The sequence below is a fragment of the Myxine glutinosa genome, chromosome 6 (genome assembly GCF_964187855.1).
Source record: "Myxine glutinosa chromosome 6, kmMyxGlut1.1, whole genome shotgun sequence".
Classification (NCBI taxonomy): Eukaryota; Metazoa; Chordata; class Myxini; order Myxiniformes; family Myxinidae; genus Myxine; species Myxine glutinosa.
Window position 1 is genome coordinate 18,425,287 of NC_136266.1, and position 72,089 is coordinate 18,497,375.

The following is a 72,089-nucleotide window of genomic DNA, read 5'->3' on the forward strand; positions in this document are numbered from 1 at the left end:
CTGTGATTTTTTTTTTCTCTCTCTCTCTCTCTCTCTCTCCTTATGTTTCCAGTCCATTTGATGCTCTGTATGAGCTTTTTAAAATTGTTTTTTTGGAGAAAGGGAGTTTGTCATGAGTTGAGGGCGCAGCCTTGAGAAAGGGGCAGGGGATGGTGAGCATGGTGGGATACGAGGCCAAGTGAAGTTGCATGCTGTGTCTGTTCATTAAAAGCCTAGCTGTCATCTCCTAAGTTGAGACTTGGATTCATCTTATGACACAGAGGACCCAAAAGATTCTGAGGACCCAAAACACCCCAAGGACCCAAAGGACCTTGAGTACCCAAAGGACAAAACCACACAAACGCGTCCTGGTGAGGGTCGGCAATTTCTGATTGCTCTTTCTTCTTGTATCTTGTAAAGTATCTCGACAAACTGCGATCAATTGTCGTACGCGTTTATTCACTCTGCCGATCAAGGCCCGATTCACAGCAGCGCCATCCGAGCTCTGGCGTAGGGATACAACCCGGTCCCGGTGTAGGGATACAACGGTGAACATTTGCACTGCATACATGACATCCTCCCCTTTAAGTCCAAAATTACCAAGAGCAATACGTGCTAGATTTCCAGAATTGACATTTCAAAAGCAACATTTCCAAAACATGTGAAAATATGTGTGCAAACGGTTATGAGAATAATGAAAATACGTGAAAATAGAACATGTGTCAACGTGAAAAAAAAACATCTTCAAAGATTCAACCGGTCGGGTGCTTTTCTCTCACGCATTGAGCGTCGCGGTGTACCAGTGGATACAGAGTCCGAGGTGATTCCTTTGGGTCGCGGTGTACCAGTGGATACAGAGTCCGAGGTGATTCCTTTGGTCTCCACGAAGGGTGTAGCGTTTGCAGAGGTTTTCGGGGCATCCGAGCCGGCTGGAGCGGCCACGACGATCTCCGGCAGTGGCGGGTCGAACTGTTGTCCTGACTGTGACGATGCTACAGGCTCCATCGACTCACAGTGACGGTAGGTTATGTGGTCCTGATGTCGACGAATTTCGCGGCCGTCCTGCAGGCGAATCACACTGGACAGTGGACCTGGCTTCTCGATGATGTCTCCCGGTAGCCACGTCGCACCTGCACCAAAATTTCGGGCAAACACTGGATCTCCAATGTTGATACATCGACTGTTGGACGTCTTATCATGCACCAACTTTTGATTAAGCTGGCTTTGATAAACATTTGATGATATGTCTGGTTTGAGATTGTCAAGTGTCGATCTCAAGTGTCGTTTCATCAATAACTCAGACGGAGCTGCACCGGTTGTTGATTGTGGCGTGATGCGGTATTTGAACAGGAGACGAGACAGCTTTGTTTCCAGGGTTCCCTCCTGAAGTTTCTGCAATCCGGATTTGATGATTCCCACGGATCGTTCGGCCAAGCCATTTGAAGCCTGGTGATGTGGGCTGACAAACTTATGTTTGATGCCGTTCCGACGTGTGAACTTGGCAAACTCGGTACTGGAAAAACACGAACCGTTATCACTCACGATCATCCTGGGCAGACCATGAGTGGCGAAACAGCGTCTGAGTCTTTCGATGACAATGGCTGACGTAGTACCACGCGTCACATAGGCATCAATCCATTTTGTGTGCGCGTCCGTAATTATTAGAATCATGCTGCCGTTAATAGGCCCGGCATAATCGAGATGTAGGCGATGCCACGGTTCGCTGGGCCATTCCCAGGGATGCAGTGGCGCTTTCGCAGGTGTATTCCGGGTGCTCTGGCAGGGGTAACAATGTCGAACATGATGTTCGATATCAGCATCAAGATTCGGCCACCACACATAGTTTCTGGCGAGTGACTTCATCTTCACAATCCCGGGGTGACAGTCATGGATTTCATCCATGACCCTGGAACGCAGATTTTTCGGGATCACGACACGACATCCCCAGAGTAGGCAACCATTTTCCACGCTGAGTTCGTTTTTACGTGCTTTAAAAGCCGCAAAATCTGGGTCACCCTCAGGTAGCAAATGCCATCCAAGCTGTACAGCCTGGACAGTTCTGGACAGAACGGGGTCTCGTCGAGTATGAGTGCGGATCTGGCCAGAATCGACAGCACAACCTTCCAGATGATCCATCAGTGCGATAATGGATCCTGGTGTAGGCGAATCATCAACGGATTCTGGAAGGGGTAACCGACTCATGGCATCTGCATTTGTGATAGACGAACCGGGCTTATAACATATGGTGTAGTCATAAGCAGCGAGAAACAGGGACCAGCGGATGATCCTGGGCGGTAGTGTGTCAGATGTCGCCTTAGTTGGACCAAACAGACTGATCAGCGGCTTGTGATCAGTGCGAATCGTGAAATGATGTCCAAGAAGGTACTGGCGAAATTTGCCAACGCCGAAAACGATTCCCAATCCTTCCTTGTCAAGTTGGGAATAGTTTTTCTCTGCCGGGGTCAACGTTCTGGATGCAAATGCAACCGGTCTTTCTGTACCATCAGGCATCACGTGCGATAATACACTCCCCACTCCATACCGACAGGCATCGCATGTCAGCACAAGATCCTTCTCTGGATCAAAATGAACGAGAACATTGGACGATTTGAGCAGATCCTTAGAGGTCTGGAATGCTGATTGTTCACTAGACCCCCAGCTCCAGGAGACTCCTTTCCTCAAAAGCCGATAAAGGGGGCCCAAAACGTCGGTCACATTCGGGATGTAACGACCATAGAACTGAAGCAAACCGAGGTATGACTTCAATTCGGTCACATCTCGTGGAGAAGGAGCATCCTTGATAGCTCGGACTTTCTCATCTGTCGGGTGTAGACCCTCGGCATCAATCGTATGACCCAGGTACGTGACTGATGGCACCATAAACTTGCACTTGTCTCGACGCAAACGTAGGCCGGAGTCCGAAATCTTCTTCAGAACTCTCTCCAGGTTCTGTAGATGTTCCGCGTCCGTACGACCAGTAACCAGAATATCATCCTGGTAACAAACGACGTTGCGTTCGGCGGCAAACAAACTGTCCATGACACGCTGATAAATTCCAGGTGCAGATTTCACTCCAAAACTAAGTCGGTGGTACCTATACAACCCACGATGCGTGTTGATGGTAAGATACTGTTTCGAATTCTCGTCCAAGCAGAGCTGTAGATAGGCGGATTTGAGATCGAGTTTCGTAAAAGTCTTGCCTCCCGTGAGACGAGCATAGAGGTCTTCGATCCTCGGGATTGGATATTTATCCAATGAAGAACACCTGTTCACGGTCATTTTATAATCTCCACATATGCGGATGGACTGGTCCGATTTTATGACTGGAACGATGGGCGCCGCCCATTCGGCATACTGGATTTGCTCGATGATCCCCAGATTTTCAAGATGATCCAGTTCCTTGTCAATCCGCTCACGCAGGGCGAAAGGGACTGGGCGAGCCCTGCAAAATATAGGATTGGCATCCCGGTCAACCCTGAGTTTAGCCGTATGTCCTTTCAAGGTTCCAAGCTCATCCTTGAAGACATCCGGGTACGTATCCAGCACATTTTTGAGTGTGTATGCTGCGGTAGGAGAAACGTTGGCTGCCCGGAGTTGATGAATGCTTTCCCACTTCAGTCGAATTATGCTCAACCAGTTCCTGCCGAGTAAGGAAGGGCCCTTTCCAGGAATGACGATCAGGGGTAGGTGAAACTCACGGTTATCGTAGCCCACCGTGACATCACATGTACCGCAGGGAACAATCTTCTCACCTGTATAGGTGGAGAGTCCATAGGTAGTAGGTTTCAGATGGGGTCGGTCAGCATCACTCCACAGGTTTGTGAAAACAGCATGGCTGATGAGCGAGACGGCCGCACCAGTGTCGACCTCCATTTGCAATGGTCGATTGTTGACGACAACATTGGCAAGAAGAGGGTCCCGCCTATGGTGAGAATCAATATGAAGCAGGTCATACGATTCTGAGTTGTCGGAAACAGAGCTCACCTGGTCAAGCTCGGGTTCCTCCGAACCGATAAACTGATGAATCTTGTCAGCAGCTTTTCCTTTTCCCGATTTGCGAGTGATGCAAGCTGGAGCAATATGGCCAGTTTTCGAACAGAAATGGCAGGTGGCATCTTTGAACCGACACGTCTCCGGAGGGTGCTTTCCGTTGCACCGAAAACAGTTGTTGTGGGTTTGAGACTGCACTGGCTTCTGACGAGGAGCCTTGTTCCAACGTTGTGGCTGAACATGATCCAACCGATTCACAGCAGGGCTGGTACCAGATGAGCGAGTGGCACCGATGCTTGTAGCGTTGCGTTCAGCACTTTCCATGGAAATTGCGGTGTCTCTGGCATTTTGGAACGTCAGTCTTCTCTCAGCAAGCAGGCGTCTACGAGTGCGGTCATCGGACATGCCAACCACCAGCAAATCACGAAGCATGTCATCAATCGTGTCCCCAAACTCACACAGATGTGACAGTTTTTTGAGGTGTGCAATGAAGTCTGCGATCGACTGACCTTGCTGCTGTCTGCACATGTAAAAATTAAACCGACACAGGATGACTGAAGGAGATGGGTTGCAATGTTCCTTCAAAGCGGCCTTGAGCTCTGCATACGTGAGCTCCTGGATTGTCCGAGGCCGAATCAGGTTTTTAACGAGTGTGAACGTCTCACCTCCGCAAACGGACAGGAAGACGGCCTTCATCAGGCCTTCGGTCGCAATGCCGTTCGCCTCGAAGTAGAAAGACAATCGCTCAGAATACGTGTCAAAATCCCCCTCATGAGGGTCGAATTCATCGATATGGCCGAAAGATGTCATGGTCTAGATGTTTACCTTCGTCGCCATGTAAAGTATCTCGACAAACTGCGATCAATTGTCGTACGCGTTTATTCACTCTGCCGATCAAGGCCCGATTCACAGCAGCGCCATCCGAGCTCTGGCGTAGGGATACAACCCGGTCCCGGTGTAGGGATACAACGGTGAACATTTGCACTGCATACATGACAATCTCTCTTGGTTTGGTTGGAATATAATTTATAAACTGTAACAAGATTTTGTGGACAGTCTGTACTCTGTACTTTAGTCATAAGCTTAAAACTATCTACATGTAATCCATGGTAAGTTTACCCAATGGAATGTTTTGAATAAATCAACAAGTTGTAAAACTCATTTTACTGGAATGTTGTTGAAGTCTTTTGTTGAAGTGCCCAGATACATACAACACCTTTGTGTTTGGTCCTTGGTACATTCCTTGTTGAACCTGTTTTGAGCTCTTTCAACGAGTACAAGAATAAAACCAAAAGGCATCCTTTGTTTCTATCATGGTATTTTTTTACCACGTGCTTGCTTATGCTCTTAGATTATGAGTACTGCATGCATTAACACTCAAAACGGGTAAATGGGGCATGCTTCTGAACATTTAATTGGTTGTAGTGTCAATTTGAATCCGACTATGGCGGCCATTTTTTGCAAACTTAATGAAGCGCCTCTCCTGATACGGAACGGTTGGCTTGGCAAGCGATAGCAAGCAGCTTGCTAATGGCACACACCCCAAGGACGTTAGAACAGCAGGTAAAATTTAATTACGAATTGTGCACAAATATTTTGCAAAGTTTTAAATATATTGATTTGGTCAGAATATATACAGAAGATGATTCATTTCAGCCAAGTCATTAAAATAAGATTTAAGGATATGATGTATAGAAGTAGTAACAGTAAGCTCGGATGATTCCGTACGTTTATTTGATGTCAATTATTTTTTAGCGAATGCTATCATTATTAAAACAAGATTCATAAGCCCTTCATTTTTAAGATCTAATTATTATATTATTAAGCAATAACCTAACAACGCCCACATAGGGAAGCAGTAACCTAACCACGCCCACATAAGGAAGCAGTAACCTAACCACGCCCACATAGGGAAGCAGTAACCTAACAACGCCCACATAAGGAAGTAGTAAACTAACCACGCCCACATAAGGAAGCAGTAACCTAACCACGCCCACATACGTCACGTATTCACTCGCATTGCAAGCATGGCTTTTTTATGTCAAAGAGACAGCTGGGCAAGAGAGGTAGTACTGTACTGTACCTACTGTATATTTTTATCCTTAACTTGTCTTGCATTCCGTGTGCATATGTATATATAATCTGAACGCAGTAAAATGTTTCTAATGCCAGAATAGTTTACGCCGATGATTTTCTACTGTACAGTCTGCAATACGTGCAGGTAAAGGTGTAATGGACTGCGTTCCCTTGTACTTGTCACAGCCGTTGAAGCTTTTAAAAAATATTTTAGAACTGTGATTTTATGCAAGTTTATGTCGCTGCGTCATCCCACACCTGGTAAGGAACACCAGAAGCAAAATCGAACAGAGCAAGACTCAGGTAGCGCGGAAATCACCACCTGTAGACAATGATTCTGCCTATCGATTTCCAGATACCATTCTGAGACATGGTCTTACGTCATTGATTACTATAGTATGGCACGTTTTTCAATACTGATATTATATACCAAATCGATAATTGCACAGAATTTCCAAATTGAAAGTTGGTCTTGTGAATAATTATATGATTTAAAAAATTCACTCTTAACCTATAATATATTAGAATCCACCTTTAGATAAAGCAGGTAGACATTAGATGTACACGTGATGATTGTTGGCAAGAGCGCACGTAGATATGGTACGCAAGGTTGATGAACGTAGAAAAGATTGGAGATAGGTGTGGAACACAAGGAGATCCTTGTGGTCCATTACCTTAAAAACTGGCGAAGGAACATGAGTCATGAATCACATCAGCTGAAAGAGGTGATGATCGTAATATGAAAGTTAGCTGAAATTAGTTGAAAGTGGTGATGTACAAAAGAGGGACTGATGAGTTGAGGTTTGTAATTTACTAGATCTGCCGTTGGGCTTGCATTGATGGCCTTGAGGTACGCACACTCTCCTCTAAGCTGTCTAGCTTGGTTTGAATATCAGTCCAGCTATAAACTGCCATCCTGGTGCTTCACAGACAGGATGATTCATCAAAGTGTGTGACGTCACTCGGATGGCTCGGATGGACGTTAAACTGCGTGTCCGGGCTACCGACATTAATTGGTGGACGATAAAGATCCCACGGTGTCCTTTCGCGAAGAGTAGGTGAGCAACCGCCGGCCCTATGGCCAGGAAAATCCAAGATTCCTGCCCAAAACTCACGTTCTGCTGTCCCAAGGGAACGAGGTGCAAAAGGGTCAACCTTCATGCCCATGGGGGTTGCTAATCCCCTCAGCTGGGTATGCAGAGTAGTAGTAGTAGTAGGAGGAGTAGTAGGAGTACAAGTACATCTGCTGTGATTATGGAATGGTGACAAAGGCCAAGGGCTGCAAGACCAGATGTCATGTGGTTGAATATTGAGAGGCCACTGATATCTCTGATATGAGACAACAACAGATTCTCCACTTTGGCTTTTTGAGGGATGATGCTGAAAATGTCAAGATCTTTGTTGTACACCATGTTCAGAAACTTAGGATATAATGTCCAACCATGTTCTGGGCGAGGAATTGCAGAGGGTGTAAAAAAAAAGAAGGAAATTCTTCTGACATAATTGCAATTTCTACTCATAGTTACATACCCGGGTGATATCGTGCAAGGCTGCAACACGGACTGTTGATCCCAAGGGACGAAAGGAGAAGGTGGATGGTTATGACATCATCTTGGAGGATACGGTGCTTTTTCCAGAGGGTGGTGGTCAGGTGAGTTCCTTCGTGCACAGTGAGTGCATGAAGCAACTGTGGACTGTCTTATTAACTGTGAGAGGCTGTGACATGAATCGGTGAAGGATCTGGGGTCATGACGCATTAATTTATCGGTGTGCCATATCCAGCCTGATGACCGTGGCACCATTGATGGAACACCCGTGCTGAGTGTAACTCGATGCGGAAATGATGCCATCCACTTCCTGAGGTCCCCACTGGAGCCTGGCGTCGAGGTGCACGTCAACGTTGATTGGGATAGACGTTTTGATCATATGCAGCAACACTCCGGTAAAACAAAAAATCTTAGGTACATCTTTCACAACTACAGCATTGAGATTAGCCTTAGTTTTGGAAACTATTCTGTTTTTACACAAACTTTTTTTATGTGCAGGTCAGCATCTCATCAGTGCTCTTGCCGAGTCCATGTTTGGTTTTGTGACGACTTCGTGGTGAGTTTATTTTTATTTGTCATTTTGATGCAGGGTATACAATTTGTTTATGCGACTTCTCCGTGTTGTGCATGCACGACGTCTTGCAGAGAGCAGAAAACTACAAAATCACAACGATATGTAAAGCTTTGTCATTATCATCGAATTCAAGTTGCCAATTTTCACAACTTGTATCTCAACTCTTAAAGAGATATGCTCATTAAGTTTCAAAATCTCAAAGGTTCCTCAATGTGATCAATATTACATTTGCCCCTTTGCATCATTTTATGCAGAAAGGAATGGACAAGCGACAAATACAATCTCGGTGATATTTTTTTCCTGTTTAGAGGTTCTACACGGCCACTTTGTGGAACACGGTTCTGCACAGTTCCATTCGACTCTTGCGTACGACAAATTACAGCTCACAGATCTAAGTCCAAGTTTGACAGCTATGCCACAGCTCTGTCTCTTGTTCGGTGGATTGCCCCAAATCGTTCATCAAATTTCCACAATGTCCACATCACATTCACAATGTGATGAATAGTCTGATCTAGGTGACCGCAGTCATATGCTGGGCTGTCTTTGAAACTCCGTTTGTGGAGGCCTTGTCCTTGCATGGAGAGTGGGGATCCTGTTGAGAGCAGACCACTGTTTCCGGGGCCTGTCGGATCACTCACCAGTTCTTTGTCAGCAATGTTTGTGTCTGTCCAGAGATTGTGCCACACTTTGGAAATGTAGTCCAGCGATATTTCCCAGTTCATTTCACACTTTTCTTAGACTTCACATTTCCCATTTTATTGATATTTCCCATTGCCGTTGGCTATATTCCTACTTTTTCACATTTTCAGATATAGACAAGTAAGGCAAGGCCCTGATGCTAAAACAGAAACGGTCATTCATTGGACACACCATGCGTGCAGAAAACGAAAGTTTGGAGAAGTCAACCATGCTGGGTTTGGAGAAATCTGATCATGAATGTCACCAGAAATTGGACACCACTTGACGGACCGAGATAACTAGATAAGGCAAGGCCCATAGTCATTCAGAACGACCTTCTGTGACAATGGAAGGGAATTGGAGTTGACCAGAAGCAGTGAATCTAGCATAGCAGGAATAGACCAATTCACAAACTTATCTATCTATAATTCCAGCAATCTCTGTGTGTGTGTGTGTCTGTCTGTGTGTTTGTCTGTGACCGCTGTTTCTCGACAACCACGGGTCCGATATACTTTTAACTTGCCAGGTATATTGCTGGGGACCCGAGGATGTGCCTTTTCAAGGTTTCATATTAATCGGACAATTACTTACCGAGATATGTCCAAAAAACGATTCAACCAATCACAGAGCAGCGAACGATCGCGTTTGCCGAACGTGGCGGGCACACTCTGCCTCGGATGGCACATTTGAGAGCGTATTCATTTATTTCACGTTTGCAAACTATGTTGGCGTTAAACTATGTTTTACAACTGATAAAAACGAATTTGCGATTCATTCGCTTTCCTGCGCGTTTGTGTACGCGATGGCGATTTCTTTACCAAACTCCGGAAGCCGTTCGCTTTGGACCGAACCATTGCATGTAAATAGAGGGGGGGGATTGTCACCACTCGCAAGCCGTTCGCTTTGGACCAAACCATTTCATGTAAATAGAGGGGGGGGATATAATTTTAGATATAGATATAGTACGGGCAATGCCCTAGTGTATTACAATTCACCCACACGTCTGCACATCTTCAATAGCTATTCTTACAGAAGGGGGCGCTGTTTGGTTTATTCCACACATCATACTGTATAATATTTGTTGTTACCCCCATTAACTGTGATTATATATACAAGGTGAACCTGAAAGGACAAGATATTCTTAACACAAAGTAACCTTCAACACATTAATAATGAGTGTTTCTTTCAATAGAAAAGTTTTTATATAATTTGTGTTTAAATGAAACGTTGTTCTATTATTTTCTACACAATGCCAGTTTTATGACATTCTTAATGTTATAAATAAAAGTCATTTTGTTTGTGTGTGTGTGTGTGTGTGTGTGTGTGTGTGTGTGTGTGTGTGTGTGTGTGTGTGTGTGTGTCTCAAATTACTGGGCCAATTGTCACCAAACTTGACACATAGACCAAATTGGACCTCCTGTTGGACATGGGCTACTTGGTTTTTATTATGACCATGGCTATTGATGATATCTGATGATAATGATGGTATAATGATATTGAGCCCTGGTGTTGGGCTAGCGGCTAGGGTGCTGGCTTAGGATCCTAGGATCCTGGGTTCGAATCCTGGTCGATCGCTGAATTAACGCCAGGGGGGTTGACTCAGCCTGTCATCCTTCCGAGGTCGGCAAATTGAGTACCAGTACACTGGTAATTCCCTGCTTGTCGTTAAAGGCGGCAAAAATGGTTGGCGTCAGGAAGGGCATCCGGCCGTAAAACATTGCTTCAAAAAGGGGACCGAAAAACAACAACAACCACGGTCCCCGAAAAAGGCCAACCCCCGCTTTGCGGGGAAAAATGGCCTCTAAAGGTGGTTTTTTTAAATGATGATATCACTAAATTAAATTCTAAATTTGTTATTATTTGTTTATTGTGGTGGTTTGTAGGTGTGGCCTCAACGTGACCGGTTCCCACCCCTCCCCCTATCCCAACGGTCTGTATTTTCAAAAATATCCAAATTGTAGAAAAATATCCAAATTGTAGAAAAATATCCAAATTCAGATTTTTCTTTATTATGTTTTTCTGTCAACAAACCTCAACTCTTGGACAACGATATGATCACACGGTATGTACGATTGGATTGTCGGAACTCCGAATCATGTACTAAGTGGTGAGAGTACCAAACAAACAATTCCTTAATTATATTGTACACCGCTGCTTTTCTATTCCATCTCCAGTTGCTGCATGACGTCATCGCCGGGCACCGAAGGGGGCCCGGCATGTGCGCTGAAAGCGAGTTCTCAGTTTTCACTCGTTTCTTTCTTTCTTGTTTGTTTTCCTGTTTGTTTGTCTAGGTGATATCTCAGGCACCTTTTGAGCTAGGAAGCTGAAATTTGGACATAACAATGACCAAGTGATTTCGCTGTAAATGTTATTTTTGATTTAATAGATTTATTATTTAATTGTTGGATTAATGACTTAATCATATTTTTTAAAGTTACAGATTCGGTTGAAACGGTGGTGGTTTAGCTATTCTATTAGCCAATTGATTAATAATTTAATTATTTTACCATTATTTATTTATTTTAATTATTAATCACATTTCTTTTCTTTCTTATCTGGGCAATATCTCAGGCACCTTTTGAGCTTGGAAGCTGATATTTGGACACGACAGTGACCAAGTGATTTGGCTATAAAGGGTATTTTCAATTTATTGATTAATCTATTAATCGATTTATTGATTGATCAATTCTTTAGTTTTTTTCGATTAATGACATTAAATTTTTCAAAACAGGTTTGGATGAAACACTGGTGGTTGAGGTATGCAATTAGCCAATTGATTAAGCTCTAGCAGGCAAAATGGCCTTTAAAATGCATGTTGTTGTTTTGTTGATTGTAATTACGCAATTAATCAATCGATTATTGTACACCTCTCCCTCCCAATATCATCTCTATGTGCTGCACGGTGGTATCGTCGGGCGCCCAAGGCGCCCCGGCAATGCCGCGCTGGAGGATGTTATTTATTTATTTGGCATGGTGGCGGTCTACTTTGAATGTATCTGCACTTGTTTTATCCTTTTTCCAAGAGCAGAGAATGTTGGCTGGTTATTTTTAACAGACACACTTGTTATGTGGTTGTAAAAGCTTTGAAAGTGCTGTGCCAAAATTGAGTGCTAAGTATAGGTGTGCCAGGAAGGTGTTGGAGTACAGCAGGGAAATGGAGTGTGAGACTGAGTTTAAATATGGTTTCACCATTCAGGGAACTGGGTCGTCAGCGCAGCACAGTTGAGCTGGATGTAAAGATGATGAGCACAGAGCAGTTGCAGCAGCTTGAAGAGGCCTGCAATAGTGCGGTGCGAGATAGTACACCTGTCCACGTGCAGGAGTTTTTTCCTGGAGATCCTGAACTGGAGGCGGTGAGCAATATCCCTTGTTCAGATATTTACCTATTTGCGTAACTTTAATAATCTTCCTTTGGCGAAGTCACCGTTAATGATTAGCATCAAAGTTATAACCATAATTCCTTTCCACCTCCAGAGAATGGTATTATTCCTTGGTTTTGAGTACCACCACAGGTAGCTGCCATTATTCCATTGTCATCGTGCCCTCTCTAATTTATTGACTCTCGACTCCTGTAGGCACACACTCGAGGTCTGCCAGATGACATTGCGGGCCCAATGAGAATGGTGCTGATCAAGGGGATTGATGCCAATATGTGTTGTGGGACACACGTCTCCAACCTGAGCCAACTTCAGGTCTGCCTTCAACCTTTCTCCTTACTTCATTGTAATGTTTGTGGAATTGAACTTGCCTACAGGTGTCATGGGTGTGTTCTGTTGGAGCAACATATCTACACTGTGTGCTGTTCCATTTGGGTTTTTTTTCTTTTATTTTTTTCTTTTTTTTTGTATACATAATCGAGGCTCGTGAAAGAGCTAACATTTATCACACAAAGTAAATCAAACAGACAAACAAACAAAGTATATAAAAAGGGGAGCGGTAGACAAGATGGGGAGAGAAGGGGAAGCACATAAAAACAACATTTGAGAGAAGGGACATCGGGAATGTGTGGGAGGGAGAGGGCTTGGGGGGAGGCAGCGTGGGAAGGGGGGGGGGGGGGGGGGGAAGAAGTATAAACACAAGGACACCAAGGACTTCCAGGAAAGAAGTTGGTATTTCAAAAAAGTGGATTTGGGGTGAAATTAGCGGGGGTAGAAAAGATCAAGGTTTTGGATGGGGGAAGATAAGAGATGGTGGTGAACAGCTGTTTTAAAGACCTGGAGGGAGGAGTGGGATTGAAGAGAGTGAGGGAGTTTGTTCCAGAGGCAGGAGAAAAGAGGAATGAAGGAGTGAAGGTGAGCAGAGAGTCTTGATTTTGGCAGTTTAACCATAAGAGGGTTGCAGGCAGATCTTGTGCGACCTGTCTTGAAGTTTTTCTCGACTTGAGAGCCCTTTGGCCTGCAGTGGAATGAAATAGGCTTGTTTAGGGTAAGATAAGGAGGGGAAATGCGTTTAAATCTGCTACAAGTTTTTGAGCTGGTTGTTTTGGTGGCCAGGATAGTGTCGTCGTAATGAAACTTTGGCAGGAAGATATAGGTAAGATGACAGAATTTGGCAAATATCACAGCCTGACAAGGTCGGTATGCCATTATTGTTTAAAGTAATTGAAATTGAAAATTATTTGGACTCTTCATACATATTGAGAAACTTTCTCAAGAATTGTAGATGACTTAAATGTCCATCTATCCAATGAAGGTTTCCAAAGACACTGGCAAGGGGGTTGAGCGATTGCCATGAAATATATCATCATAGGAATGCATGTTAAGGGCTGGCAAGATAGCTCTGGGGTATGTGCACTCTACATACACTACAGGTCAAAAGTTTTAGAACACCTCAATTTTTCCAGTTTTTATTGAAATTTAAGCAATTCAAGTCCAGTGAATAACCTGAAATGGTACAAAGGTAAGCAGTAAACTGCTCGAGGTTAAAAAAAAGTTTAGGTTAGCAAAAACGGTAAAATAATGGAAATTGCACAGTTATATTGTAAAAAAAGGCCTTCTTCAGGGAACAAGTAATGGGTTAACAACTTACAGCTGTTCTGCAACAATGTAAGTAAATTAAGCCTTCAAAGTTGATGCTTCAAAAGTAAGATTGTAAGCCTGGTGTTGGCTTAGCGGTTAGGGTGTCGGCTTGGGATCCTAGGATCCTGGGTTCGAATCCCGGTCGATCGCTGAATTAACGCCAGGGGGTTGCCTCAGCCTGTCATCCTTCCGAGGTCGGCAAATTTGAGTACCAGCTTGCTGGGATGAATGATCACGGTGTGTAGCCCGATTTAGAATAGGTACACCGTATCCCTGTGCATCGTAAGAGCGTGACCAAGGGTTGGCGTCAGGAAGGGCATCCGGCCATAAAAACATTGCCTCAAACAGGGAACCATGATTGTCATGGGGCCCGCAAGGCTAACCCCTGCTCTGGCGGGGAAAATGGCCTTAAAACGATCATTCATTCATTCATATTATAAAGTTGATGCAAACAATTCCTAGAGGTGTCCCAACCTCTGCTGATTACTTGATTACAAACCCCCTGTCTGTATAAAAGCAGTATTGGAACAGACTGTTATTACACCCTCTGAAGCATTATTTGGACAATATGGCACTGCAGGTAGTAGTATATTGCAATCATAATGGCGAGAAAAAGGCAATTAACAAAGGAAGACAGACAGACCACTATAACCCTTAAAAGTGTAGGTCTTTCCTTTAGAGAAATTGCAAAGAAAGCCAAGGTGTCAGTGAGTACAGTTTCCTACACCATCAAAAGGCACATGGAAACTGGAGGAAACTCTGACAGGAAGAGGTCTGGCAGACCCAAAGCCACAACAGAATCAGAAGACAAGTTTCTGAGAGTCAACAGCTTGCGTAATAGGCGGCTCACAGGACAACAGCTTCAAGCACAGCTTAACACTGGTCGAAGTAAGCAAGTCTGTTCCAACTGTGAAGAGAAGACTTCGAGCTGCAGGTTTGACAGGTCGAGTGGCAGTAAGAAAGTCATTGCTAAGATGGCAAGATAAGAAAAAGAGGCTTGCCTGGGCCATGAAGAATTGGACGACTGAAGGACGACAGTGGACGACTGAAGACTGGAAGAAGGTCTTATGGACCGATGAATCAAAATTTGAAATCTTTGGTTCATCACGCAGGGTTTTTGTACGCCTTCGAGTAGGTGAAAGGATGGTTCCTCAGTGTGTAACACCAACTGTCAAACATAGAGGAGGAAGCGTGATGGTCTGGGGCTCTTTTGCTGGATCCAGAGTCGGCGACTTGCACAGAGTGACTGGCACCCTGAACCAAAAGGGCCACCACAGCATTTTGCAGCGCCATGCAATACCCTCTGGTATACGCCTAGTTGGTCAGGGGTTCATCCTACAGCACGATAATGACCCTAAACACACCTCCAGGCAATGTCAAAACTACCTTTGAGGAAAAGAACAAGACGAGGAAAAGAACAAGACGGTAGGCTTCAAATCATGGAATGGCCAGCACAGTCTCCAGACTTAAACCCCATCGAGCTGGTTTGGGATGAACTGGACAGAAGGGTGAAAGCAAAGCAACCTACAAGTGCAACACATTTGTGGGAACTTCTGCAACAGTGTTGGGAAGAACTTCCCGAACAATATTTGATTTACATTGTAGCAAGAATGCCACGAGGGTGTTCGGCGGTTATATCTGCAAAAGGTGGCTACTTTGCTGAGTCAAAAATTTAAATTAAATTTTGTTAAACAAAATGATTCTATGATTTATTTTTATCTCCAATTGTTTATTTGTTCTATGCTTAATTTCAGAGTACATTGAGACATTAAACTACGTAAATTTCAATAAAAACTGGAAAAAATGAGGTGTTCTAAATCTTTTGACCGGTAGTGTACAACTCGCCTTTGAGCTGTATAGCCTGGGTTCGAATCTTCACCCAGCTTTCAACTGTCACCCTGATGTTGCACATGCAGGAAGGGCATTAAGCGAGCCTTCTATCGGAACGACGTTAAGCAAGAGGACTCGCCTGCCGGAGTACTGGTCGTTGGTGGGCGTTAAAGATGACAGTATCTTTTGTGAAGAGTATGTGAGCTGAGCGATCACCGGCACCCTGTCCAAATTCTAAATTCCTTAAATTTCAGTCATGTATCAGACCTGGCCAGCCGATTTGTGAAAGACTTGGGCCTTGGGCTAAAAAGTATCCATGGCTGACCTCACAAGAAAGTGGGAGCAATTGGGTTCATAGTAGTAGTAGTAGTAGTAGTAGTAGTAGCTACTACTACAACTTCTCCTACCACTACTACTACTACTTTCACTTCTACTTCTACTTCCACTACTACTTATACTACTGCTACTACTTCTATTTCTACTACTACTACTACTACCACTACTACTTCTATGACTACTACTTCTACTACTACCACTTCTATGACTACTACTTCTATAACTTCTACTACTACTACTTCTATGACTACTTCTACTACTACTAATACTACTACTACTACTACTACTACTACCACTACTACTACTACTACTACTACTACTACTACTACTACTACTACTACTACTACTACTACTTACACCGCCAAAAACAACATGCTAAAACAAAACAGGTCAATATTAAATAACTGACAATTGTTAGATTTAATCATAATAAAATTTTCACATCCTTAAAAAAACAAATTAAAACAAGACCAGTTGTCTAACTACGGTGTAGCCGCGCTTGTTCGATACTTCAGTTGAAGAGGAGAGTATGACCTGGGTGGGGATACCAGTTACCACTTTGCAAATAATGTATTATTTCTTTTTGACTTCAGGCATGGACAGCCAGTTCATGAATGACTTGGGTAAAAAAGAAAAAACAGCGAATGGCAAATGATGAACCAATGAATTCTACAATCCTGTGCCACCTTCAGTGAAACGTCAAGCATTGGCAGCAGGTTCGTGAAGGACTTGGGCTAAAAACATACCCAGTCTGAATGTTGCTACATCCAGTCAATAGCGAAACTGCAAATGGGGAATCCGCGAATGTCATGGATGGAAACACTTGCACGTCAACCCTCGACTCTGATTCTGCAACTGGACCTGACGGCATCAGCCCACGGGTCCTAAAATCCTGCTCTGCCGCTCTATCCCACCCTCTCTCTGTTATCTTCACCCTCTCTTTTGCTCCAGGCCATCTGCCATCTGCTTGGAAATCAGCCAACACCACCGCCTTGCACAAAAAAGGTGAAAAAACAGATCCTAGCAACTACAGACCAATCAGCCTTCTCCCAATTATCAGCAAAGTCATGGAATCCATCATTGCTTCGGATATGAAATATTTCCTCTTCTCCAATGGCTTGATCTCTGATCATCAATTTGGTTTCAGACCAGGTCACTCTACTCTGGACATGCTGCTTCTGCTTTCTCAACAATGGATGGAGGTCCTCAATGCCAAACAGGAAATTAGAGCTGTCTCCCTTGACATATCACGTGCCTTCGATACAGTCTGGCACCCCGCTCTGCTCACCAAACTCTCCTCCTTTGGTATCCATGGAAATCTCCACGAATGGCTGGCGAACTTCATCTCTAGTCGTAGTCAACGTGTGGCCCTGAATGAGTTTCTCTCATCCCCTCTTCCTGTTCAGGCTGGAGTTCCCCAAGGCAGTGTTCTGGGCCCTGTGCTTTTTCTGGTCTTCAATGATCTCTCTGACTCTTGAAAATCCTCTCTATCTCTTTGCTGATGACTCTACTCTCTGTCGCTCCATTCCTCATCCCTCAGATCGGCAGTCTGCAGCCTCCTCACTCTCTGCAGACCTGGACAAAATCACAGACTGGGCAAACAAGCGGGACATGTCTTTCAATCCTGACAAAGCTCACACTCTTACGATGTCTCTCCGAAAAGACCGACTGGACAACCCTCCCATCTACTTTATGAACAATCCTCTCGAAGAAGTTCTGTCACTCAAGCTTTTGGGTCTCACTATCTGCCATGATCTTTCCTGGTAAAACCACACTTCAAATCTGGCCTCCAAAGCCAGTCGCCGACTGGGCATCCTCCGTCGTGCGAAGTCCTTCCTTGGCACACCTGAGCTGCTCACCACATACAAGGCTTTCATCCGCAGCTCAATGGAATACTGCTCTCCCCTCTGGGCTGGTGCTCCTGCCTCACACCAAGCTCGTCTTCACGCTGTTGAAACCAAAGCGTTCAGAATCATTGGAATCTCCCGCGATGAAGCTAACTCCAAGGGCCTTTCACTCACTCACCGCAGGCAGGTTGGTGGTCTTTCTGTCTTCTACCGACTCCTCTCCGGCCTTGCTCCCCCAGCTCTCTCTGTGCTCTGTCACCCAAATATTCCTACAGGTCACACAAGATCTGCCTGCAACCCTCTTATGGTTAAACTGCCAAAATCAAGACTCTCTGCTCACCTTCACTCCTTCATTCCTCTTTTCTCCCGCCTCTGGAACAAACTCCCTCACTCTCTTCAATCCCACTCCTCCCTCCAGGTCTTTAAAACAGCTGTTCACCACCATCTCTTATCTTCCCCCATGCAAAACCCAAAATACCCCGAAGACCCAAAACACCCCGAAGACCCAAAACATCCCGAAGACCCAAAAACACCCCGAAGACCCAAAACATCCCGAAGACCCAAAACATCCCGAAGACCCAAAACACCCCGAATACCCAAAACACCCCGAAGACCCAAAACACCCCGAAGACCCAAAACACCCTGAAGACCCAAAACACCCCAAAGACCCAAAACACCCCGAAGACCCAAAACACCCCGAAGACCCAAAACACCCCGAAGACCCAAAACACCCCGAAGACCCAAAACACCCCGAAGACCCAAAACACCCAGAAGACCCAAAACACCCCGAAGACCAAAAAGACCCCGAAGACCAAAAGACCCTGAAGACCCAAAATACCCCGAAGACCAAAAAAGACCCAAAGACCCTTAAAGACCAAGAATAACCAAAATAACCGAAAGACCAAAAAGCCCCTGAAGACTCCGAAGACCCAAAATACACCTAAGACCCTGAAGACCCAAAACACCTCAAAGACCCAAAATACCCTTAAAGGCCCAGAGGATCCAAAAGACCCTGAATACCCAAATGGCCCTGAAGACCCAAAACACCATGAAACCCAAAAGACACCGAAATGGTCAGAGATGCCTACCCCTCTGAAACGATGTGTGGTGAGGCGCGCGGAGCACGCCAAGTCACGCTAGTAATTATAATAGAGCAAACGTATATCAGGGCGGATCCATGGGGGGGGGGGTGCAGAGGGTGCACCCTCCCCCCCCTTCGATCCAGGATGAGGGTGCAGGCGGTGCGAATCTGCTGAACTGTTGGACCAGGGAAGAACACAAGGAACTGCAGAAACTTCCAAGAACGCACGAAATGCCGTTTCTGACGATCAATTTTTAAAAAATTTCCTGGGGGAGGACCCCCAGACCGCCCCTTTACCGCCCCCCCAGCGCTATAGTTTCATGCACCCTCCCCCTCGTCTTTAAATTCCTGGATCCGCCCCTGTATATGGTTCACTATGTATGTTTATATGCGACGAAAACGTCTTCTTCTTCTTCAAATAACATTACCACCCTCTTAATTAACCCTCTTAATTGCGTTGAGACTGCTGAGATCCCTCAGACCTTTGACGACCCTTTAATTCCCCCAAGACCCTTCAGACCACCAAGACCCCTGAAGACCCAAAATACCCTGAAGACCCCCAAAGACCCAACATACCCTGAAGACCCCCAAAGACCCAAAACACCCCAAAGACCCAAAATACCCTTCAAGGCCCTGAGGCTCAAAAAGACCCTGAATACCCCAAAGACCCAAAAACAACCCAAAGACCCAAAACACCCCGAACACCCAAAACACCCCAAAGACCCAAAACACCCCGAAGACCCAAAACACCCCGAAGACCCAAAACACCCCGAAGACCCAAAACACCCCGAAGACCCAAAACACCCCGAAGACCCAAAACACCCCGAAGACCCAAAACACCCCGAAGACCCAAAACACCCCGAAGACCCAAAACACCCCGAACACCCAAAACACCCCGAAGACCCAAAACACCCCGAAGACCCAAAACACCCCGAAGACCCAAAACACCCCGAAGACCCAAAACACCCCGAAGGCCCAAAACACCCCGAAGGCCCAAAACACCCCGAAGGCCCAAAACACCCCGAAGGCCCAAAACACCCCGAAGGCCCAAAACACCATGAAGACCCAAAAGACACCGAAATGATCAAAGATGCCTACCCCTCTGAAACGACGTGTGGTGAGGCGCGCGGAGCACGCCGAGTCACGCTAGTGGTATTAATATATCAAAATGTGTTTTATGTTTGTGGGGGTAGTGATATGTAGAGTCAGGTAGATTTGTGTCTGTATCATGCTCCGGATGTCGGGTAAGAGCCATTGCCATGTAATAAGTTTTGTTTAGCCGAATGTCTGAGTAAGGTGTATCTTCGTCTTCATTACAAGGAATGGGGCATGTTAACTAGTATAGGGATTATGTTCATTCGCCTGTTCGTTAAACCTCAGTGATTTATCCTTTGGCTCTTTTGGCACTGCACCGTAGACACTTGTGAGAAATGCCCATTTATTGCACTAAATAATAACCATAAAACCAACCAGAAGCCAGTTCTGAGCACAGCCATTTGGGACGCAGCAGCTCCATCGCCACGAAAGACAGGCAGAAGACATGCCCCGAGGAGCCGTCATTGGCCAGGGCGGAACAAGAGGCGACTCGCTATTGGGCGGGAGTCAACCAACTGAAAGGCCAGGGTAAGGTGGGACTCGTGATTGGCCAGGGCGGAGCAATAAGCGACTCACTATTGGGCGTGAGTCGACCAACTGGAAGGCCAGGGTAAGAAGGGACTCGTGGTTGGCCAAAGGCCAGGGTAAGAAGGGACTCGTGGTTGGCCAGGGCGGAGCAAGAAGCTACCTTTTGATTGGTGGAAGGAATGCCGAGGAGGAAGCAGAGCACCATTTGGCGAAGACCACTGATGACGTCAAAGACGAGCAAGAAGCGGTGCGCTGATTGGTGGAGAAGTGCTGATGATGTCACGACCCAACGTTAAAATAACTCAAGGACCGACATTTATTTCTTCTTGCCCTCCACTCTTGAACCTGGATTTGACAAGGCTGAATATATTTGGTTGGGCAAACCAGAGGAAGAGATCTGCAGGAGTCTGAGCAGTTAAATACTAAGGCAGGGAAATTTCTGTACCTGGAGAGGAAAGTGAAATTCAACCTGTCTGCTTGGCATGACTCGGCGGTCGGCAGCCCAATCCCATTGCAGATTTACTGTTGTATTAGATATCTATACCTAGAAGTAAGTCATATGGTTAAATGTGCACTAAGCGGGCAGTAAGTGTAAAGCTTAAAGCAGATTTTGGTGAGATTGTTTTGTAAAAACCTCTGTCACAGGCGAGGCTAGGTGAAGGACTTGTGGCACGTGATACTTTAAAAGGTCATATCGTGGGGTATTTGGCTGACGGACTGCAGGCCATGGGGGCCAGGTTAGCTGCAGAGCCCTAGTTGAGGGCGGAACAGCCAATAGTTAGCGCCGGCCGGTGGCAGTGGGTGGCCAATGGTGGGCAAGCCGCATCCTGGTATGGAGGTCCCAGAGGTGAAGAAGGCCGTGACCGTGTATGCACACGCCAGTTGAGCTTTGGGTTTCAAGGAGACAACATGTTTTTGTGGCTCATCCACGAGAGACGTGGACGCCATCTCCCTAGCATTGCACCATCCTCTCCTCTTCCATCCCGAGATGCACTTTGCCCTGTACAACGTCAGCCTGCACGATTATCATTGTCCTGCACAAGCAGAGACCAACTCGAGCCTGCCACAAGTCCTTGCCTATTCCTCTTCGTTGTTAGAATCAGGTATTTGGCACCTTAGCTGACGGTTATGCCTTGCAGTTTGCCTGCATGCAAGTACACGTGTTGTCTTCTACCCTATTTGTGTCTATCACCAGATCTGTGCTGTTATTTATTGATTGTCTTGTCCTTACTTATCCCCATATTTCCACTATAATAAACCATTTTGTTTGTAAGAAATGTTTTCCCGCTTTTTTCCTCCTGCCCACGACTTTCCACCAATTTCATCTTCGATTTAACGATCCTTCGAGAATTGTAAATTATAATTAAAAACTTGGTAAATTCGGCAAACATCGTTTCAGTCATTCGTGGAGGTCTTAGATGTCTGTATCAGAGCGGTCTGTGTTAATGGACCCCGCTGCTACGACAATATATTTTACGCAATGCAATGAAAGATTCCACCTGTGCCAACCTTTGGAACACATTAATGAGCAATTTTGTTGATAATTTGTCTAAGGAATGAAAGTTCTTTGGTGTAAGTACTTATCTGTGATTTATGAATCGCACTTCGTAGTTGCAAACCTTGAGCAGAGCAAAGTGGAAGTGAAATACGATTTGAGATAAACCAATTTGCAAGTTTGTTTAAAAATGGCTATTTAGCAAATTTGCATACATCCTTTGGTTGGACCAGTGTTTCTCAGCTGGATTTACCAGACGACCCACACTTCCTGCTCTTTGGTTGCGCAGACAGCACACGACCCCCATGCAAACCTACTCACGGCCCACCTTGGGGGTCACGACACACCGTTTGAGAAACACTGGATTTGGAGGTTCACGAAGTAACTGTGCAATCGCGGTTTGTCGACGTTTATCAACTTTTCAGATGAGTTCATGTCCATAATGGTATGAAACAACATGGTGTTTTAATTTGAAAGGCCCAAGTGTACATTGAGGATAATTTAAATGGTCATTATTTAAATTGTGTACTTGAGATTATGACAGAATCACTGCTGTTTGAGTTGGGGATGCTGGATTCTCAATGTTGTGCTTTCCAATCTTCTTCCATAGGTGGGCATGATAAAATGCTCATTCTTTGCTCATTTTGCTTTGAATCCAAGCTATGCCACACCTAGGGACATTGTCCGTCGTATGTTGGAGGGCACACAAATGGTTTGTCGGTCACGTCTCTGGAAATTTACTTTCGGTTTTAACCAGTGGGAGTATAAATGGAAAAGATAAAATGGAACGACAGGCAGTGGAACAAAAGCATAAGAGTCTGTGGGGAGGAGTGAGTCAGAGTGAGAGCAGGACAGGCCAATGCCATTGAACCCAACTTCGCCATTTCCACAAGTCCATCTGCATACCTTTACTCATTCTGCTGAAGTCACATGTAGGGGTCGTATTAATGGATCCAATGGAGTTTGCTCCACATTACTTTCCAACAGTGCCACAGTAGATGGTGAACTTAAACTGTGCATGGGTTAGAATTCTCTACTTGAATTGCACAGGCCTCTGTTTATTTATTTATTTTTCCACAGTGATCTGAGGTTCGTGGAGAATCCTGTCATAGATTTCTACCAGTAACAGATGTTAGGAACCATTACTATGTTTTTGCCAATTGACAAATTGACAGTGTGTGCGATTTGAACCTGGGATCCCAGCTTATCATATGAATGAATGAATGATCGTTTTAAGGCCATTTTCCCCACTATAGCGAGGGTTAGCCTTGCGGGCCCCATGACAATCATGGTTCCCTGTTTGAGGCAATGTTTTTATGGCCGGATGCCCTTCCTGACGCCAACCCTTAGTCGCCTCTTACGATGCGCAGGATACGGTGTACCTATTCTAAACCGGGGTACACACCGGGATCATTCATCCCAGCAAGCTGGTACTCAATTTGCCGACCTCGGAAGGATGACAGGCTGAGTCAACCCCCCTGGTGTTAATTCAGCGATCGACCGGGATTCGAACCCAGGATCCTACGATCCCAAGCCGGCACCCTAACCGCTAAGCCAACACCAGGCTCATATAATAAATATCATATGATAAATAATAATAATTAATATCAGTTCCATACCAAAGGGCTTCAATACAGGAGGAGGGCATTAGGCCCATCAAGTCCACGCAATGGTTGCCACCCTATGGCTGTTTGTCCGTGCTCCATCCTTTTAAGTGCTGAGTGACAAGCAAGGAAGCAGCACATACCATTTTTATAGTCTTTGGTGTGACTGGTTATTATAATGAGTGAGCTTCATTTTCGATGAATTATGGTTTGCGTGTTCCAGTGAAAAATGCATTACTCCAATTATTATGATTTAATACTGTTTTCTGTCGAATTATTTTGCCAATAGGCCATAAAGCTGCTTTGTGTGGAGAAGGGAAAGCGAAACAAAAGCAACGTGACATTTATCATCGGCGGGAGGTTGCTGCAGTACGCTGAGCGAAGCTATTCCGTGGAGCGATCCCTCGCCAGCCTGCTCAGGTATGCTGCTAAGGACTCTGGGTAATATGGCTTGGCTGGAATCGGGAGCCTCCAAGAGGCAGATTTCAGGAAGGGGTCTGGGTGAATTTTGGTCTGTGTTTGAAAGGGACGGAGTCCTCGGTTTGACCGATCTGTCGTCCCGTGTATGAATAATTATGCCACTTCAATGGAAAGGCAGCCAAGTGTGCTGCTGATGGCAACATTTTTGTGCTTCGCTGGTTGGCCTTGTCTTCTCACGTCCTCCGAGCAACCTTCGTATTTTATCGTGCTTAATGGTGAAGGTCATGACATACTAGGCACGCCTTTTGCCATCGGTGGCTTTCGAAAGCTAAACGGGGTTTCCGGGTGAGACAACTACAGATTGTTTCATGAAATGGAAAGTAATGTCTACTTTGAGGGTGAAGTATAATACCTTAACGATCCTGAACTATCACTACTCCAACCAGTTACGATTCATTTTCCGTCACTAAATAATGGTGCCGACGGTGGACATGGTCTATCCCATGGGTTATAGATCAAATCCAGCTGAAGGCGACAGTATGAATAATTTGTATTTGAAACTTCTGTAAGCCAAGCTCATCTCAGGAGGATTGTTGTGGCATCATCAGAATGAATGAATGAATGAATGAATGAATTGACTGTAAAATCAGATTGGCTGTAAAAACCCAGCTGGCTTAATAATGACTTTTAGGCTTCCTACTGCTCGACCCGGTTTGGTTTACCTGTTAATACAGTCCACGCTTTGTAGTTGGCTCCTAATACCATCAGGTAAACTTCGGACGGGCAGCGCGACACACATAAGTACCCATAATTTGTGGAATCTCTAAGTTTGACAGTCGTTACAAAAATCTGTTTATGCAGAGACGGTTTGATAAATGTGAACCTACTTTGTGGCCTTGTGTGAAAATACTCAAGCCGTGTGTGGTCTTCGCACAATTAGAGCAAACTCCAAGAGGACGGTGTTACCTGCCCGTGTTTCCTGTCTGTGTTTGCAGCACCAATGCAGGGGAGCATGTGGACTCTGTTAAGAGGTTGTTGAACCAAGTTCGGCAGCAGCAAAAGGTCAGTGTTACTGGAAGGAGTGTTGAAGGTGAACTATATGTTATTAATACTAACAGGTACACCTGTGGGAAACTCACGGGCATAGACATGTATGTGACATTTGGACATCTTCAGTTTGATACTGCTTGTAGGGTTTTCCAAAATGGGGACTGGCAATTCGTTAGATCCAGAAATGACGAATATGAATGAATGATCGTTTTAAGGCCATTTCTCCCCGCTGGAGCGGGGGTTAGCCTTGCGGGCCCCATGACAATCATGGTTCCCTGTTTGAGGCAATGTTTTTATGGCCGGATGCCCTTCCTGACGCCAACCCTTGGTCACGCTCTTCGATGCGCAGGGATACTGTGTACCTATTCTAAACCGGGGTACACACCGGGATCATTCATCCCAGCAAGCTGGTACTCGATTTGCCGACCTCGGAAGGATGACAGGCTGAGTCAAGTCAACCCCCCTGGTGTTAATTCAGCGATCGACCGGGATTCGAACCCAGGATCCCAGGATCCCAAGCCGGCACCCTAACCGCTAAGCCAACACCAGATCCAGAAATGACTGGCACTGACAAATCCTTCCTCTCCTCCCCCCCCCCCCCCCCCTTCTCCACTCCCCACTCTCTCCTCTCCCCATCTCCTTTTAATGTCAGCATGTAATGCAATGCATCGTTCGCTTGAAAAAAACAATTTAGATCCATTTATTTGTGAAAAACCTACGTGGCCTTGAGGCCTCAAACAACGCCAAATTTTTAAGCATTAATAAAATCAAAACCATAGACACCATAAACACGCCACTTACCTTATTATTCTCAGGGAACACTCACCTCTTTAAATACCCATATGTAGACCCACTCACGTAACCACAGCACCGACGCAGGCAACTTGCTGCAGTTCCTGTACACCAGAGGTCGAGGAGGACTTAGAACCTATATGGGGTGAACAAAATGGTGACAATTTGATTTTGAAGCCCCACCCAAAACGGACAGACAGAGGGACAGAAGAACAGACTGATGGAGAATACATATATATGATTATCATTTTCTAATGCAGTACTGTACCATGTACTGTTGTACAAAAAGTCATGAGACACTGATGGTTTTATTGACAACGCATACCAAATAAAATGGGTTCTGGTTCATGGTTCCTGGTTCCTTAGTAATGAGAGAAGGACCTTGGTCAGGAAGGTGAACAAGAACTCAATGGCCACTCTGACAGAACTACAGAGTTCCTTGGCTGACATGGGAGAACATGCCAGAAGGACAACTGTCTCTGCAGCACTTCAAAAATCTCGGCTTTATGGGAGCGTGGCCAGACGGAAGCCACTCCTGAGAAAAAGGACCATGACAGCATGCCTGGAGTTTGCAAAAAGGCATGGGAAAGACTAAAAGACAGAGAATGGGGCAAAATATTCTGTGGTCTGATGAGACGAAAATTGAACTTTTTGGCCTGAATGCAAAGCTCTATGACTGGTGGAAACCGAGCACAGGTCATCACCCATCTAACACCATCCCTACCGAGAAGCATGGTGGTGGCAGCATCATGCTATGGGGATGCTTTTCAGCGGCAGGGACTGGGAGACTTGTAAGGAAAGAGGGGATAATGAATGGAGCTAAAAATACAGGCAAATCGTTGAGGAGAACCTGCTTCAGAGTGCAAAAGACCTCAGACTGAGGTGAAGATTTACATTCCAACAGGACAATGACCCCAAGCATACAGCAAAAGCTACACTTGAATAGCTTCAGAACAAGAACATGAAAGTCCTTCAGTGGACCAGCCAAAGCCCAGACTTGAATCCCATTGAAAACCTGTGGAAAGATTTGAAGATGTGGAAAAAAACCATGTCAGTGGGAACTTTTTTTTAATAGAAATTTTTACAAAATAATTAAAAATGAACTCCATAAATATCTAATTTACATAAGTATTCAACCACTTGAGCCAATATTTCATAGAAGTGCCTTTGGCAGGGATTACAATTTTGAGTTTTCTTGGGTATGTCTGCATCAGCTTTGCACATCTGGATTTGGGGAGTTTCTGCCATTCTTCCTTGCAGATTTGCTCAAGCTCTGTCCAATTGGATGGGGAGCGTCGGTGAACTTTCCACAGCTTTTTTTTTTTTTTCCACTTGCACATCTTCAAGTCAGTAAGCAATGTGTGGAGGTGGCCTAGGATGCCATCTGCAGAGAGTTTGGAGAGCAAGAGGGGATGCCAGACTGTGTAGAAACCTCGAGATATCTCTAGATGGCCCTGATCTCAGATGGTCCTGGTTTTTGTGTCCTTGTCCGGACCGCATGCTCTTGTGGGCCTCATTCGGTCCGTTGCTATGTTAAAAGGAGGAAGGTGGGATTATCCACCATTCCATGTATGGTATAGTATGTCTCCTAGCTTTTTGAGATTGTCTGTTTGATGTAGTTGGGCCTTTCATTACTCCTGCCAGGGAGTAATGCATTCGATCGTGTCCATGTGTGTGTGTGTTCGTGTGTTTGTGAACAAGATATCTGGAAAAGTTCTGAACGGATTTGGATGAAAGTTGGAGGGATGATTGCCCTTGGGATAAGGAAGAATTGATTAGTTTTTGGTGAAGCTCAGGATATTATTCCGGATCCAGGAATTTTTTGAAGGATTGTTTACCATTGGAAGATAGGGCTCATTTTTTTTTTAACATTATCTTCTATATATTCTATATTTAACATTGTGATATGAAAATAGTTTTCATATTTGTTGTAAATGTAGTTTAAACTCGTGGTTATGCGTTAGAGCGGTGTATTTTGTTAGCAGCGCCGTCTTCAAGGTTCTTTTTTTTTCTTTCTTATAGACATATTGTGTCATTTTAAAACCACCAAAGTGTGTATTCGGTTTCCCGTTTCATAAAATGTATCGTTTGATACGTAAAATGCTTTAAAACTGTTTTTTTTTTAAACCTCAGAAGAGATATCAACATTTACCTCAGTGAATGTCAATTGCGGTGTCCGTTGATGAACTTATAAAGACTTAGGTGACTTATAAGTGTGACAAGCATGTGCACGGGATTCATCCCAGAAGAACGAGTGGTCGCATTAGCTTGTACCACTTAAAATGAGCGAGTTTTGTTTTCACGTTTGGGCCAGTTTTACATGTTGTATCCCTAAGGAATGAAACGAACGTTTTTCTGGCTTACTATTTTATTTGAAGTCACACATGCCTAAAAATACACTCACCTATATATAATTTAACGCTGAATCCGAAAATGTAAGTGAAATTGCCTTGTTTTTTTAAACATTATCTTCTATATATTCTAAATATATATCTGTGCAGTGTCTGTCTTGTGTTGTCTTGTCTTGTGTTGTCACTGAACTACTCCCTCAAACTTTTGTGAAATCGTACTATTCCAACTTGACCCACGGCGGGAGTATGCGCTCTACTGAGTGGCGTTCTAGTTTATCATTGAAACTCCATTAACGTCTCCCATTGGGAATGAAACAGCAATGAGTCTGTTCTCTGACTTTGTCCTGTGTCTGTTGATGATACTTGTAGCGATGCAAATCAGCCTCACACTTGGGCGATTCTTCTGCACCTGAATGGGCATCCCATGACTTTTGATAGGATAGTGCATGTCCATGGCCTTGTGAAGCAGGCTAAATGCAGAGAGATGTATCTAATACATATCCAATTCCATATACAGATATCTTACAGCTGTCACGTTTCTCTTTATTTTTATTTCTCTCACTTAAAGAGTCTGTATAATGTCAACAACAAAGGCCAAATTTGTGTTCCGTTTTCAAATGCTTGGATTGTTGGACTTGACATAAATTATGCATAAAGCAAAAGCATCCTTTGTGCATTCAGTCATTTTGACATCACAATTGATTCCATTAGAGTGGCTGGGCCTTTTCCTCGAGTGGAAATTCATCCAGTTTTGATAACGTTCCAAATGTCATTTCTCTCATGACATGCACCTGGAATTCTTCCGGTGTGTCATATCCTTGATGTGTTTTGACATTAAGTTTTTGGTAGTCACGGGCAGGCTGGCTGATGTTTCTGTTTTCTTTCATTCCATGTTGCAGAACAACAACTGTCTGCTGCATGACTTGGCTATGCTCACAGCACAGAGTTTTCTACGAGAACCAGCACACGATGGACTTCTCTCACTGCACCGGTGCACAGCACTTACCAACCCTCTTTGTGACCATTCTGGCATTATATGTATATGTATATATCGAACCGTGGCGTCCGTCCATGCATTTGTCTGTCTCCAGTTTATGGTGGCCACTTCCTGCACTGTGTTTGAAAAGCTGCGCACGCAGGCCAAGCTCAACATTCACTTTTGAAATGATGAATAATGTTCACAACAGGCATGAATAATGTTGATGCCAAATTTTATTTGGCAAGAAGGATAGTGAATAACGTAAATTATTCCCCTCACTGGGGACGGGTGCTTTTGCTTGTATATTATACGTATTTATATAATGCGAAGCATGGTGTCTGTCCGTATGTTCAGCCATCTCCCGTTTCTGGGGGCCGCTTTCTGCTTTTGAAAAGCTCCGCATGCAGGGAAGGCTCAACATTCAACCAGAAGAAATGCATGAAACCAAATGAGAAACATTTTAAACGTATAAATACAACATGGGATCGTAGTTTGTTTATTAACGGTGTGTTAAAATATGACCTGGGCTGACAGGATAGGCCAAGGGTATGCAAATTTGCTTCTAAGCTGTCTAGCCTGGGTATGAATCTTGGCCCAGCTAAAAGCTATCATCATGATGTTTCACAGACTGGATGAATCGTCAATGGGTGTGCCATCCCTCCGATGGACGATAAACTGGGCGTCTTGTTTACTGACATTAGTTGGTGGATGTTAAAGAACTCCAGTGTCCTTCACAAAGAGTATGCCAGCTATTGGTGGCACCATGGCCAAATTACAAATTCCTGCCCGTACTACTTCTGGGAAGGAAATGGCAAACGACCCAGTATAACAATTACCCAGCAGCTACTTTGGCAGTACTGAACCTGCCTTAGGGCAGAACAACAGTATATTTCCAGTAAAACCCCAACATCCACGGGTTCGACATTCGCAGAACCCAAGTACTCGCTGTTCATAAAATGTGACGTGCTTCTACATTCGCGGCCCTGTGTTTGGTGCAGGTGCAAAAACTTCGCCCACCAGCCGTATGAATTACACAGTTCTAAAACCATTGACGTCAGCAGCGCATAAACACAAAGCATCTCAAACTAACCATGCACATAACAGTTCTAAAAGCATCTTCCACATGCCACACATAAAGCAGCTGTACATGCGCATAAACCATCCCCCACAAACAATGGTCTGGTCACACTACCCATCCTCGATCTACCATCTACCACCAATCCCTGCACAACCATTTATGTAGAGCGTGTCCTGGGTTTCATTCTTTCTTCTCATCCCGCTGCATTGACCTACTGCGATTCCTTGCTTTTGTGCACATCATTCGATCATGGGTCCTAAACGTACGAGTAGTGTAGGAGATGTGTCCGCCACCAAGAGTCAGAAAAAAAAGTCATGAGCCTGAGCCAGAAAGTGGAGCTGCTTGACCGACTATCAAGGTGTGAGAGAACGACCTTTGTGGGCAGGCATTATGGTGTGAATAAGTTGACTGTACGCTACATAAAGAAAAACGAGAAGGCGATTGGTGAAAGTATTGCGGCGAGCGCAGTACCCAGCACCAAAGTGGTTACCCAGGTCAGGGGACGATCATAGAAGCAATGGAGAACGCATTAAATATGTGGAGCGAGGACAATTCCCAGAAGAACATTTCTTTAAGCGGATCTTTCTTCAATCCCACTCCTCCCTCCAGGTCTTTAAAACAGCTGTTCACCACCATCTCATGTCTTTCCCCATCCAAAACCTTGATCTTTTCTACCCCTGTTAATTCCATTTTCTCTCCGGAAAGTCCTTGCAGTGTCGATTTGTTTTATCCCGTGTACCCCTCCCCAGCCCTCTCCCTTCCACAGATCTCCCGATGTCCCTGTTCCCTACTGTTGTTGTGCTTCCCACTCTCTCTCCCCCTCTTGTCTCCCACTCCCTTTATTATATATTATGTGTGTTAGCTCTTACATGAGCCTCAACTTGATATACAAAAAAAAAAAACATGGACAAGATTAAATATCAAAATTGCAATTGACACTTAAAAAGTAGTAATTAAAAGTGCTAAAATACCATGACAGGGTATATACAAAACGAACAATAAACTAGATTGGCACTTCGTAGAGCGCATACTTTCACTAAGCTGAGCATTTTCCGTTTTGTATCCACTGATGGGCTGGATCTGAACCAAAATCTAGTCAGCTTGTTCTTGTCACCAAACCAACTCATCCACCAAGCTAATTCGTCCACAGCTTTTTGAGATATCGGGCGACATATCGTTTCTTGCACTATCTCACAATGGTGAAGAATCACTTAAAAATTATAGTATCCAGATCTGGATCGTCACGAAAATATAACAAAATTCATCCTTGTCACACACCCAACCTGTCCACCACGTTTCATCCAAATCCATCCAGAACTTTTTGAGATTTCATGCTCGCAGACAAACAGACAGATAGAGGGGTTAAAACACAACTTCTGTCCATCTTCGGTGGTGGAGGTAACAGTGCCTCACATAAGCAGAGAAAAACTGAAGATAGCTCAAATGGGTTTGAACAAGGAACGATGGCTGGTGGCCATTTATTGAGTGACAGTACTGTACTTATTAATTCTTCATTGGGCCAACTAACACATAATACAAGTGCGCTGTTCCTCCTGTCTGTCTCCTGTGTGCACATCAGCAATGAAGGAGATCATGATTTCATGCGCATAATTGCCAACGAGGTGGCCGACGAGGTAAGATGCAGGGTCTTCTTACCGCAGGGACTACGTTGGGCCTGGATTCCTAAATTTAAGTTGTTTTTTTTCTCCTTTTTTGAGCATGTGATGTCCAGAGAAGCTCCAGACTGGGATTCTGATCGTGTACAATGGGCCTTGTGTTGCAGAGATTCCTAGTGTTCCTCACGGTGGGAGATGAGAATGCAGCGGGTCTTTTTCTACTGTCTGGTGCCCAACAGGCCGTCGCTCAATTGGGGCCCAAGTAAGTGTCCAAATGACAAATTAATTAATTTGTCTGTTTCACGGATGTATGTATATTTAGCCCCGAGGAGCCAAAGAAGAAAAGGATTGGATACGTGTCAGTATACACTACCGGTCAAAAGTTTTAGAACACCTCAATTTTTCCAGTTTTTATTGAAATTTACACCGTTTAATGTCCAGTGAATAAACTGAAATGGTACAAAGGTAAGCAGTAAACTGCTCGAGGTAAAAAAAAAAAAAAAGTTTAGGTTAGCAAAAACGGGAAAATAATGCAAATTGCACAGTTATATTGTAAAAAAGGGCCTTCTTCAGGGAACAAGTAAGGGGTTAACAACTTACAGCTGTTCTGCAGCAATGTATGTAAATTAAGCCTTGAAAGTTGATGCGAACAATTCCTAAAGGTGTCCCAACCTCTGCTGATTCCTTGATTACAAACCCCCTATCTGTATAAAAGCAGTATTGGAACAGACTGTTATTACACCCTCTGAAGCATTATTTGGACAATATTGCACTGCAGGAAGTAGTATATTGGAAACTGGAGGAAACTCTGACACAAAGATGTCTGGCAGACCCAAAGCCACAACAGAATCAGAAGACAAGTTTCTGAGATTCAACAGCTTGCGTAATAGGCGGCTCACAGGACAACAGCTTCAAGCACAGCTCAACACTGGTCGAAGTAAGCAAGTCTTAGTTTCAACTGTGAAGAGAAGACTTCTAGATGCAGGTTTGACAGGTCGAGTGGCAGTAAGAAAGCCATTGCTAAGATGACAAAATAAGAAAAAAGAGGCTTGCCTGGGCCATGAAGCACCGCCAGTGGACAACTGAAGACTGGAAGAAGGTCTTCTGGACCGATGAATCAAAATTTGAAATCTTTGGTTCATCATGCAGGGTTTTTGTACACCGTCGAGTAGGCGAAATGATGGTTCCTCAGTGTGTGACACCAACGGTCAAACATGGGGGAGGATGCGTGATGGTCTGGGGCTATTTTGCTGGATCCAGAGTTGGCGACTTGCACAGAGTGACTGGCACCCTGAACCAAAAGGGCGACCAGCCGACCACAACATTTTGCAGCGCCATGCAATACCCTCTGGTATACGCCTAGTTGGTCAGGGGTTCATCCTACAGCAAGGTAATGACCCTAAACACACCTCCAGGCTACGTCAAAACTACCTTCGAGGAAAGGAACAAGACGGTAGGCCTCAAATCATGGAATGGCCAGCACAGTCTCCAGACTTAAACCCCATCGAGCTGGTTTGGGATGAACTGGACAGAAGGGTGAAAGCAAAGCAACCTACAAGTGCAACACATTTGTGGGAACTTCTGCAACAGTGTTGGGAAGAACTTCCCGAACAATATTTGATTTCCATTGTAGAAAGAATGCCACGAGTGTGTTCGGCGGTTATATCTGCAAAAGGTGGCTACTTTGCTGAGTCAAAAATTTGAATTAAATTTTGTTAGACAAAATTATTCTATGATTTCTTTTTTCACCTCCAATTGTTTATTTGTTCTATGCTTAATTCCAGAGTACATTGAGACATTAAACTGTGTAAATTTCAATAAAAACTGGAAAAAATGAGGCGTTCTAAAACTTTTGACCGGAAGTGTACCTGTAATATACAGTACCACTATGTTTACATTTACACAGTCTACTTAAAGCAATGGTCTCATACCGCTTTGTGACCACATTTGCACTGTCCTGTTGTCAGTGGCTGATGTTTCAAATGTTATTGCACCTTTAGTCAACCTGTGTGTTTTGGGATCTGTTTACCAAGTTTGGCGTACAAATGGAATTGTCAACTATCGCAACCCACCTGACCACCTGTGTGCAGGGTGGCAGAGATTTTGGAAGGTCGAGGGGCCGCAAAGGGTGGGCGCTTTCAGGGCAAAGCCTCCAAGATGTGCCGGCGATCCCAGGCTGAAGCTCTCATTCGCACTTACCTCTCTGAGTTTCCACCCTGTGAACAGTAACGGCACCTGAATTCGGCATCGGATGTCCCAGGTGGATGCATCCTTGCACTGACTTGAACATTTTTTTCTGAAAGCGATATACTAAATAATTTATGTTTATAACATGGGGAGTTACTTAACTTCTGTGTGACCCGTAAATGTCCGTTCCTCGTCGGCTTGACATGATCGATAGTTTTCCCGATTGTTTTCACCTTTTGAGTATGTTCTGTAGTCATAGTAACAAACAACAATTGGTCATACTCGTAATTTCATTTGAATATGGATGTCCATTAAATTGCCTTTGAAATGTAAAATTTTATTTTTTCTCTTTTCTTTTTCTTTCTCCACAATCTTCTGTGTTGTAATAGGAATGCTTCTTCATTAGGAAAAATAAACATTTGTTTTCGGATAACTCCTAGAATCGTTTTCTATCTTGCTGATCAAAAAAGGTATGCACAGTCACCTCTGAGCTCTGTAACCTGGGTTCGAATCTCGAACGAGCTATAAACTGCCGTCCTTGTGTTTCGCAGGTGTAGGGCATCAATGTGTGCGCCGTCCATTGGAACTACGTTCACCTGGAGGACCCGTCTGCCATCACTGATGGCGTTTGTGGTCATGAAGAGTCGGCGAGTTATCGCTGGCACCCTGAACAAATTACAAATCTCTGCACACTCAGTCGAGTCCCCTGCATCAGAGTGGTGACCTGTCCAGGAATCATTCCTGCCTGGAAACTTGACGAGTCATTTGGAATTGTTGTGATGTCAATTCATTCTAAAGATTAGACAGGTTAAATATTGTTACCTCCGCCACCGAAGGTGGATAGAGGTTATGTTTTCACACCTGTCTGTTTGTTTGTCTGCGAACAAGATCTCAAAAAGTTGTCGACGGATTTGGACGAAACTTGGTGGAGAGGTTGGGTGTCTGACAAGGACAAATAGATTCGATTTTGGTGAAGATCAGAATATAGATTCGGATACAAGTTATTTAATTTTTTAAGTTCTTCTTCACCATTGAGAAAAGCGATTAAATAACATGATATTTAAAACAGTTATGGACGAGTTATGACTAAACTTTGTGGACGGGTTCGTTAGGTAACAAGAACAAGCCCATGAGATTTTGGTTCAGGTCCGAATCCAGATCCGGCCTATTATTGGGATACAAAACAAACTGATGAGCCTGGTGGAGGTATGCACTCTTCCGAGTGCCGTTCTAGTTACATATGAATTATTTCCGGCATTTTACCTTTGGATCTGGGAGTACACATTAGTCTCGCACATTCCCAAAGGAACACGAAAAGCAATTGTAATAGTGCTGTGTCAGTCAGTGAACGAGTGAGTCTCCATTGGTTCTCAGATCTACTGTAATCTATATACCACGGTGAGGCTCTGCCTTGTGAGATCCTGTCAGTTTGAACTCCTGCAGGATGTTGATGTGTTTGGCATTACCGTGTGATCACAGCTCATGATGCTGCGATCCCCGATATTTTGTTACTCCCGCCAGGGAGTAATGCATTCGATCGTGTCCGTCCATGTGTGTGTGTGTGTTTGTGCGTATGTGTGTTCGTGTTTGTGAACAAGATATATGGAAAAGTTCTGAACGGATTTGGATGAAAGCTGTTGGGATGATTGCCCTTGGGATAAGGAAGAATTGATTAGTTTTTGGTGAAGCTCAGGATATTATTCCGGATCCAGGAATTTTTTGAAGAATTTTTTACCATTGGAAGATAGGGCTCATTTTTTTTTAACATTACCTTCTATATATTCTATATTTAACATTTCGATATGAAAATAGTTTTCATATTTGTTGTAAATGTAGTTTAAACTTGTGGTTATGCGTTAGAGCAGTGTATTTTTTAGCAGCGTCGTCTTCAATGTTCATTTTTTTATTTATAATAAAGACATATTCTGACATTTTAAAACCACCGAAGTGTGTATTAGGTTTCCCCGTTTCATAAAATGTATCGTTTGATGCGTGTAATGCTTTAAAACGTTTTTTTTGTTGTTGTTTCTTTTACCTCAGAAGAGATACCAACATTTACCTCAGTGAATGTCAATCGCGGTTTCAGTATTTGATGAACTTATAAGTGAGACCAGCATATGCACGGGATTCTTCCCAGAAGAATGAGTGGTCGCATTAGCTTGTACGACCTAAAATGAGCGAGTTTTGTTTTGACGTTTGGGCCAGTTTTACATGTTGTATCCCTAAGGAATGAAACGAACGTTTTCCTGGCTTACAATTTTATTTGAAGTCACTCATGCCTCAAAATACACTCACCTATATATAATTGAACGCTGAATCCGAAAATGTAAGTGAAATTGCCTTGTTTGTTTTTTTCAACATTATCTTCTATACATTCTATATATTGTTACAGACGCGGTTTTGGATGTTAGTTTACCGAGCGGTTTGGTATGACCGCGTCTGCACAGTTTACCCGATTCTACTCGAACGTTGGCCAAATCGCGCTATGCTAAATCAATTAAGGAAAGGACACAACGGCTGGGATTAAATGACACGACACCAGGGGTACAGTTCTCAAGACCTCCGGAGGAGGTTATAATATTTGTATGCGGAACGTTTAGATTACACGGACAAGAGGGACAGCATAGGAAGGTGGGCACTTAATCACGGTCTTATAGTAGCCCCGACAGACCACAGATAAACAGGACAAGACTGACTCACACAGGGATTGATGGCAAGGAAGGGCAGGTAGTCGATGGATAGCACAAGGTGCACCTTGGCTCAGGGACAGGATAAAGCGCGGTCCAAAAGATGCAGGGAGGTATCGTCGCGCTGGAGGTGGCGTCTGGTCCTCTTCAAGCTGGGGGCGCATCTCACGTCACGTCCGGTAAGTGGCTGCGTATATCCAGCGGGGAGTGACACGCCCTCGGCTCGTTAGCTCCGCCCCAGATGGAATCGGCCCGCCGCTTCTTATTGGGTGCGGGGGGGTTACCGGGCTCCGCCCTTGACGAGGAGCTGACAGGCAGCCCCTTCGTGGTAACCCCTTCGGAGCACATGGGCAATGGCGGCTAACCAAGCCGGAGTGAGGACGCACACTCCCCGCGCGCTGTTGTTGTAGTTGTTGTTGTTGTTGTAGTTTCATGAGGAAGATGGGAGGAGGTATGGGGAGGTCCTAAACTCACTACTGGTGCCATACAATCACATTCTGGTGCAACGAAGAGTCAGAATTAATGGAAACGAGTCCTTAACTGACATAGACTAAGAATAACTAGCAAGATGTCCTATAGTTGTCTACGTGAGATGCGGTGAACCTGGGCACGACATTTAATGGGGGAAAAAGGGGAAGGTCGGTTCTACAGAGTGTTGTTTACAGACAATGGGACTAGGGAATGGGGGATTGGGGATAGTTGGGGAGTATTGGGGAAATAGGGGAATATTTACAAGCGGATATGGATGGAGGCCAAATCCCATATCCGCAACAATATATATATATATATATATATATATATATATATATATATATATATATATATATATGTATATATATATGTATATATATATGTATATATATATATATATATGTATATATATATATGTATATATATATATATATATATATATATGTATATATATATATGTATATATATATATATATATATATATGTATATATATATATATATATATATATATATATATATATGTATATATATATATATATATATATATATATATATATATATATATATATATATATATATATATATATATATATATCTGTGCAGTGTCTGTGTTGTGTTGTCTTGTCTTGTGTTGTCACTGAACTACTCCCTCAAACTTTCGTGAAATCGTACTATTCCAACTTGACCCACGGCGGGAGTATGCGCTCTACTGAGTGGCGTTCTAGTTTGATATTGTCATTGTCTGCTAATGTCATTGTAATGTACAAGCAACGGTACCCGCCCTACGGGCGGGGCTTCAATTGGGAAGCCGAAATGAAAAGGCAAAATATCAGAAATTGAAGGCAGAAATTTTGTGAATGTGAATGCTTCCTTGGACGTTTTCGTTAATGAGGCTTTCCGTCATTGTGACGAAAATATTCGAATTCGAATTTATTTATTCCTATTTATTCGAATTGCACGAATATGTGAATTGTGATTGTGTTTCATTGTGATGTTTGTGTGGCGACGGGCGGTGTGTACAAATGGCAGGGACTTAATCAACGCGAGCCGATGACTCACGCTTACTGGGAATTCCTCGTTCGTGGGACAATGTCTCAAGCCCCAGTCCCCATCACGGACGGGGCTCGGCGGTTTACCCGAGCCTGACGGCGAAGGGCAAGGTACACGCTGGCCCGTCCAGTGTAGCGCGCGTGCGGCCCCGGACATCGAAGGGCATTAAACGTTCATTAAACATTAAACGTTCATTAAAGGATTACGAAACGAAAAACATTACGAAATTACGTTCACACCGTCACGTCAAACACTACCGTGAACACATACATCGTCACAACATCGTCACAATGAGAACATCGTCACAATGAACGTTATGCGAACGCGAATGTTATGCGGGAGTCCAAACCTGAGAATGCTTGAGACAAAAGCTGAAATTGGGAAAACTAAATAGCCTATTTTACTCCCAGGGGTCCCAGGATTACCCACCCAAAATATCTTTGCGATCGGTTCAGCAGTTTTTACGGTACCTTCGAACAGACAGACGGACATTTGGTAAATTATAGTAAGATGTACATGTACACCGAGCTCTCCTAATGTCTTTGTCATCATTGTGATACAAGTGTAACGTCCTCTCTGACCTTGAAGTAATTTTTTGAGAAGTACACGAGATCCAGCTAGGTAATTGGACTTTTAAATAATGTGGAAGAGTTGTCATTTGAAAAAAAACAAAAAAAAAACAGTTTGGGTTACAAAACTATATATATTTTCATGTTTTTGTTAAAATTATGCATAAAATATAGGATAACAATAAATGCATAATTTTTGTACAAATGCAATGAGACAGGTAACTAAAGTTCCCAAAATCGATGGACTCTCCCATCATGAAGCTGGGTCTCCCTCTGTACTAGGCCTAGTACCGCCGCATCGCAGACAGGTTGGTGCCTGGCTGTCTTTTACCACCTTTCTGATCTTGCACCACTCTCTCGGCTTAATTGTAATGCCACCACCATGACGTCGTAACGGGTTCGCAGTTGACACGTCATGCCATGTACGTTTAACAGCTAAAAATGGATATTCGATTTGGTATTTTAAACCCACCAAGGTGTTGGATCATTGAGTATTACGATGTTTTACTTTGTGCATCATATAAAAAGGGAATATCACGTGACTGAACAATAACATCTGTTCTATCCAAAGACGTTGACACCTTTTAAACGACCAAAGGTATAGTGTGCAATGTGTAGGACACTCGTTAGTCCATGTGATTTGTGGTTATGGTCCAACACCCTCTCGTGAAACATGGTGCCCTTTATTTGGGACTAGTCACCAGGAAGAGTACCCGTCCCAAGGGACGGGAAATGCTGGCAAAGGTACCCCCATCCTCTCTCTTCTCTCCCCCACTTCCCTGTCCATTCCCCACTCTCTCTCTCTCCCACTTCCCTGCCCATTCCCCACTCCCCTGTCTCTCCCCCACTCCCCTGTCTCTCCCCCACTCCCCTGTCTCTCCCCTCTCTGCTGCTCCCCTGTCTCCCAGACTCCCTTCGTGTCTCTCCCCCACTCCCCATCTCTCACCCACTCCCCATCTCTCACCCACTCCCCTCTACCTCCCCTCACATCCCACTCCCTCCGCCACTCGCCATCTCTCCCCCACTCCCCTCTACCTCCCCTCACATCCCACTCCCCTCTACCTCCCCTCACATCACATCCCACTCCCTCCCCCACTCCCCATCTCTCTCCCACTCCCCTCTACCTCTCCTCACATCACATCACATCCCACTCCCTCCCCCACTCCCCATCTCTCCCCTACTCCCCTCTACCTCCCCTCACATCACATCACATCCCACTCCCTCCCCTACTCCCCTCCATCCCACTCCTTCCCCCACTCCCCTCTACCTCTCCTCGCATCCCGCACCCTCCCCCACTCCCCTCTACCTCTCCTCACATCCCACTCCTTCCCCCACTCCCCTTTACCTCTCCTCGCATCCCGCACCCTCCCCAACTCCTCTGTACATGTCCGTCTATATCGTTTTTAAGTGGCTTTAATTTCCTTTTTAGTTTTGTTTTTTACTTTTGCTATTCAGTTGTCATTTTTATTTGATATCTGATGGACCATGCTCGTTACAGAGTGCCGGTGCCGCTAAAGCAGCTTCCTGAGCAATGGTTATACTGGGTAGTTTGCCATTGCCTTCCAAGCAGGAATTTGGGCAGAAATGTGTAATTTGTTCAGGGTACCTGCGATAGCTCACCTACAATCCGTGAAGTACACTGTGGGGATCTTTAACGTCCATCAACTAATGTCAGAAGACGGGACGCCCAGTTTATCATTCATTGGACGGACGTCCCACATTGATGATTCACCGGGCTGATAGTTTATAGCTGGGTCGGGATTCAAACGCAGGAGAGACGGCGCAAAGGAAAGTGTGGGTACCTCGGAGGTCATCCTGTCTGCTGAGGTCGTACCTTCACGTTTGTTAATAATCATTGTTAATTGTTAATCATTGTTAATAATCGTATTGTTAAAGTCAACGGTAACCCCCCCCCCCCCCCTTCCCATGCCTCCTCCTCCCCCAAGCCCTCTCCCTCCCACAGATCTCCTGATGTCCCTGCTCTCCATCTTGTCTCCCGCTCCCATTATCATATGTTTTATGTGTCAATTTGTCTTTTTGTGATCAATGTTAGCTCTTCCACGAGCCTCGATCTTGTATATTTAAAAAAAAAACAATATAAAATAAGTAAAAATATAACAAAACAAACAAACAAACTGTGATTCCATGTTATAGCGGTATGGTATTACCATACTTACTTGGATTGACTTGGATACATTAAAAAGGTCTAATAAAAGTAGAATCCGAATCCAAAAAGATCACGACTGATGTCCCTGGATGGTGTGAAATAAAATCTGACATACAATAATTACCTCTAAAAGAGTTAAAAAATGCATTTTGGAGCCATTTTACCTCACGTCTAGTGGAGCCTATTATTTAATTTAAAAAACAGCTTTTTCCTAATTTTGTTCCGATTTCACTTGAGATTGACAATTATTTAGGCCACGAGTTCCGGATCGTGAAATATGAAATGAAATTTGGAATATCAGCTTTTAATGAGCCTCTACGATACATTAAATCTTGCCAGGAGCCAATCACATTGCACCCAGCCTCACACCAGCCAATTCGTGCAACCACAAACGGCCAAGTGGACAGCCATCTCTGTGTGTGTGTATGTATATATATATATATATATATATATATATATTGTTACGGCCCGCGGTTAAGGTGTTGTGTTTGCCGAGCGGATGGCCCCGCGGTCGTACAGTTACCCCGATTAACCCGATTCCCGAACGTTGGCCGATCGCGCCACAGATATTCAATTTGGAAACCTCTAAAGCGACCGAATGTAAAGAGGAAGAAGAAGACGTACAGAAGAGTAACGGGATTTATTATTTACACACACAAGCAAAAGGAGCAGTCAAAGTTATATACAGGGAACATGGAAAAAGCAGGTGACACAGTGAAAATACTAGCTTATACAAACTTAATTAAATACCCAGGACAGAACAAACAGAACAAACTCACGTACACAAGAAGGATGGAATGGCAGGAATGAATGCTGGAAGGAGGAATGGGAAGGTTCAGCTGGGGCAGATGGTTCGGGCTTGATCCCGCACGGGACGTCGGCTGGACCTCGACGGCCACCGATGCCACCGCTATCTGGTTCCCGCGGGGTAACGGGTTGAAGCTGCCTGGTGGAGTCAACGCTGCTTGTGGAGCCAAAGCTGCTTCTCTGGCTCACCTCAGGACGCGTCTGCCGTCTCTGGCGCAACTGCTTGTAATTGACCTTGAACCTTCTCTCACTTCAAAGCTCATCTGGATCTTCTCACGCAGTACCTTGCACGCGCGCTTTTATAACGCCTCCGGCGATCAAGCCGCCGGCCTTCAGGACACGCCCATCGGTGTGCTCACCTCGGCCCTGGTTGGTCGCGCGACCCTCTGGCTCCGCCCTTGATGAATACGGGCGGGCACGCCTTTCTTCCCCGACCCGAGCGCACATGTTCAATGGTGGTTTTGGAGGGGATGTAATATTGGCAATCGAGGCTTGGCCATGACGAAAGGGGAAATGGAGGTTTTGGGAATGGGAATGAAGAATGAAGGGAATCTATCTTATTTCACTTGGTGCAATGGAGTGTTATTTTAATGGAAGACACAGCCTTACCCTAACACACATAATAAGGATATAAGCTGTCGTGAAAATCAAGCTCAGACACGACTTGACCTCTGGGTAGGTTTAATATCATTTAGATCGGCAATTACATCCTGTGAAAATACATACATGGAACATACATGAGCATACATACATGAGCATAAATCAGGGCATACATGAGCAGCAAAGGGGTAGTCACCATATAACAATGGTTAGCGCAGCACAGCATTTGGGGGGGCGTACATACCATTCATACTACTGGATAATGTCACAGTGAGTCCCGCTGAAGTGTCCGCACGCCCCAGTTGTCCCGGGTCTTATAGACGGCCCCTTCCGTAGCGAGCACCCCTGGGTTCACCTTGGTATATTTTCACTACATTCTCCCCGCCGTTAAAACTATACTGCCGCTCGGCAGGTTGCCCAAGCATCAGCCAGCAATAAACGAAAAGGGCACGTCAATCCATGTCGATGGCAGGGTTACCGCATTTCAACCTGTTAGCCTGGTTAGCATCAACCCCCAGATATAGAAGTATTGAGGAGGAAATCTCAGTCAAGAAGATATCGAACCGAGCAAGCAGTGTTCATCCCAGGGAGAAGACGAAGAGCCCGTGGGTAGCAGTAGTCTTACTGTGGGGTAGTCGGCACAGCAGCTAGATGGATGAGGGGTACCTTAGCGTTACGCAACACATTGCATAAGGTGCGCCTTGACGAAGAGCGGCAGACCATTCGTCGCTAGGCAACATGTCAGGATGATGTGTAAACGTGTAAACCTCTTTACATTAAGTAAGAGTACCTGACAGGAGACCACTACAGTAAGTCCATTACAGTAAGTCTGTACCTGCCTTGGCTCCCAAGGGTACATACGCATTACAAACTCTCGTTCCGGCACGCGAATCTACCGTTGGCAGCGGTCGCACGAGACACGAGCGGCCTCTGAAGGCTGTCTGGACGACCGGCATGGCTGTTTACTACGACGCCCAAAACGACCGAAGCGTGCAGAACCCCGGGACGCATATGGCATCCTGTCCAGCTGTACAGCGCGCGCGGAGGATCGGAGAAGATCAGCAGACCGAGAGAGACTCCCGGCTGGAAACCATGTTTGGCCCAGCGTCGTCCCGGATGGATGGATAGTCTGGTGTCGAGATGATTGACATGCTAGATGATCCGGATGGATAGGCCATCCCCAGATGTCCGACCGATCCATCCATACAACGCCATCATTGCATGGCACGGAGCCAGCCGGACCACGGATGGATCGACCATCATGGAATGGCTCGGACCGACCATTCATGGACACAAAGTGCCCATCCAGGGCCACACAAGGGGCGAGGTGGGAGGCGATATACCGGACGGCACCCGGGCGAGCATCAATTAACCACCCGGGCACCTTGTGGCTCGATCACAGGGAGGGGCCATGTCGAGCAAATGGCCGCAGGCGCTCCCAAGGGGCGAGGTGGCCCGATCACAGGGAGGGGCCATGTCGAGCAAAGGCCGCAGGCGCTCCCAAAGGGGCGGGGTGGCCCGATCACAGGGAGGGGGCCATGCCGAGTGAAGGCCGCAGACGCCCCGTACCCGGAGCGACAGAGCCATGGGTCACGGTGTACCCCAGAAATATATCCATCGTCGCGCATAGTTAAGTAACACCAGCGCGACAGCGCGACATGCAAATTAGCATCATGGTCATCATGGTCATATCCCTTGGACATATCCACACATGCAAATTAGCATCATGGTCATATCCCTTGGACATATCCACACATGCAAATGAGCATCATGGTCATATCCCTTGGACATATCCACAAACCGTAAGATTAACATATCCACAAATCATATCCCTTGGAATAAGGAAATAATAAAGAAATAAGGAGGTGAGCTGCTAAGGCACCCGAACCTTCCCACCATAATGGATGCCGGCCCATAACATCACTGAGCCGCCACCGGGGGTGCAGCAGCGCGCTGCATACCAAAGACAGACGACCTTCACAGTCTGGGTCAGGCAGAGTCACAGGCAGTCCGGGCAGAGGGAAATGGTATCAGACGTGGCGTCTCGCAGGCTCGAAATGTACGAGCCAAGAGCTCTGTCCGATAAACAACGAGCTCAGAGTAAACAACGAGCCCAAGGTGGTACGGTGCCCCGTTTCATGCGCAGGTCACCGTGTACTCCCTAAACGACGCTGGCGCGCGACCCTGGCGCGCGACCCTGACATTTGGTACGTAGTCTACCAAGATACAGGGAAATGTTAACGAATCCCCGGCGCGCGACCCTGACATTTGGTACGTAGTCTACCAAGATACAGGGAAATGTTATCGTATCCCCTCCCCCGATGAGTACGCGGGTAGCACGCAAGTACGTTAATGACGCTGTAAAGCCAACGCGTGATATAGTCGATGACGTCATCAATTAGTTCGGGCGCGTGCGTGCGGGCGGGTTTGACAGCGAGTTCTAGCTGAGTGGCATCCCCAGACGGAGTAAAGTAGCACTCCGAAAACTAAAGTCTCGCGTCCATGGGCTGCAGCATGCGAGCGTGCGCGAGATCGGTATACGGAATAAGAACCCGGCCGACGGGCGAAAGTAATATCTAGGGCGCCCTCATCGTTTTCGGGTCAGAGCATGAAGGATGAAGAGGAGGCCATTTGGTCCGTCAAGCCCGCTCTACACCAACACCACGTAATGCAATCCAACGTTATCATATTAAAGTAATTTGGGGATCCGTTTGAGGATCGGGAACAACAACTCAGGTAAACCCCAGGACGACGAAGAACGATCATCTTATAGGAAACACATGGTATACACATGGCATACGCATAAGCCCGAGTGCCGTGAAAGGCTATGAAGGTCCCGCTCGACGTCCTTAGAAACGCATCCGTGCTGCGACGAGTCGTCGCATGGTGCCAAGCGAGCCTCCATGTAAGCGATTCCGGGCAGCGGAGCGATTCCGGGCAGCGGAGTTCGCCGGCCTCGGGGGAGTAGCTGCTACATGCAGGTGGGATTGCGACGGCCGCGATCAGAATCGCCGGCCTCACAGAGTGCTCGTCGCATGGTGCCAAGCGAGCCTCCATGGAGGCGATTCCGGGCAGCGGAGTTCGCCGGCCTCGGGGAGTAGCTGCTACATGCAGGTGGGACTGCGACGGCCGCGATCAGAATCGCCGGCCTCACAGAGTGCCCGCGAGAGGAACCGCATGCAAAGGGGCCCATCCAGTGAAGAGGCAGCACGCGCAACTGGCGCGTCGTGCATTGTAGTGATTCCATCCAGCGACGGTGCGGTGCCACGCGATGGGTGCCACGTGTAGGAGGTGATCGGAATCAGGATGGGATCGCGGGCCTCCCAGAGTAGTAGCACGCGATGGGTGCAGTGCACGTCGATTCGCGTGGAGGAGGTGGTTCCACCGAGTATCGAGTGGTCGGGGGTGAGCCGGTCGTGAGAGGCACGGCGCGCTTCCGACGAGCAGTGCGCGATTCGCGCGGAGGAGATGGGCCACAGAGTAGCGAGTGGTCGGAGTGGAGCCGGTCGTGAGAGAGAGAGAGACACGGCGTGATTCCGACGAGCAGTGCGCGATTCGCGCGGAGGAGATGGGCCACAGAGTAGCGAGTGGTCGGAGTGGAGCCGGTCGTGAGAGAGAGACACGGCGTGATTCCGACGAGCAGTGCGCGATTCACGCGGAGGAGATGGGCCACAGAGTAGCGAGTGGTCGGAGTGGAGCCGGTCGTGAGAGAGAGAGACACGGCGTGATTCCGACGAGCAGTGCGCGATTCGCGCGGAGTAGATGGGCCACAGAGTAGCTCCATGTTCCGCTGACCTCCGCTCGTCACGGAATCACGATCAGCGGAATGCGTGCCCCGCGCGGCCTTTCTGCAGACCTTTGCAAAAGGGCCCTTAGTGGAGCACAGGTGACACGTCGCCTCTCGGGCCGGCCAAGGAGCACAGGCGACACGTCGCCTCTCGGGCCGGGCATTCAGAGCGAGGATGCGGCCGATGTCCACACAAGTGACGTTTTGCATACCGGGCAGGCCGTGGCCGGGCAGCGGCGGCTGCAGTGAGGCCGGAAGCGGAATCCGCTTCCGGAGCTCCCCAGAGCCTCGGCCGTCATGGTGGTCGGGTCCTCCTCCGGAACCTCGGCGGTAGCCCTCTCAGGTCGCGCGCGTGTCGCGAGGACCCTGCCACGACCCGTGGGTGATCATATGCGGTCAATTGTTCTCGGGCATCTGTATACGCGTGCCAGCCATAGTGCCTTCTGTAAATGTCAGCTCCGCGACCTCCAAGAGACGGAGCCGCAAGACACCTGCGCGAAGCGATCGATCGATTCAAACGGTTGGCAGTCCGCTCGGTGCGGAGATGCCTGCCGTGCACAGCGCTCCATGTCGTTACGTTAGAGGCGCTTCGCCTCGGCTAGGGCCGTAACGTATGTCCCAAATCGAGTCATGGTCTTGAAAACAGTGTGATGGACCTTGGACTGTAACACGGACACGGTTGGCTCGGTCCCGTGAGCCGCAAAGTAAACTGTTGCAAGTAATTCTGCAGCGTGTTGAGCCAATGAGCAAACGCCTATGCAGATCCTTCAGCGTGTGGGTCGGCTCCGAGAATCGGCACCACGGTCCAGCTGGTGGGCAGCCATTCGGCGAAATAAATGATATTAAGTGTCGTGAAAATCAAGCTCAGACACGACTTGACCTCTGGGTAGGTTTAATATCATTTAGATCGGCAATTACATCCTGTGAAAATACATACATGGAACATACATGAGCATACATACATGAGCATAAATCAGGGCATACATGAGCAGCAAAGGGGTAGTCACCATATAACAATGGTTAGCGCAGCACAGCATTTGGGGGGGCGTACATACCATTCATACTACTGGATAATGTCACAGTGAGTCCCGCTGAAGTGTCCGCACGCCCCAGTTGTCCCGGGTCTTATAGACGGCCCCTTCCGTAGCGAGCACCCCTGGGTTCACCTTGGTATATTTTCACTACATAAGCTTCTGAACAAGGGTATTATAGTGTCCTTCAATGTATGCTTTATGGAATTAACTACCGGAACGCCCTTTGACCTTTATACACACTGGAGCAAGGAGGGCTCAGACTAAACCAATAATTCACAACCATTTACTATACAATACAACACAATCAAAAAAACTCAATCCTCATATCCGCAACAATATATATATATTTTTTTCACTTACACTACTCACAATAAGTTAGGGATATTGGCAGGTGCTTCGGTGTGGTTGATTTTGTGTATTAATTATGTTGAAAAAAGTTGTTGGTCCTAATTCTATGGTTATTAATGAGTGTGAAAAAACACAGCATTCTTGATTTCAATACCCTAACCCGAGAGTCAAGGATCCAGTCACCAAAATTTGAGAACCTGACATGACATACTATACTTTTTGTTTGTGTTTTTTTCTATTAATTTGGACATTAAGGTCCTCTGAATGAGAGGTCTGCTCTGTCGGAAACCTTGCGAAAAACATTTGTGGCCATTTTTGTATATGCAGCCTTTATTTTTTGACCGAAAAATGTGAAAGACAGTTTTTTTCTTAAAATCCTCAGTGGGTTGTGTAGGCTGTCTTAAATGCATCCCAGATAAACAGAACCAAAACACATGTGTTGACAACATAAAGTTGAGAAATACACTTACAAAACCTTTCCAAATGATTTAGAATCATTTTTTGTCAAAAGCGCCCCCGATTTTTTTTGCATTTTTTCATTATTTTCATCTTGCTAAAAAAAAATTGTGGCCAAAGGACCCAGATGTGGTTGAACAGTCAGTTCAGTACTGCATGGATGTGTCAAGAAAGCAGGGCCAAGAGTTCACCATCATCACATGCGACCAAGCAATCTATAAAGTGGTTCTGGGTCTGCAAAAGAAGAACCCCCAGAAGTATGCCAAACTTATCTTGCGCATGGGTGGCTTCCATATTGCTCAAAATTTCTTGGGGGCAATTGGGCATTTGATGCAGGCCACTGGAATCGAAGACATCATGGTAGAAGCTGATGTCTGTCTCCGTGGAACAGCAAACAAGATCATCAGTGGGAAAGACTACTACGCAATGCTGTGTGCCCACACCATGGTGCATGCAGTCATGCTTGCCCTACACTGGGAAGCATTTGCCAGATGGTTGATCATTGAAGAGAAGGACCTGGAGTGCATGTCTGTGCTTGCCATCAATGTCCAGCTACTCCTAGATGCCCTGTCAGAAAAGGATGTAGAGAAGGCATCTTCTACATGTGCTGATGCAACCGACCAACTGAAAAAGTTGTCACGTTTGATGGCTGAGTTTGATGAAGTATGTACGTCACCTACCACAAAGCTATGGCTAATGTACATGGACATGGTGATGATTCTGAAACGGTTCATCCACGCTGAGCGTGCAGACCTGTGGGAGGAACACCTGGCTGAAGTAGAAAAGATGTTACCATACCTTGTAGCTGCTGGCCACTACAAGTATGTATCCTGCCTGCCCCACTACCTAGAAGCAATTCGAAGCCGACCGACACTGGCTCCGAACATTTGGGTCATTTGGAAAGGTTTTGTAAGTGTATTAGTAGTGTAATAATGTTGCTTCTGGGACACCTCCGTTTAACATGGGAAATCCCTATCTAATGTCATTTACCCCCTTGTCTTTTTCAAAAATCATAAACACCTCTATTTCTCCCACCCTCATCTTTATGAACCTTTTGTCTGTAGTACCTATCCTTAATGTTGTTCATTAGACCACTCAAACACTACAAATATTTGTTTTCTCTTATAGACCTATCATCCTTCTTCTACATATCATCTGGCAGATTAATCTTTGACCCATTCACTTCCATATTGACCCTAAACACCTATATTTCTCTCACCCTGTTCTTTACGAACCTTCTAACCTTTTGACATGTTATCCTTATTCATTAGACCACTTAAACACCTGTGATCCTTCTGACCTCATGGACCTTTTAACCTTTTACTCTTAATATCATCTGGTGAATATAACCCACTCAAACAACGACCCTACAAATATTTGTTTATGCGTGGGAAATAATTTAATTCTCCTACAACTCTCTTCACCATCTAATATATTAACAAAAAATATGTTTGAGTTTGGTTCTTTATTAAGATATTTTAACTGAGCTAAGATAAAATGGTAAACCTCCCTCAATGTTCTTGTTTGAGCGCCTCCAGTGCCACATACCATTTTTTGGTAAGCTCCGCCCATTTTTTGGTAAACCACGCCCATTTTTTACTAAGCCCCGCCCACTTTTTGTTAAGCCACGCCCACTTTTTACTAAGCCCCGCCCACTTTTGCTAAGCTCCTCCCACTTTTGCTAAGTCCCACCCACTTTATAAACTCTTCAGCATTGTATCATTTCCAGGTAATACATTACATCATTTTCAGGGAATTTCCATCACATCATTTCCAGTTAAGACACGCCCAGGGAATTTCCACAGGAAGACACACCCAGTCCTTATAAAAGGCACCGACCACACAGGCTTTTTCAAACACGCTTTCTGCTTCACTTGAGAATGGACTACTATGCCGAAATGGAATGGGATAACTTTGCTATTCCATGGAGTCCTACTACCTGTGTAGAACTCAACCTTCAGATTGATGAACTGGACTCGAACCTCTTATCAATGGAGGTAAGTTTGTTTATTTATTTATTTATTTATTTAATTTTTTTTTTTTTTTTTTTTTTTTTTTTTTTTAAGATGAGACTCGTGTAAGAGTTAACAAAGTTTATTTTAATATTCATAGAGCTTGATTTATACAAATAAAAAATATTGTATTAAATTAATACATTGTTATTTTCTTTCACAGGAAATTGTATCTGAGATACGAAATGAAAATTCTGCTTTTAACACAACTTGGGATGAAGTTATTTTTTTGTTTGAAGACATTTTGAACAACCAAGACCCCCAGAACGAGTTCTACCTTGATGACCCAGCCAAAGAGTTATACCTTGGAGATCCACAAAATCCTGAAAAAGAGTTTTACCATGATGATACTTGTTGTGAGTTATCAAAACAAAACCCACTGAACAAGTTCTACCTTGATGAGCCAGAATACAAGTCATACATTGGAGACCCACAAATTTCTGAAAATTGGGAAAGGAGAGTTCTCCCTGATGGTCCGCAGTTATACTATGTGAGACACATCATAGAAACCCTAAAAAATTGGGCAAGGAGAGTTCTCCCTGATGGTCCGCAGTTATACTATGTGAGACACATCATAGAAACCCTAAAAAATTGGGCAAGGAGAGTTCTCCCTGATGGTCCGCAGTTATACTATGTGAGACACATCATAGAAACCCTAAAAAATTGGGCAAGGAGAGTTCTCCCTGATGGTCCGCAGTTATACTATGTGAGACACATCATAGAAACCCTAAAAAATTGTGAAATGGGAATTCTCCCTGATGGTCCGCAGTTATACTATGTGAGACACATCATAGAAACCCTAAAAAATTGGGAAAGGGAAGTTTTCCCTGATGGTCCGCAGTTATACTATGTGAGACTTATCACGGAAACCCCCAATATTTCTGAAAATTGTGGTTTTACCTTGGGGACTTGGAAAGATGGTTATATTTTTGGAGACTCGGAATGGGGGTTTTGTTTTGATGACTCGGAATGTGATACCTATCTTGGAGGCTCAACAGGAATGTGGTTATACCTTGGGAACTTGGAAAGTTGGTTTTATTTTGGAGACTCTACCTGTGGGGTTCCTCTTGGAGACTCTTTGGATTCTAAAGCAATGAACAATGTTCTTTATTTAATGACGCTTGATTTAAGCAATATCAAGAAAGTTCGAGGAAGAAAATGCTGGAAAATTCTTTCTTCCCATTTCTACTTCTTCAAACTTAAAAGCCTTGAAAGACAGAATTGGAGGAAGAGGAAAAAAAAAAAAAAGAAATACGTATTTAAAAAAGAAGAAAAGAAAGATTATGTTAGGGTTTGGGTGGGATTTTGAATGTGAGGGTTAGGGATGGGGTTGGGTTAGGGTTGGGATTTTGAATGTGAGGGTTAGGGTTGGGGTTGGGTTAGGGATGGGGTTGGGTTAGGGATGGGGTTGGGTTAGGGATGGGTTGGGTTAGGGTTGGGATTTTGAATGTGAGGGTTAGGGTTGGGGTTGGGTTAGGGATGGGATTGGGTTAGGGTTGGGATTTTGAATGTGAGGGTTAGGGATGGGGTTGGGTTAGGGATGGGGTTGGGTTAGGGATGGGGTTGGGTTAGGGATGGGTTGGGTTAGGGATGGGTTTGGGTTAGGGATGGGGTTGGGTTAGGGCTTGGGTTGGGTTAGGGTTTGTATATTATTATGACTCACTCGCACATACACACACACACAAAAGTTAAGCCCCAACTAAAAAGTTGTGGGATTCTGTGTTTGGGGTTCACAGATTTAAAAACGTATCCCCATTATACACACACAAAAGTTAAGCCCCAACTAAAAAGTTGTGGGATTCTGTGTTTGGGGTTCACAGATTTAAAAACGTATCCCCATTATACACACACAAAAGTTAAGCCCCAACTAAAAAGTTGTGGGATTCTGTGTTTGGGGTTCACAGATTTAAAAACGTATCCCCATTATACACACACAAAAGTTAAGCCCCAACTAAAAAGTTGTGGGATTCTGTGTTTGGGGTTCACAGATTTAAAAACGTATCCCCATTATACACACACAAAAGTTAAGCCCCAACTAAAAAGTTGTGGGATTCTGTGTTTGGGGTTCACAGATTTAAAAACGTATCCCCATTATACACACACAAAAGTTAAGCCCCAACTAAAAAGTTGTGGGATTCTGTGTTTGGGGTTCACAGATTTAAAAACGTATCCCCATTATACACACACAAAAGTTAAGCCCCAACTAAAAAGTTGTGGGATTCTGTGTTTGGGGTTCACAGATTTAAAAACGTATCCCCATTATACACACACAAAAGTTAAGCCCCAACTAAAAAGTTGTGGGATTCTGTGTTTGGGGTTCACAGATTTAAAAACGTATCCCCATTATACACACACAAAAGTTAAGCCCCAACTAAAAAGTTGTGGGATTCTGTGTTTGGGGTTCACAGATTTAAAAACGTATCCCCATTACATTTTATTTATTTATTTATTATTTTCAAGGGTATTATCTGCTTACTTGTGTTTTTTGTAATTCTTGTGAGTAAAATGAACCCAAGATTTCTTCTCCATTTAAATCATATAATTTGTAGGTCCAAGGGACTGTATCCATTACATCAATGATTTTAAATAATTCACGAGTCCATTTTTGTGTATAACCTTTCTCAAAATGACTTTTCCATTTGTATATTCTTACAATATCACCAACTTTAAACTTGGGCTTTCTCAAATTAATCTCCTTTTCATATTCTAATTTTGTAAATGTTTCTGATGGTTTTGATTGTGTTGATGAATGAACTGTATTATTGTAATTATCTACAATATCCTGAATTAAATACACCCATTTTTGAGAACCGAGTTGTGTGAATTTTTTATATAATTTCTCTTTTAAAGTACGATTAAAACGCTCAATAACAACTGCCTTTCCTTCATTAAAGGTGCTGTATAATTTAATACCCTTCCCCTTAAGAAATTTCATGAATATTTTGTTATAGAACTCTGTTCCCTCATCAGTCCATAACTTCTTTGGTTTCCTTTTATCCCGATCAAATATTAGCTTAAAGGCTAACATTAAAGTATCACCCCTTTTATTTTTTAAAGGGACAACCCAGGCAAATCTACTCCTCAAATCAATAACGGTTAAAGCATACCTGTATCCCCTGTCATTATTCAATTCAATTAAATCAGCGGACCATATGTGGTCAGTGTATTTAGAATAAACCTTCCTTCTTTTAAACTTTGTGATTATAGGTTTGTGTAATTCTTCAGCCAAAAGCTCCTCAGTCTTGATGACATCATTAGAGCCTAATAGTTTTTTGAGGAATAACCAAGACCAAGTTTCAATTTAGCATTTATCAAATTTCTCACAATAAACCTATCAACTTTCTCTCTCAACGTTGGATTTTGTATCAAAGACAAATTATACAACATTTCGCTGTCGGCTTTATGTTTTTCAGTCAACGTAGTGGTTTTCCCATAAGCAATATCATGCTTCATACACACTTCGTCAACCCTATTTGTAGGTTTAGACCAAGGTTTAGGATTGTCAGCCTCATCTAATCTTTTATCCAAGTTTGTTCCTGGACCACAGAAAGAATACCCTGGAAGGTGTAATTCCCCTGGAATTCCAGTTGTTGTAAATTTACTTCCTGACAGAAACTTTTGTATGTCTCCTCCTCTTTTAGGAGAGATGAATTGGCACTTTTTAGAGCCACATACTTGACATATTCCTTTTTGATAAACTCTATTATTTTTAGCTTTAACATAAGAGATATTTTTAGATTTAGTTTTCTTTTTACATTTGAGACAATAACTCATATTTATTTATCAGAAAAATTCCGACAGAGTATCAAAACCTTTTTGGTTTTCAACATATACATTTCAATCTTTATTTTTAAAACATAAAGAATCCTAAGGAATGCCTTCACTCTCTCCTCCATTTATTTACAAATAAAAACTAACTAAAGTCAATGACACCAACATCATCAATCACATAATCTTTTCCTTCTTCTTCTGCTTCTTCTTCACCACTTTCTCGTTTAAATCTCCTCCCTGAAATTGAAGACATTGACGTTCTTATTTTTGAAACCATTATCTTCATAAGAGTTGTTAATTCTTTAATTTCCTCTTCGGTGCGTTGAGATTGATTTATTTGCTTTAATACACTCAATCTTTTATGAATCTCAATGATTTCCATCTTTTTATATTTTTCCTCCCTCTCTCTTTGCTCCCTCTCCTCCTCCTCCATTTTCTCCCTCTCCTCCTTCTCCTTTTTCTCCCTTTTCTCCCTTTCCTCCTTCTCCCTTTTCTCCCTTTCCTCCTTCTCATTTTTCTCCCTCTCCTCCTTCTCCTCCTTTTTCTCCCTCTCCTCCTTCTCCTCCCTCTCCCTTTCCTCCTTCTCCTTTTTCTCTCTTTCCTCCTTCTCTTCTTCAACTCCTTCCTCATCCCTTGCTACCCTTGAGTTTGAACCCCAAAGAATATTATACATATACTCATCTGGATTTTGAGATATTCTTGTATCTATAATTATTTTTCTCATAATAGGATACCAATAAGATTTGTTGACGATTTCTAAAAGAGTTTTATATTTCATAACTTTGAGAAGTTCATTTTTATTTAATATTTTAAACAAGTCTCTATTTGTGGGTTTAACAATATCAGTATAAGGCCAGTTTTTAATGACAAAATTCCCATGTATATGCTCCAAATCATAAGGTATGTAATACCGAGCACCCTTTTCTTGTAGGTATCCTTGAATACAAAAATTATAATTCTCTTGTAGTCTTCTTCCTGCCATTTATGTATCAGAAATATATGTGAGATTAATATTATGACAGGTAATACCACCCCATCTTCCCACTACCAAATCGGTTTGTATTCCTCGGCTTTCTATCCTTATCTCATTACCTTCCTTCTTTGTCATGCGAACCATCGCTATACTATCATATATTTTTCTTTTCTTAAAATCACGTATTTGTTGTTTACTAATTGTACTTCCACATAAATCCTTATCCTCACCAAGTGGATAATATTCTTCTTTACGAGACTGATTTAAATCATGTAGGTCTTCTATGTTTATTGAAAAAGACCAATTATACCCTAAATCAGGCATATCATACCCCCATTTATTAATTCGCATATTAACTAAATGTCCTTCTTTATAAAATTCAATTGTAAGCAGGTAGTTAAATTCAATGAGGAAAGGTGTATGGTCAGTATAACCAGGTGTTGTGGTTGTAAATTTTACTTCTTTCACAAAACGTGCTGTTTTCTTTAAAAATATATATTGTGATAAATCACTTAATCTAATTAAGTCATTCGCATCTGTAGGGTTTGGATAATTGATTAATTTATAAGTATTCTTCATATTAATATTTTTACTTACACTATATTTTTGTCGTTCAGCCTGTGCCTTTGTATAATAATTTGATAAATCAATATCCTGAGAGGATTTTCCAAAGATAGAACCATCTTTTCCAACATAAGTCATTTATATTAGATTAAAAATGATATCATAAAAATTTTCATTATTGTTGAGTTGAAATAATACATATAAACATAATTGACCACAACATTTAGAATTAATTTCTTGAACTTGAAATGTTTGATAAACACCATTCTGTAAGAATTGTATTACTTCAACAGGTGGTGGCATACCATAACTATCAAAATAATATTTATCCTGACTATTATGAATACAAACCCAATGAGAACCATTCTGTGTGTCTAAATTCATAATAATATTCTTTGTATTCTTATTTATATGTATTAATTCATCTCTCATACAGATTACCACATTATCAATTTTTAGTGTTTTACAATACTTGGCTAGTTCTATATTTGACGTTGTATTCTTTCCAAATTGTTTAAACCATTTATCCATTTATTTATGAGAAAGATACAATCCATTACCCCGTTTAGTTAGTTTAACACCCGCTTGAGCGATAGAGGAAAGCATATCACCAACCAACAATCTAGCTTTATCAGGTAGACTTTCAAGTTTTTGAGCAAAATCTACAATTACACCACTTCCACTAATTTGTTTCTCCAACTCCTTGTTATGTCTTTCCAATTCTTTTTGAGCTTTTAGTTGTGCCTTCCTTTCGTTAGCAGTTTTTACCGCTGCTGAAATACCACCAGTCAATGCTCCCGCCGCACTTAAACCAGCAAATAAAGGAATTAGAAACGGGAGAAATCCTCCTCTTGACTCGTCTATTGAATATTTCTTTAACATAGGTTTCGTCATTTTAATTTTAAGTGATCCAACATCATTTAGTGTTTTTACTTGTGTGTGTGTGAGTAAAACATCAATTCTTACAGCTCCTTTTCTTTGAATTGTATTAACATTAATAATACAAGGCTTTTGATTTTGAATACAAGATGTTAATTTATTAAGATTGATTTGATTAACATATACCCCTACCATTTATTTATGAGAAAAAACCTATGTGATATTAATCATAACACCATTATCTGTATTAATCTGTAATTCTGTTTCCTCCAAAAGCAAACAATAAGCATCAACTTCTTCATTCTCCCCTCTTTCAATGTATAGAGAAGTATCCACTCGATTAGACTTTATAGTTTCCTTTTGAGAACTCAGGTCAATTGCGTAGATTGTATAAAGTTTTTGAAACGCAACCATATCCAAAATAGGATCATTATTACCATTACTTTCACACACCTTTTGGTAGGACTTGTAGGCTTCCGCATAATCATTTTTTTCCCAATCAATTTCCAATCTATCTCGCGGATAAAATGTGCCATCAAGAGAAACCCGAAGTTGTTTCACCTTAGCATTATCACTCAGCGCATTATTCTTATTAGTACCGTCCTCTCCATCTGGTTTTTTAAAAATGAGCCAGAGGTATCGTGGCTTTCCTTGAAGAACACCCAAATTCCAAGTGTAGGTAGTGTGTTCCAGTTTAACGTGTTGACATCTTCTTTTAAGGTATGATACATTTAGCGGTTTCTTTGAGTTAAGTCTTCTATTTAACATCTCTTCCGTTTTAAGATTAGGAGTATATTCACTGATATACCAACACAAATCATTAATAACAAATTTATTGTTGTCTCCAAAAGCATTTTCATCCCCAAAAAGCAACCTATTTACATTATCATTCCTTTGTAGTTGAAATCTAATTTTAAGACCATACAAAACTTTATCATAATCGCAAAATCCAAATATACCTTTAAGAGGTACTGCTACGGTAAAACTATTAACTGCTTTTGTTTCATCATTATACATTGACTTCCTTTGACTATAACCAGGGTCTGCGTTTGTACCCGTTGACATATCAGGAATAAAACCTTCAACAGCTCCCTTACCCATTCTATCACTAAACGAATATAGTGTAAATTTCATCATTTCAGATGTAGCAGAGACATAATCAACCGCTTCAACCTCTTGTGTTCCAATATACAGGCGGACACTGTCAAACATTTTCCAGAAGAAATCATTTACGAGTGTAGCATTAGTATTATTCGCAGCCTTAGTGAATTTAAATTTACACAGCAAGAAACTATCAGCTATATTCAAGTAAGTTTGTTGATTATTTATTTCAAAACTTTTTGTTCCGTTTGAATTCCAGTCTGTTCCTGTTATAGCATTTACCTTAAAATAGTCTTCCTTTTTAGTGGAGTTTGAAATGATAATCGTATCATCCAAATCATAGATACTATCAATCGCTTCCATACTTGTATTTATATAGCATTAAAATTGTTGAAACCCTGACCCAAGTATTTTAATGATTTTTTGTCGTTCTTGTGAAGATAGTTGAGTTTTACCTTTTTTTATTTCTTTGATTGCTTGTAATTTATGAGACTCCTTTTGAGCATCTTTTATACTCTTTATAGCACCCGCAACGGAGCCCACGGCAGAAGCAGTTGAATCAATTAGGTCTTTATGTTTAAGGATGGTTGAACCAATACCCATTAGAGTATCAAATATCCCATCTCCTTTATTTCGAAATTGATGACCTACACCTCGTTGTCTCTTAGGTTTATAGTATCCTCTACCCACATACCTTGTATAGTCTGGTGAAAGGAACATGCCCTCCCCTGTAATTATTTTATATTTTCCCAACTCGTGTTTTCTCACAATAACCATTATTTATTTATTGAAAAACTTCACGTAGGTGAATTCTGATGGATATAATTTCATCATTAAAGGATATCATACGATTATCTTGGTCGGTTATCCTAAAACTTACTCTGTATATGGTTTTTCCTGACACAGGTAAATAGACAAGATTTTTTGGTTCCATATTAAATTTATAACCAATCGGGGTTGAGTATGCACTGAATGAAAATATTGTATTTGTTCTTATTCCATCGTTATAAGCACCATCAATCAAATCACAATGAATTAAAACTGAATTTATACCGGAGGATATTTGGATAACATTATCACTGTAAAACGTCCCGTTATTTTCAATCTTTTTTGAAGAGAAACCCAATAGCTCTCTAAACGAATTTTCAATCGTGAAATCAACTTTATAATTATTTTTAAGTTTAATAGTTGATTTTGAAGTGTGTTTTTGAATATCTATTACAATATTTTTTGGTTCATCACCTTTTTCTTTCATAAGGCGAGAGACTTCTGAAGATATTTGAGAAATCTCGTAAGCTCCAGGTGAAACGGTTATAGTTTTATATCCACTTCCTGGATTATAACTAAACTTGTTGTTTTTCTCTGTGATATTAAAAAGGGTATTGTAAGTTTCCATTGACAACAAAGATGCCTCATATGAGGTAAGGGGGTCAAGTTGTAGTGGGTAAGGGAATGAAGCTGTGTAATCGCTCGTTGTGAAATTAAAACTAAGAATTGTGCTTCTCATCTTATTTAATATCTAATAAAATATCTTTGTATTGACATTTATTAATTATTTTCATGTTCATCAACTGATCTAAAATGGCTGAGGATTCATTAAAACAATTGTTGTTTCCAGCCTTCTTACTACCTAACAACAATAATAGCCTATTAACTAATTGTGATGGGTCATTTGGAAGAAAACTAACACCCGAACCAAGCTTACTTAAAGCATCAATAATATGTTTCTCCTTCTCATTCTTCTTACTTTTACCAGCAACAGAAACTCCATAATCAAGTGCATTTAGCAACTCAATATATACCCTATCTTCCTCTCTTTCCATATCAAGTGGTTCCTCAAAATATTTTGAACCGCTGAATCCGGGGTTTGTTAGAAGAAACATTAATCTTGGAGTTAATTTAACATTTGGTTGAGTAGAACTCAAGAACATCAATTCATCATTAAATATCAATACCTTTTCTTCCACAAGATGAAACACTGCTGGTTCTTCTGTTGGAATGAGACCTGCTCTGGTTTTTGAACCCGCCGAATATTCATTGTTTTGAAGAGCTTCCACAACATAATTAGGGGGTTGATTTACCTCCTCAAGTTTCCGAAATAATCCCTCGTCATCATATTCTAATTCACCAAGTTCTTGTTTTGTTATCTGACTAAAATCTTTGAGCATTTGAAGTTTTTTCGGAGTAAATTCTACCGTGGGAACTGTAGGTGAGTGTTGAGTTTTCAAAAGTGGTTTAAAGAATTTCTCTTGTTTTCTTTCAAAGGCTTCTTCACCAGTTAGTTTCTGTCTCCGTTTCTTCTTTATCTCTTCCTGTTGTTTAACAACTTTTGAAACTAATTGTTGATGTTCCTTAAACTTTCTTTCTCTTTCTTCGGTATTCATTTTCTGTATTTATTTATTGAAAAATATCATTTAGTATCTCATCTTGTTTCACAACAATATATTTATATTTTCCAATCGTGTGTTTCATATAATTTTCAAATTCTTTTTTACTACATAACGTAGAGCAATTATCTCTCCAAAAATTATTTACATCTATTGAATTTAACTTAAATAAAATAAAAGTATTGGCATTGTTTCTTATTGAGCGTCGAGGGAGTTGAAAATATGATTGACTAAGATATATACAATTACAAGAAGAATGTCTCCCTCTTGTATAGTAGCTATCCATTACTGTTTGGTTTCTCTCATTAACACAATCATCAAAGATGACGAGGTTCTTTTTTGATTTATCTAAATCTTGAGGTGAAGGTATATCATCCGTATTATCACTGAGAATACAAGTTATGGGTTTCGATTTTGATTTCTGTGTATCACAAAATAATTGTATTATATCTTCAATATTATAATCATTCAGTTTGTTTTGAAGTTTAAATAAACCGATAATGTCTTCCTTTTTAAGACCTGCATTAAAACCCTGTGAGAGTAGTTGATACTCGGGTTGAAAACTTGACTTTGTAAAAATTATTAAATTATCATAATCTAAAAAATTAGAACCAAGGAGCATCTTTAAAAGTAAACAGGTTTTTCCACATCCGCTTGAACCAACTATTAGACATCTCAATGAATTTGGAATGTTTTTATGGTTATTAAATTTTATCTTATTTTCCCAAACGGGTAAAAAATCATTCATTTATATATTTGGAAAACAAGTTATCCAACTTTTTTTGAGCTATTTGAGAAACTCTATATTTTATCCTGAGTTCGGGTTTAATTTCAAAATAATCCATTATTTTATTTATATAGTATCTTGTATTAACATTTCCATTAAAATTATTTTGAATAATAAATATCATTAAACCCTTATACATTTCCTCAATACAATTAGTCTCTTCCCTTGAAAGAAATGGTGTATTATCATCACAATACTTAACATTCATCTCTCTTATTAATCTTGTAAAGTAATTCATTTTTGGTTCTAATTTAAAAGAGTTATATATTTTTTTATATTTCTTATTATCATTAATTAAAATTAAATCACAGAAAATACATTGTTTATATGAATCCTCATCATTAAGCCCCACTCTATCACAAGCCGGACAATTCTCTAATTTATCATATGGAGAGTCTGGAAATTCTAAATATCCTTCAGAACTTATCATATTTATGTGGTAAATTTTTACTTAAACTAAACGCAAGTTTATTCATTAATAAATACAATGTTTCAAAGCACAAAAGACAAATTTCAATCAATCTCTACTTCGGTGGAAGATATAGAAAAATATGTCAAAGATGTTAAATTGAACAAAGATAAATATGGAAATTTTTGGGTAAAACCAGTTATGGAAAATAACATGAGCCCCTCTATTTCATTTAAAGGAAGAGCTCTAACTATACCTGGAAAGACATCCATTAAAGTAAATCTAACAAAAGTTTCTCCTCTACTCCTGGCAATTTATTCAAAGCTTGAAAAAGTGATTGACCACGATACTTTGAAAAAGAATGATAAGACCATTAATAATTCTAGAGGAGACATTTGTATTTTCTTTAATAATCCAAAGGGTGTAGATCTAAGTAAAATGAATGATGTTAATATTTCTGGTGAAATGTCATTTCGTTCTATGATAGTTAGAGATTATTTAAAGATAACTTTTGATATAAAAATTGTAGAGATTGAATCTGTTAATGAAAGAAAGTATATAGATATTGATGGGAATATTTTTCTTGCTAATTAAATATGAGTCAATACAGCAGTGAAGATTTTACTATTTCATTGAACTCAGACGATAGTGATGATAGTATTTCATTGAACTTGGACGATGGTGATGATAGTATTTCATTGAACACAGATGATAGTTATGATACTAATAGTTTGTGCTCAAATGATAGTTATGAGAGTAGCTTTATTGATGACTCTGAGTATGATTCTGAGTATTCATGTGATAGTTATGACTTAGATGATTCTGAGTGAAAAAGTGTTTTAGTTTAAGCACAGCGATATATATAAAACGGAGCTGTAAAGCTCAAAAGTGTTTTATTTTAAGCACAGTGATATATATAAAACACCACGTTTTCTCACGCTATAAATATGGTTTATTGTGATACTTGCGAGAAGGAAGTAAAATATTATAAACAACATATTCTCACCGCAAAACATACATACAACATTTTAAACAAACTTTCCCCTCTTCCACCTGAAACAAAACACTGTTCTACATGTAATAAAAATATCCTCAAGAAAGGCTTCAAAATACATCTTAAAACAAATCTACATTTATCAAATTTTATCACAACTAAAAACTCTGATGGAGCATTCAAAGGACATATTAAAATAAGAGTCTTTAACTTCAAACCTCCTGAACCAGAGTCTATAGTTGATGCTGTAGAAATAGTTAAACCTGCTGTTCAAACGTTGATTGAAAAAACACTAAAGGAAATGAAACCACTTAAATTTTATATGGGAGTAAAATTAGAAATGACAAAGGATGAAGGAGTTATAGATGCACCATACATGAGAACTGAGCCACACTTTATATCTTCATATCAAGATTTTAAAACATCAGGAGTCTATGATGAACTTATTAAACAAGAGCAAGATGTGGATAATTCAATCGTAGGAAGTGGATTCAATATAGGAAAAATTATTTACATAGACATTCATATTCTTAAATCAGATCCTCTAAAAGCTTCTTCTTACATTGATTTACCCAGTGTTATCAAAAATAGAAAAGCAGTTATCAATATCAAAAATAAAGACAATAAATGTTTTCTCTGGTCTATTTTAGCACACTTACATCCTCCACATTTTCATGATGAAAGAGTATCTCATTATAAAAAATATGAGAATACATTAAATACGAAAGATCTAAAGTTTCCGATGACTTTAAATGATATTCCTAAATTTGAAAAGATGAATAATTTATCAGTTAATGTTTATGGTCTAACAGAAACAAACAACATTCAGGTTTTAAAGCTTTCTGACAATTGTAAACAAACTCATATTAATCTTCTATATTTTAATTCAGACGAAAATTCACATTATACATACATCAAAGATATTGCTAAATTAATAAAACCACAAGTCTGTAAGAGAACAAATAAAATATATATTTGTTTGCGTTGTCTTAACTTCTTCAATTCACAAGAAAGATTAGATAAACATTCAAATTATTGTGGCGAACATAAATCAACGGTAATCAATATGCCTAAAGAAGGCTCAAAGATCACATTCAAAGATGAAAATAAAAAGATCAAACATCCATTTGTTATATATGCTGATTTTGAAAGTATTTTAGAAAAAATTGATACTGCTTCTCAAGATCCAAAAGAATCATACACAAATAAATATCAAAAACATACTCCTTGTGGTTTTTGTTATTATATCAAATCATCCGTTGGTGATAAATATAACAAGTTAGAGATGTATAGAGGCTCAAATACCCCAGAGGAGTTTGTGAAACGACTAGAAAAAGACTGTGTTCGATTAACCAAGATAATGAGAGAAACCAATAAACCAATGTCCTTAACAAGTAAAGAAAAAAGGGAATTTATAAAAAACAATGTCTGTCATATTTGTGAGGAGAAAATTGGTAAAGGTCTAAAGGTTAGAGACCATTGTCATCTCACTGGTAAATATAGAGGTCCGGCTCATCAAAGTTGTAATATTAATTATCAACTCCCCTCTTTCATTCCTGTCTTTCTTCATAACAACGCTCATTATGATACACATCTATTTATCAAGGAACTCTCAAAGACTTCTGGAAGTATCTCAGCAATTCCAAACACGGATCAGAAATACATTTCATTCACAAAAACAATTCACACATCTCCTATTACTCATATCAGATTTCTTGATACATTTAAATTCATGGCAAGTCCATTGGTTAACTTGGTTCAAAATCTAAAAGAGTTTCCATGTCTTTCAGAGTATTTTTTAGATAAAGATTTTCTAACACAAAAGGGAATTTACCCCTATGACTATATGGACTCATTTGAGAGATTCAATGAAACACAACTTCCTTCAAAAGAAAATTTCTATAACAAATTAAATAATAGTCATATATCTGATAAAGATTATGTACACGCACAAAATGTTTGGGAAAAATATAACATCAAGAATCTTGGCGAGTATCACGATTTGTATCTCAAAACTGATGTGCTTTTATTGGCCGATGTATTTGAAGCCTTTAGATCTGTTTGTCGCACTGGATATGGATTGGATCCTGCTCACTACTACACAGCACCTGGATTGGCCTGGAGTGCGATGTTGAAAATGACAAAACAAGATTTGGATTTGATAACCGATGTTGATATGCTTTTGATGATTGAAAAGGCAAAAAGAGGTGGAATTTCACAAGTCTGCTCGAGTAGATACGCAAAAGCAAATAACAAATATCTTCCAAATTATGATCCAACGAAAGAGAGTTCTTACTTGATGTACTATGACGCAAACAACCTGTATGGCTGGGCAATGTCTCAGGCTCTTCCTTATGGAAAACTTAGATGGGTAAAGGAAAAAGACTACAAAAACGTTTTACAAGATGTATGTATCTCTACACAAAAAGAATTGGATGAAGAAAAAGTTGGTTATTATTTTGAAATTGATTTAAAATATCCAGAGGAACTCCATAACCTACACAAAGATCTCCCATTTGCTTGTGAGAAAGAAAGTCCAAAGAAAGAATGGTTGAGTGATTATCAACGATCGTTTGATATAGGTGAATCAACAGAAAAATTACTTACTACATTATATAACAAGAAAAATTATGTTCTACACCAAAGAAATTTGCGACAATATTTATCAAAAGGTCTAAGAGTAGAGAAGATCCATAGGGTTCTAAAGTTCAATCAAAGTCATTGGTTAAAGGGGTACATTGATTTTAATACACAAAGAAGAACAGAGTCAAAAACAGATTTTGAGAAAGACTTTTATAAATTGATGAATAATGCGGTCTTTGGTAAGACTATGGAGAATGTGAGGAAAAGACAAAATATCAGACTATCAACATCTTGGGAACAAGCATCAAAATTAATTAATAGACCGAGTTTTACTCGAGCTGAGGTCTTTACTGAGAACTTTTGTGCGATCCATTTGATTAAAGAGAGTATTGAAATGAACAAACCTATTTATATTGGGACAACAATTCTTGATTTATCAAAGTCATTAATGTATGATTACTTTTATAATAACTTGAGGAAGAAATATCAAAATGATGTTAAGCTACTTTATATGGATACAGATAGTTTTATTTTGAAAATTAATACCAACGATGTTTATTCAGACATGAAAAGAGACATTAATATCTATGACACGAGTAATTACAGCCCAGAGAGTGAGTTGTTCTCTTCTAAAAATAAAAAGGTGATTGGAAAGTTCAAGGATGAATTAGGAGGAAATGTCATGAGTGAATTTGTGGGATTGAGGTCAAAGGCTTATGCTTATAAATACATTGTGAATAACGTTGAAAAGACTGATAAGAAGTTAAAAGGTGTAAAGAAAAATGTTATTAAAGAAACAATAAACTTTAAGGATTATTATAACTGTTTAACAACAAAGAAAGAAGAGTTTAGAAAGATTAATGGAATAAGAAGTTATAAACATAAATTATATTCAGAAGAGGTGAATAAGAAAGCATTGGGGGCTTTTGATGATAAGAGGTTTATTTTAGAAAATGGAATTGATAGTCTCCCTTATGGTTATATAAGTATATAAGTGATAAGATATATATAAGTGATAAGATATATATAAGTGATAAGATATATATAAGTGATAAGTTAAAAAGGGGGGGTTGGGGATTTTAACGGGCTACCGCCGCCTTTTTTACTATTATATAAATGATAGAACCAAGTATCAACCAGACTAAAGAGTGGAGGTGTAATCAATCTTGGTATATAAATGGAAAACATAATGAATGTGAAAAATATCAAATAGGTATAATTGAAAAGGCAACTGGTAAAAAAGTTCACAAAACAAATAAGAGAATTAATTTAAATACCGGTGAATTGGGTAAAAAAGATGGAAATATTTTTGAGTGGACGGAAAACTTTGATGGTTGTCAGGAAAATATATACTTTAATTTTAAAATGGTATGTGGCACTGGAGGCGCTCAAACAAGAACATTGAGGGAGGTTTACCATTTTATCTTAGCTCAGTTAAAATATCTTAATAAAGAACCAAACTCAAACATATTTTTTGTTAATATATTAGATGGTGAAGAGAGTTGTAGGAGAATTAAATTATTTCCCACGCATAAACAAATATTTGTAGGGTCGTTGTTTGAGTGGGTTATATTCACCAGATGATATTAAGAGTAAAAGGTTAAAAGGTCCATGAGGTCAGAAGGATCACAGGTGTTTAAGTGGTCTAATGAATAAGGATAACATGTCAAAAGGTTAGAAGGTTCGTAAAGAACAGGGTGAGAGATATATAGGTGTTTAGGGTCAATATGGAAGTGAATGGGTCAAAGATTAATCTGCCAGATGATATGTAGAAGAAGGATGATAGGTCTATAAGAGAAAACAAATATTTGTAGTGTTTGAGTGGTCTAATGAACAACATTAAGGATAGGTACTACAGACAAAAGGTTCATAAAGATGAGGGTGGGAGAAATAGAGGTGTTTATGATTTTTGAAAAAGACAAGGGGGTAAATGACATTAGATAGGGATTTCCCATGTTAAACGGAGGTGTCCCAGAAGCAACATTATTACACTACTTGTATTTCTCAACTTGATGTTGTCAACACAGGTGTTCTGTGTATCTGGGATGCATTTATTGACAGCCTACACAACCAACTGAGGGTTTTAAGAAAAAAAACGTCTTTCACATTTTTCGGTCAAAAAATAAAGGCTGCATATACAAAAATGGCCACAAATATTTTTTCGCAATAGTCTAGTAGGAAGACTAGGTCCCCCTGCACCCCCCGGAGATATACTTCTAATCAGTGTTTCTAGATTGGAAAAAATGTGTAGAAAATGACTAGCTATGGCCCCAAGCTGAAAAAATGTCCCACATACCATTTTTATGCAAATTACTGCTGCCATTATAAAAAAAACGATTTTTGACATATCTCAGCCAATATTGCAGATAATTGAAAAATGAAGGTGTCTAGACCCATGTTTTGAAGGGCATAGATCATGATAGAACTATTCATAACATGATTACATGTGTCTATGGTATACTAGTATGCATATTAATGCTGTAATTACAAAATAATCAGTTTTACAAATGATAAGGATACGTTAATACTGCAGATAACTTAACATGGTACATAAGGGGTCTAAACCCAGGTATTTTCAAGGTTAAATGTCAACAAGATGCTCCTGAGTCTTGCATAGGGGCGGGACATTGGCAGTAACATTGGTACCACTCAACTTTTCTTCCCACCATTGACTTTGTATTGCGAGAGATTTTCACTTGCTTATTTAAAGGTTTCTCACCCAGCCCACGTAAAATCTACCAACTCCTGCTGTTAACTCCCAAACATATTTTTTTATGTTATCCAATCACAGTGCAGAAATGACAGACTAGAGATCCAAATTAGTGCTGCTATAGCTGCCATTTTACATTTCCATCCATGTAACATGCGCGCTCGCGCGCTCGTATCAATTGGTAATGTCGCGCGCTCGTATCAATTGGTAACGTTGATGTTATTGAATACCTCAGTTGAAAGTTCAGTCTTCCATTCCATCTGTGTGTTGTTCTTGGTATTCATCCTCCAATCTAGCCAGGTAAGATGCTAACTATAATGTTACTCACACTCTTGACTTCAGTTTCTGCATGAAATCATAAACAGGCAGAATAACAGCTGAGCCAGCTAGCACCATGTTAGCTAACGTTAAAGCTAGCCTCATCTATGTACAGTATGTTCCTAATGTCGGTGTAACTTAAACTTTTGTTAATGCCAAACATGAGACATATCTGTTGACTTCTGTATATGAATTGAACCAGAAAGAGGCACGACAGCTGAGCTAGCTACAGTAACTTAGCACAATGTTTCATTGGCCTAGATAGCTAACGTTAGTGTGGAAGAATTTAGATGTTTTAGCTATTAGCACTTTTGATGCCACTAAACATGGTTTAGTCAGCTAAAAAGTACCCTAGTGTAGAACATGACTCAGAACCTCTGTTACCTCACTGAAAACTCAGAGCCTCCTTTCACAGGCACTTTTAACATCATTCGTGATTTCTTATTTGTCATTTAACAGTGATGGTAGACATCGACAGCAAGCATGCCCAAAAGAAAACGGAGTGTAGAACCTGCAGCCCAAAGCTCTCCTCCTACATGCATCCTTCATGTACCATCCATGTCTGATCATGGGGATTTCACGCCCCTCCGTAAAATTAAAGGATCTGCTTCAGAAAAACTGCAACTGCTTCAAAAGATCCGGGATAGACGTCTCAACCAACCGCATGACTCCCCATGTCGTATGCAATCAGTATGTGATCAGATCCCGGCAACTCTTCCTGATGACCTAGAAAGAGTAGGATATCACAGCAAGTGTTATAAGCACTTTGTCCGCCACTTTCATCGTCTGGGAGATGATACAGAACCAGGGCCATCAACCTCATCATGGCATCACTCTCCTCGTAAACCAGGAGGTTCTGCTGAACCCATCTTCCCGCCAGAGTGTATATTTTGTGAGAAAGTTGAGACCAAAGATGCTCATCGCAATACTGAGAGGCCTACAACCTTCCCATCCTTTAAAAACAAAGAAAATGCATGGGAGCAAATCGAAACACGGGCTGAGAAAATGGGTCTCTATCGACTCCATCGAAAGGTGAAAAACAAAGACCTCTTTGCATGTGAGGCCAAACACCATCCGTCATGTTTTAAAGCTTTCCGCACAGCATTCTACAACTATGAGCGTGCGATTCACAGAGCCGAAGCACCAAAGGAGCAGGCTTGCATGTCAGCCGCCCATGAAAAGGCATTCAACTCAGTACTGGAACACATTCAAACCCAGGTCATCCAGCAGAATAAAGTTCTACAGCTTTCTTCCTTGCGCTTGCTCTATGTCGAGGAACTGAAACTGAATGGATATGAGAACTCAAATTATCGGTCAGAGAAACTACTGATGGTGCCGAACAACCACAGCACGGGCACAGTTCTATGAAAAGACCCTTGAGATGGTGGATCTCATCGATGACCCAGACTGCCCAAGAGCAGGGAGACATCGTGAACTAGAGAAGGCAGAGATCAGAAAAGGCGAGGAGGCCGTTCAGCGAACCCTAACTACTATCAAGAACTTCACCAATCCGTTCACCATCATTGATAAGGACAAACTCTACTGCCTGGCCTCTGGTGCTCCCGTCCCCATGGATGTTGAGATGGATGTGTTACAAGCAGAAGCTGTGGGGAAAGCTGCGAAAGCTGACTTCATCAGGCGCCTGGAAAGCGGAGAACCTGAGAGCTTCTTCAACCCAATCAAGAGAAAGAAACTCAAGACCATGGAGGCTAGTAACAAGAAGATCACACTAACATCCTCACAGGGCAAGGTAAGGATGTAATCCAATACCCAAGTGCTTTTGTATTTTATGTTGTATTTTTAAATGGCGTCCTGTACATGCTATATTGAGATACAAGATTGAACTCCAAATTTGTTTATTAAAGACAGTGCACATCAATGAACAATGTAAAGATTGTAAATATGCCAATTTATAGCACATGAATAATTTTCACCTGTAGTCCTTCCTGTAGTACATATCAACCAATCACCATTTATCATTCCAGGTCATCCAGTATCAGGAGCAAAGCAACCTTGCATTCCTGCTCCTTGTCAAGTCTCAGAGTCAAGATGAGCCATTAGACCTGGGAGAACTCATGAAGTACTGCCTGATGCCAGTGCCTCCTAGCCTTGGGACACCAGATGGGTTCTTCTGCAAAACCAACAAAGCCTCCATTCTGCACTACCTTTTAGAGGACACCACACCACAAGATCTGCAATACCCCAAGGATGCCCTGTTCATCCAGGATGGAATGGCGCTGCTGCATACCCTTGCCAACCTTCCCCCAACATGTGGTGAGATATGCTTGCAGGTGCTTGATCAGATGGTGGCCAAGCAGCACTTTCTGTTCTCCACTGACAGTTACCATCCTGAGTCAATCAAAGCGCAGGAAAGGCTGAGGCGGGGCAGCTCAGAGAAGATCATTCTGGCTGGACCAGCAACCAGGAAGCCATATGACTTCAAAATGTTCCTTGCAAATGACGACAACAAAAAGCAGATGTGCCAGCTTCTTCTGAAAGTGTGGAGTGGACAAGAGGCAGCTACCAGGCTGGAGAGAACAGAGATGGCTGTGCTGATCGTGGAGGGGAAGGCCCACCAACTTGCCTCAACGAATGGCAAGGTAAAATTGAAAGCCCTTCGTGAATGGCGATTCAATTTGTAATTTTTCCTGAAAAAAAGGTGATTACCTGTGATGTTTGTCTAGATCTGAAACTGGCAGTGACTGGTGATTGAAATGCGGTGCCTTTTTGTGTTTCAGGTCGAGGTACGTGAACTCCCCACGATCTACAGCAACCAGGAAGAGACTGATACCAGGGTGGTTCTGTACCTCCATCATGCTGCTACCATCGGATACAAGAACGCTGTAGTCAGAACACCGGACACAGACATCCTCCTGATCCTGCTCCACCATGCCCACAACATCAAGCTGACGGTGTACCTGGATACAGGGTCAGGGAAGCATCGCCAACTTGTCAACGTCTCTGAGCTGGCAGAATCCCTGGGAGAGGACTACTGTGCCACTCTCCTGGGGTACTATGTGTTCAGCGGAGAAGACTGCACCAGTGCCTTCAAAGGGAAGGGAAAAGTCGGGCCCTTGAAAAAGCTGGAGAAGAATCCCAGGTTTCACAGGGCATTCGGTGAACTGGGTGACAACTGGGATGCCAACCCTGAGGTGGAGAGGCAGTTAGAAAAATTCACCTGTGTGATGTACGGCCAGAGTCGCGAGTCATCAGTGGACATTGTCCGTGCCAAGCTGCTACGAAAAATGGTGGGAGAGGACAAGACCCTCACATCCAAGTCCAAGGTTGATCTGGCTCGCCTTCCTCCATGCCAGTCTGCCCTGAAGCCGCACATCCAGCGTGTGAACCACCGCGTAGCATTGTACAAAAGAGCCGATCAACCTATCATCGAAAAGCCAAAACCTTATGAGGAGCAAGGATGGATAAGGACTGATGAAGGACTGTTGAAACCAATGTGGTCCAGTGGTCCCATCCTACCAACCTCACTGGTGGATCTTCTGAACACAGGAGAGCACGAAGAGGAGGAGGAAGAGGAAGGAGAAGAAGAGTTTGACTCTGACGATTTCGATGAAAATGATGATGACTGACTCAGTGTAGAATCACTAATGCTAATGATGTTTATCTAAAACAAGCAAGAGAAGAGTGGTCACATTGAGTGCTAGGACTATTTTGACAGTTGTAATATTTAGAAAAATAAAACTTTGTGTTAACGTCTGTGTAGACGGACCTTAATATGAGTCTATTATTTCGTAAAACTGTGATTATTTTGTAAATAAAGCACTAATTAGCATACTAGTATACCATAGACACATGTAATCATGTTATGAATAGTTCTATCATGATCTATGCCCTTCAAAACATGGGTCTAGACACCTTCATTTTTCAATTATCTGCAATATTGGCTGAGATATGTCAAAAATCGTTTTTTTGATAATGGCAGCAGTAATTTGCATAAAAATGGTATGTGGGACATTTTTTCAGCTTGGGGCCATAGCTAGTCATTTTCTACACATTTTTTCCAATCTAGAAACACTGATTAGAAGTATATCTCCGGGGGGTGCAGGGGGACCTAGTCTTCCTACTAGACTACAAGGTTCCGGCAGAGCAGACCTCTCATTCAGAGGACCTTAATGTCCAAATTAATAGAAAAAACAAACAAAAAGCATAGCATGTCATGTCAGGTCCAACCCATTTTATTGAGCTTTTGAGCCTATGGATCCCTGACTACTAACACCTATAAAAAAAAATAAACTCACTCCCACAATATCCCTAACTTATTGGGAGTAGTGTACATACAAAAATATACATTTTCATATACATACATATATACATTTTCATATACATATACATACATATATATATATATATATGCATTTTCATATACATACATGTATATATGCATTTTCATATACATTTACATATATATATATATATATATATGCATTTTCATACACATATACATACATTTTCATA

At 42.2% G+C, this 72,089-nt stretch overlaps 2 protein-coding genes across 3 annotated transcripts; both read left to right on the forward strand.

Moving 5' to 3' along the window:
* Window positions 1–5,969: 5,969 nt before the first annotated feature.
* AARSD1 (alanyl-tRNA synthetase domain containing 1) lies at window positions 5,970–36,093 on the forward strand. 2 transcript variants are annotated; one of them, XM_068098428.2, is made up of 13 exons: window positions 5,970–6,035; window positions 7,568–7,696; window positions 7,828–7,987; window positions 8,091–8,148; window positions 12,041–12,197; window positions 12,420–12,536; window positions 23,968–24,098; window positions 25,094–25,160; window positions 29,191–29,282; window positions 31,928–31,982; window positions 32,132–32,226; window positions 34,055–34,224; window positions 34,703–36,093. In XM_068098428.2, the coding sequence occupies exons 1-12, from the start codon at window positions 5,997–5,999 to the stop codon at window positions 34,191–34,193; spliced, it is 1,239 nt and encodes a 412-aa protein (XP_067954529.2). In that variant the 5' UTR covers window positions 5,970–5,996; the 3' UTR covers window positions 34,194–34,224; window positions 34,703–36,093. The 2 variants fall into 2 exon arrangements, with proteins under 2 accessions (XP_067954529.2, XP_067954528.2); XM_068098427.2 differs by lacking the exon at window positions 34,703–36,093 and having other exon boundaries at window positions 34,055–34,584.
* Window positions 36,094–68,881: 32,788 nt separating this feature from the next.
* On the forward strand, window positions 68,882–71,419 carry LOC137426535 (uncharacterized). The gene is made up of 3 exons (XM_078779656.1): window positions 68,882–69,366; window positions 69,602–70,216; window positions 70,355–71,419. The coding sequence occupies exons 1-3, from the start codon at window positions 68,998–69,000 to the stop codon at window positions 71,201–71,203; spliced, it is 1,833 nt and encodes a 610-aa protein (XP_078635782.1). The 5' UTR covers window positions 68,882–68,997; the 3' UTR covers window positions 71,204–71,419.
* The last annotated feature ends 670 nt before the right edge of the window (window positions 71,420–72,089 follow it).

Excerpts from the sequence above, each read along its gene's own strand:
- AARSD1 (XM_068098428.2), top strand. The coding sequence starts at position 5,997 with ATGGCTTTTTTATGTCAAAGAGACAGCTGGGCAAGAGAG. Across the intron at positions 8,149-12,040 it reads GGTTTTGTGACGACTTCGTG|GGAACTGGGTCGTCAGCGCA; the intron begins GTGAGTTTATTT and ends TTCACCATTCAG. Across the intron at positions 24,099-25,093 it reads TCCCTCGCCAGCCTGCTCAG|CACCAATGCAGGGGAGCATG; the intron begins GTATGCTGCTAA and ends CTGTGTTTGCAG.
- LOC137426535 (XM_078779656.1), top strand. The coding sequence starts at position 68,998 with ATGGTGGATCTCATCGATGACCCAGACTGCCCAAGAGCAGGGAGACAT. Across the intron at positions 69,367-69,601 it reads TAACATCCTCACAGGGCAAG|GTCATCCAGTATCAGGAGCA; the intron begins GTAAGGATGTAA and ends TTATCATTCCAG. Across the intron at positions 70,217-70,354 it reads TTGCCTCAACGAATGGCAAG|GTCGAGGTACGTGAACTCCC; the intron begins GTAAAATTGAAA and ends TTTGTGTTTCAG.